General features: G+C 36.4%; 12 non-coding genes across 12 annotated transcripts; 4 read left to right on the forward strand and 8 right to left on the reverse strand.

Annotated features, from left to right (window-relative positions):
* Nucleotides 1-11,083: 11,083 nt before the first annotated feature.
* On the reverse strand, nt 11,084-11,171 carry TRNAS-GCU (transfer RNA serine (anticodon GCU)). The gene has a single exon. It is a non-coding gene; the product is annotated as a tRNA-Ser (tRNA).
* Nucleotides 11,172-14,798: 3,627 nt separating this feature from the next.
* Nucleotides 14,799-14,886, reverse strand: TRNAS-UGA (transfer RNA serine (anticodon UGA)). The gene has a single exon. It is a non-coding gene; the product is annotated as a tRNA-Ser (tRNA).
* Nucleotides 14,887-15,710: 824 nt separating this feature from the next.
* TRNAG-GCC (transfer RNA glycine (anticodon GCC)) lies at nt 15,711-15,781 on the forward strand. The gene has a single exon. It is a non-coding gene; the product is annotated as a tRNA-Gly (tRNA).
* Nucleotides 15,782-16,233: 452 nt separating this feature from the next.
* Nucleotides 16,234-16,307, reverse strand: TRNAM-CAU (transfer RNA methionine (anticodon CAU)). The gene has a single exon. It is a non-coding gene; the product is annotated as a tRNA-Met (tRNA).
* Nucleotides 16,308-18,265: 1,958 nt separating this feature from the next.
* Nucleotides 18,266-18,337, forward strand: TRNAT-GGU (transfer RNA threonine (anticodon GGU)). Its single transcript has one exon. It is a non-coding gene; the product is annotated as a tRNA-Thr (tRNA).
* Nucleotides 18,338-18,844: 507 nt separating this feature from the next.
* Nucleotides 18,845-18,926, forward strand: TRNAY-GUA (transfer RNA tyrosine (anticodon GUA)). Its single transcript has one exon. It is a non-coding gene; the product is annotated as a tRNA-Tyr (tRNA).
* Nucleotides 18,927-21,957: 3,031 nt separating this feature from the next.
* TRNAC-GCA (transfer RNA cysteine (anticodon GCA)) lies at nt 21,958-22,028 on the reverse strand. Its single transcript has one exon. It is a non-coding gene; the product is annotated as a tRNA-Cys (tRNA).
* A 17,527-nt stretch (nt 22,029-39,555) lies between these two features.
* Nucleotides 39,556-39,627, reverse strand: TRNAR-UCU (transfer RNA arginine (anticodon UCU)). The gene has a single exon. It is a non-coding gene; the product is annotated as a tRNA-Arg (tRNA).
* An 8,619-nt stretch (nt 39,628-48,246) lies between these two features.
* On the forward strand, nt 48,247-48,333 carry TRNAS-GGA (transfer RNA serine (anticodon GGA)). The gene has a single exon. It is a non-coding gene; the product is annotated as a tRNA-Ser (tRNA).
* A 1,219-nt stretch (nt 48,334-49,552) lies between these two features.
* On the reverse strand, nt 49,553-49,625 carry TRNAT-UGU (transfer RNA threonine (anticodon UGU)). The gene has a single exon. It is a non-coding gene; the product is annotated as a tRNA-Thr (tRNA).
* An 18,318-nt stretch (nt 49,626-67,943) lies between these two features.
* Nucleotides 67,944-68,017, reverse strand: TRNAW-CCA (transfer RNA tryptophan (anticodon CCA)). The gene has a single exon. It is a non-coding gene; the product is annotated as a tRNA-Trp (tRNA).
* Nucleotides 68,018-68,156: 139 nt separating this feature from the next.
* TRNAP-UGG (transfer RNA proline (anticodon UGG)) lies at nt 68,157-68,230 on the reverse strand. Its single transcript has one exon. It is a non-coding gene; the product is annotated as a tRNA-Pro (tRNA).
* Between the last annotated feature and the right edge of the window lie 1,293 nt (nt 68,231-69,523).

Consider the following 69,523-nt stretch of genomic DNA (forward strand, 5'->3'; position numbering starts at 1 on the left):
TATAGATAGATTCTATGGGGTTATTACTTAGTAAGTCTATTTTGTACAAGAGCCCCTCCTATCTGATAGAAAAGGGTCCCATGATCCCGAGCCGATCTTACCTTGGCTCGCAAACCCCAAGTTTGTCTATGAAGAGCTAATCTAATTGTATTTTTTTCTAGAATGGATTTCTTATGTGGAATACTAATGGATAGGGCTTCGTTGCTAAGTGCTACAAGATCTAGTGCACTGGAACTCGTGGTTATGGACCCGAATCCTTTAGTATGGAACATTGTCTTTTCCAAGTAAAAACCCCTAGTATATGAAAGAATGAAAAGGTGCTTTCGTTCTTGTGGAATAAGAAGCCCTCGTACCTTAATGAAAGGAAAATCGTAATTTTTCGTTAGGTATTTGACCAAATAGGATCGTCCAGTTCCTACAGAACCTATCACTAAAATACCCGATAGGGCTAAGCGGAACGAAAAGGGTTTTCCATGAGATGGTAAATGAAAACGATTAGTCCCACACGAGGTTTGGGAATAAGTGATTGTCTGATAATGAGCAAGGAATATACGTCTTTCTGCTAAAGAGGATCTATTAAACTCATAATTCATTAGATCCTTGTTATCAATGCCAACTAGGTATCATAAGTAAATGGATCCCGGTTGTTCAATCCTTTGATAACCAAGGTCATTCTTTGCTAAAGAGAAATGATCACTATGAGTCAGACTCAATAGAATTGGATCCATTCCAAATAGCGAGAATTAGGATTCTTGATCCCTCTCAATCTCTCTTTCAATTCGAGGATCCAGAGAGGTGTTTTCATAGTCATCTCCGAATATTTGCCATCTCGGAATATTTTCGATTTCATTTTTCTATGATATGTCTTTCTATATGAAAATTGGTTATTTACGATGTACGATGATCCCTGTTAAGCATCCATGGCTGAATGGTTAAAGCGCCCAACTCATAATTGGTAAATTTGCGGGTTCAATTCCTGCTGGATGCACACGAACGGGAACATTCCATAAGTCTATTGGAACTGGCTCTCTATCCATGGAATCTCATCCATCATCCATACATAACGAATTGGTATGGTATATTCATACCATAACATAAGAACAATAAGAACTCGAATTCTTATCGATACTGGAACTCAGAGCATAGGAGGGAAAGTCGATTTATGGATGGAATCAAATACGCAGTATTTACAGAAAAAAGTCTTCGTTTATTGGGAAAGAATCAATATACTTTTAATGTCGAATCGGGATTCACTAAGACAGAAATAAAGCATTGGGTCGAACTCTTCTTTGGTGTTAAGGTGGTAGCTGTGAATAGCCATCGACTACCTGGAAAAGGTAGAAGAATAGGACCTATTCTGGGCCATACAATGCATTACAGACGTATGATCATTACCCTTCAACCGGGTTATTCTATTCCACTTCTAGATAGAGAAAAAAACTAAAGGAGAATACTTAATAATACGGCGAAACATTTATACAAAACACCTATCCCGAGCACACGCAAGGGAACCGTAGACAGGCAAGTGAAATCCAATCCACGAAATAATTTGATCCATGGACGGCACCGTTGTGGTAAAGGTCGTAATTCCAGAGGAATCATTACCGCAAGGCATAGAGGGGGAGGTCATAAGCGCCTATACCGTAAAATAGATTTTCGACGGAATCAAAAAGACATATCTGGTAGAATCGTAACCATAGAATACGACCCTAATCGAAATGCATACATTTGTCTCATACACTATGGGGATGGTGAGAAGAGATATATTTTACATCCCAGAGGGGCTATAATTGGAGATACTATTGTTTCTGGTACAAAAGTTCCTATATCAATGGGAAATGCCCTACCTTTGAGTGCGGTTTGAACTATTGATTTACGTAATTGGAAGTAACCAATTAGGTTTACGACGAAACCTAGAAATCGATCACTGATCCAATTTGACTACCTCTACGGGATAGACCTCAACAGAAAACTGTTGAGTAACGGCAGCAAGTGATTGAGTTCAGTAGTTCCTCATAGAAAATTATTGGCTCTAGAGATATGGTAATATGGAGAAGACAAAATTGTTTGAAGCACGCACAGAACCGGAAGCGCCCCTTGTTTCAAAGAGAGGAGGACGGGTTATTCACATTTAATTTGATGGTCAGAGGCAAATTGAAAGCTAAGCAGTGGTAATTAAGACCCCCGGGGGAAAATAGGGATGTCTCCTACGTTACCCATAATATGTGGAAGTATCGACGTAATTTCATAGAGTCATTCGATCTGAATGCTACATGAAGAACATAAGCCAGATGACGGAACGCAGAGACCTAGGATGTAGAAGATCATAACATGAGCGATTCGGCAGATTTGGATTCCTTTCCTATATATCCACTCATGTGGTACTTCATCATATGATTCATATAAGATCCATCTGTCTAGAGATCGTCATATACATCTAGAAAGCCGTATGCTTTGGAAGAAGCTTGTACAGTTTGGGAAGGGGTTTTTTGAGAGAAAAGAAGAATCTACTTCAACCGATATGCCCTTAGGCACGGCCATGCATAACATAGAAATCACACGTGGAAGGGGTGGGCAATTAGCTAGAGCAGCAGGTGCTGTAGCGAAACTCATTGCAAAAGAGGGTAAATCGGCCACTTTAAGATTACCATCTGGGGAGGTCCGTTTAGTATCCCAAAACTGCTTAGCAACAGTCGGACAAGTGGGTAATGTTGGGGTGAACCAAAAAAGTTTGGGTAGAGCCGGATCTAAGTGTTGGCTAGGTAAACGCCCCGTAGTAAGAGGGGTAGTTATGAACCCTGTGGACCACCCCCATGGGGGCGGTGAAGGGAAAGCTCCCATTGGTAGAAAAAAACCCACAACCCCTTGGGGTTATCCTGCGCTTGGAAGAAGAACTAGGAAAAGGAAAAAATATAGCGATAGTTTTATTCTTCGTCGCCGTAAGTAAATACGTAACTAGGAATATGGAAAATTGCATTTTTGGAATTTGCAATAATGCGATGGGCGAACGACGGGAATTGAACCCGCGCATGGTGGATTCACAATCCACTGCCTTGATCCACTTGGCTACATCCGCCCCTTATCCAGCTAAAGGATTTTTTTCTTTTTTCCATTGATCATTATTCTATTTATTCTGACCTCCGTACTTCGATCGAGATATTGGACATAGAATGCCACTCTTTAAAAAGGAAAAAAGGAGTAATCAGCTGTGACACGAAAAAAAACGAATCCTTTTGTAGCTCATCATTTATTGGCAAAGATAGAAAAGGTCAATATGAAGGAGGAGAAAGAAACAATAGTAACGTGGTCCCGGGCATCTAGCATTCTACCCACAATGGTTGGCCATACAATCGCGATTCATAATGGAAAGGAACATATACCTATTTACATAACAAATCCTATGGTAGGTCGCAAATTGGGGGAATTCGTGCCTACTCGGCATTTCACGAGTTATGAAAATGCAAGAAAGGATACTAAATCTCGTCGTTAACTGAATTCTGAATAGAAAGATTAAGAAGAAAAAAAGATTCAAAATAAAGACAGAAATACCCAATATCTTGCTAGAACAAGATATTGGGTATTTCTGTCTTCAAAAATTCTTATATGTTAGCAGAAAAACCTTATCCATTAATAGATGGAACTTCAACAGCAGCTAAGTCTAGAGGGAAGTTGTGAGCATTACGTTCGTGCATTACTTCCATACCAAGGTTAGCACGGTTGATGATATCAGCCCAAGTATTAATAACGCGACCTTGACTATCAACTACAGATTGGTTGAAATTGAAACCATTTAGGTTGAAAGCCATAGTACTAATACCTAAAGCAGTGAACCAGATTCCTACTACAGGCCAAGCAGCCAAGAAGAAGTGTAAAGAACGAGAGTTGTTGAAACTAGCATATTGGAAGATTAATCGGCCAAAATAACCATGAGCAGCCACAATATTATAAGTTTCTTCCTCTTGACCAAATTTGTAACCCTCATTAGCGGATTCATTTTCAGTAGTTTCCCTGATCAAACTAGAGGTTACCAAGGAACCATGCATAGCACTGAATAGGGAACCGCCGAATACACCAGCTACACCTAACATGTGGAATGGATGCATAAGGATGTTGTGCTCTGCCTGGAATACAATCATAAAGTTGAAAGTACCAGAGATTCCTAAAGGCATACCATCAGAAAAGCTTCCTTGACCAATAGGGTAAATCAAGAAAACAGCAGTAGCAGCTGCAACAGGAGCTGAATATGCAACAGCAATCCAAGGACGCATACCCAGACGGAAACTAAGTTCCCACTCACGACCCATATAACAAGCTACACCAAGTAAGAAGTGTAGAACAATTAGCTCATAAGGACCACCATTGTATAACCACTCATCAACAGATGCAGCTTCCCAAATTGGGTAAAAGTGCAATCCGATCGCCGCAGAAGTAGGGATAATAGCACCAGAGATAATATTGTTTCCATAAAGTAAAGAACCAGAAACAGGCTCACGAATACCATCAATATCTACTGGAGGGGCAGCGATGAAGGCGATAATAAATACAGAAGTTGCGGTCAATAAGGTAGGGATCATCAAAACACCGAACCATCCGATGTAAAGACGATTTTCAGTGCTAGTTATCCAGTTGCAGAAGCGACCCCACAGGCTTGTACTTTCGCGTCTCTCTAAAATTGCAGTCATGGTAAGATCTTGGTTTATTCAAATTGCAAGGACTCCCAAGCACACGTATTAACTAGAATATAGATAATAGAAGGCTTGTTATTTAACAGTATAACATAGACTATATACCAATGTCAACCAAGTCAGCCCAAAGATTAGCTATCCATATAACTAAATTAACCAAACCAATAATTTTGTATTTGTAAATGAAGTGAGTCAAAGTGAAAAACTTTGATGGGTCTTTTCTATATGGGTTGCCCGGGACTCGAACCCGGAACTAGTCGGATGGAGTAGATAATTCTTCCTTGTTACAATAGAGAAAAATCCCTCCCCAAATCGTGCTTGCATTTTTCATTGCACACGACTTTCCCTATGTAGAAATAGCCAATTTCTATTCCAAAGAGGAAGTTCTACTAATTTTTTTAATTAGTAAGTTGATTCACCTACTCTTTATTATAATAAAAAGAACATTTCAGAATGAAAAATAGAAAAGTTTTTTCTTGATCATTTATCAACCCTTTCCTGTTTCTTAATTTCGTCTAATGATTAATTAAGAGGGTTGACCAGGTCATTGATACGTATAATATCCAAATACCAAATACGCTCAGTGTGTGATCCACAGAAAGAAAAAAGAGTTGTTTTGGTGAACATCAAAGAAAAAACTTGCTCTTCTTCCATAAAAAATTCTTCTAAAAATGCCGAACCCAATCGTTGCATAAAAGTTCGTACCGTGCTTTTATGTTTACGAGCTAAAGTTCTAGCACATGAAAGTCGAAGTATATACTTTAGTCGATACAAAGTCCGTTTTTTCGAAGATCCACTATGATAATGAAAAAGATTTCTACATATCCGACCAAATCGATCAAGAATATCCCAATCTGATAAATCTGTCCAAATGGGTTTACTAATAGGATGCCCCGATCCAGTACAAAATTGAGCTTTTGATAAGTATCCTATGAGGAGAGTAGCGGGGACTATGGTATCGAATTTTTTCATTCGAGTATCTATTAGAAATGAATTCTCCAGCATTTGATTCCTTACTAACAAAGAACTTTTTTGTACACTTGAAAGGTACCCCATAAAATCGAAGCAAGAGTTTGCTAATTGGTTTATATGGATTCTTCGCGGCTGAGTCCAAAAACAGAAATAATATTGCCAGAAATTGATAAGGTAGCATTTCCATTTCTTCTTCAAAAAAAAAGTGCCTTTTGATGCAAGAATTGCCTTTCCTTGATATCGAACATAATGCATAAGAGGATCCATAAAGAACCATAGGGTTTTCCGAGAAAAACCAGGGTACATTATCCCAAAATGTTCCATCTTCCTAGAAAAGTGGATTCGTTCCAGAAAAGTTCCAGAAGATGCTAATGGTAAGCAAGAAGATTGTTTACGAAGAAACAACAAAAAAAATTCATATTCTGATACATAAGAGTTATATAGGAATTGAAATAGTCTTTTATTTTCTTTTTGAAAAAAAAAAATGGATTTCATTGAAGTAATAAAACTATTCCAATTCGAATAATAGTTGAGAAAGAATCGCAATAAATGCAAAGATGGAACATCTTGGATACGGTATTGAAGGAGTTGAACCAGGATTTCCAAATGGATAGGATAGGGTATTTCTATATGTGATAGATAATCCAAATGCAAAAATTTGTCTTCTAAAAAGGGAAATATTGAATGAATAGAGCGTAAATTCTGAAACTTTGGTATTTCTTTTTCTTTCAGACAAAAAAATTCCCGTAGCGAGAATGGGATTTCCACAACGATCGCAAACCCTTCAGATAGAATCTGAGAATAAAACTCAGAATAAAAATAATTTTTGTAATCCAATAATCGATCTTGGTTAGGATGATTAACCGAGTTATCCAAAAAATTCTGCTGATACATTCGAATAATTAAACGTTTCACAAGTAGTGAACTAAATTTCTTGTTATTACAACTAACAACTATTTCCACAGGTTCAGAACCATTTAATCCATAATGGTGGGCAAATGCATAAATATATTCCTGAAAGAGAAGTGGGTAGACAAAGTATTGTTGACGAGATTTATGTTTTTCTGAATACCCTTCGAATTTTTCCATTTGTATTTCTACTTGAATCAGAGAGAAGAAGCATTTCTCGGTTTATCGAATGATGATACATAGTGCAATATGGTCAGAACAGGGTGTTGCATTTTTAATACAAACCCTGGAAAGAAAGGGAGTCTAATCCACAGATCTTTTTCTGCTCCTTTTCTACCCAATTAGTTTATGTTTGTTCTAATTAAAAAAAAAGAACAGAACAAGTTTTTTATTTTTGCAGGCCAATCGCTCTTTTGACTTTGGAATACAGCCTCTTTATCAATATACTGCTTCTTTTACACATTCAATCCATAACATCCCTTATTCAATCCATAATCAAGAATAATTAGGATTTCTAAAAAAAAAAAGAAAAAATAAAGGGTCCACTCATAGGAAAACCCAACCTTTCCCCGCATCCGGCACTAATCTATTTTTAACGTCTAATTAGAGCGGGGAATCATTCCAATTAGGAAGTTCAGCTCGTTGCTTTTTATTTTACCAGAATTGGAGCCAGGCTCTATCCATTTATTCATTAGACCCAGAAAATCGTAATTTTGGATTCCATTCAAAAAAGATTGATTTTATTACGACATGCTATTTTTTCCATTCATTACCTTTGAGGATCAGTCGTGGTCTTCTAGACTCTACCAAGAGTCTGGACGAATTTGTTGTTTCATCCAAATGTGTAAAAGATCATAGTCGCACTTAAAAGCCGAGTACTCTACCATTGAGTTAGCAACCCAGATAAAAAAAGGATCTTAGATACGATCGAAATCCAAAAATCAATGGAATTACACCGCGCGCTTCTGTCAAAACATTGAACTAGCAAGACATCAAAAGATTTTTTTTATCGACCATGAAAAACACTCAAATGCCAAAACGAACAGGTCCGGTGAAATTCCACTAAAGTAAAGTTAAAAAAAGAGCGACCCTAATCACGATGGCCAAATTCTCCTTATTTTTAGCGATTTTTATTAACAAAAAATATATATTATAAAAAATATATATTATATTGTATGAGAATACATGCAAGAGGAACACCCTTATCATTTGAGCGAAGTGTAGGCGGAAAAATTGAATATGGAGTGAGGATAAAGAGACCCATCTATCTACAAATTCTATTTGTTCAATAGACCTTTGTCAATGGAAATACAATGGTAAGAAAACAAATTAGATAGAAAAAGTAAATAAAATAGGGGCTTATGTTGGATTGGCACGATATAATATAAATCCAAATAGGATTAAAAAAGAGGTAAATTGTGTCTAAATAATTAGACAACTAGGAATACTAATAATCTTCTCCTATCCTATTTTTTGATTCATTTAGTTCTTCAATTAACTCAAAGTTCTTTCTTTTTCTTTAAAGAATTCTGCCTTCCTTAAAATATCATAAACAGTTCTTGTTGGTTGAGCACCCTTTTCAAGGAAATAGAGAATAGCTGGAACATTTAAACAAGTTTGATTCTTTATCGGATCATAAAAACCTACTTTTTGAAGATCTCTTCCTTCTCTTCGAGATCGAACATCAATTGCAACGATTCGATAGACAGCTTATTGGGATAGATGTAGATAAACAACGCCCCCCCCTAGAAACGTATATGAGGTTTTCTCCTCATACGGCTCGAGAAAATGATTCGAATTTCTGTCGATAATAATAGAAATTAGACTATGACGTGCATTAATTTCCTTACAGAAAAAACAAATTTCATTTATACTCATGACTCAAGTGGGCTAATTTTGCCTGACAAACTTCGAAGGCAAAATCCTTCCAAAATTTTTGAGTCGTCTTTAAACTCTTTTCTTTGTCTCATTTCGAACGAATTGACTTTTATTCCTTATTCTAATCCAACTCTGTTGTTGAGACAATTGAAAATTGTGTTTACTTGTTCTGGAATCCTTTATCTTTGATTTGTGAAATCCTTGGGTTTAGACATTACTTCGGGAATTCCTATTTTTTTCTTTCAAAAGAGTAGCAACATACCCTTTTTTCTTATTTCCTTCGATAAAGCATTTATCTCTTCTATAGAAATCTAATAAGAGGGATTGATTCTGATATACTTTTATTGGACTTTCTTCTTATTTTAACCTTTCGATTTATTTCTATATTAAGGATAGACTGACAAAGTTGGCCTAATTTATTAGTTTTCACTAACCCTAGATTCTTTCCCTTGATAAAAAAAATTCTGTCCTCTCGAGCTCCATCGTGTACTATGTTACTTAAACCCAGCGCAAATTTGGTTCGGAACGAATAGAACAGGCTATGTCGAGCCAAGAGCATTTTCATTACTATGGAAAATGATGGATAGCAAAATCCACAATCGATCATGTCCTTCAAGTCGCACGTTGCTTTCTACCACATCGTTTTAAACGAAGTTTTACCATAACAAACATTCCTCTTTTCATTGCAAAGTGGTATAGAGAATTGATCCAATATGGATGGAATCATGAATAGTCATTGGTTTAGTTTTTTTATACTAATTAAAACTTGCTATCTATGGAGCAATATGGATAAAAGAAAGTAAGTATTTATCCGGGAAGCCTCCGCCAAGATCCAATTTATTTAAACCCATATTAAAATTCTATCATATGAATGAAACATAGTTTGAAAAAGACGACTAAACAAGTTTGCTTAAAACTTATTTATTCTTAAATTTCCACCCTCAACGGATGGCTCGAGATGATCAATCTTGAAGTGAGAAAAGAAGGATTGACTCTTCCTCAATAAATAAACTATCAACCTCCAAAAAAGTTTAATTAATTTAATTACTAGAATTAGAATTCTAGTAGTAATATATTTTTTCAGTACCAAAAACAATTAACTATAATAACTAAATAAACTATTCCAATGAAAAGATTGAAAGTTTTTGGTAGTTATAGAATTCTCGTACTTCTTCAACTCGAATACCAAAAGGAAGAAAAAAATATGACTAAGTGATTTTATAGTAGAGGCATATCCTGAATGTGCTTGATAGATCCCATTTTTTCATGAAAATAAAGATAGTCAATTTGACTGGACTTAAGACTTTATTATGTTTTCTGAGAAAGAATAAGATATCATTATTCTCTTTAATAAACTTTTGTCTCGTACGGAATACTATATGATTTCACCGTTTGTTTCATCAGAAACAATCTGGGACGGAAGGATTCGAACCTCCGAGTAACGGGACCAAAACCCGCTGCCTTACCACTTGGCCACGCCCCATTTCGGGTTTTATGCGACACTAATAAACACTAGTATGTTTATTTGTTATTCGTCAATACCATTTCAATTACATAAAAAAGGAGGGATATTCTCTTGCTAGTATTCTACACATGCGGATAATATAGAATCAAAAAAATGCATTGATCATTACATGGAATTCTATTAAGATATTATATGAAAGTCGAATTTATTCCACTCTCATTTGAGAGTGCGAATACAAGGAGGTATTTTGTGTTTGGGAAAGTCCGAAGAAAAAAGATTTTGAATCTGCCTTTTCCTTCTTTCCCTTAAAAAAATAACTCAAGAAAAATCCAATTATTTACTCTACAAGAATGAAATGCTTGTTATGCCTAATATACTTAGTTTAACCTGTATCTGTTTTAATTCTGTTCTTTATCCTACTAGTTTTTTCTTTGCCAAATTACCCGAAGCTTATGCTATTTTCAATCCAATCGTGGATATTATGCCTGTTATACCTCTATTCTTTTTTCTATTAGCCTTTGTTTGGCAAGCTGCTGTAAGTTTTCGATGAAATCTTTAGTACTCTGTATGCCAAATTGAATGATGTGTTCATTCCAAAAAAATTTTAAAATGGGTAAAAGCCGAGAAGTTTTATATTTTTATATTATGAACCTTCGATTCTAAAATTTAAATTCTTCTACATTGAATGGGTAGCTACAGCAATAAATTTGGATCAGCCTTTCTACTCCCCTGCACCTAGGTTGAGCAGGTACCTAAAGGTACCTACACAATACCTAACCACCTAACCCTATTTTTGCTATTGATAAGAGTGCTTATTATAAAAGAATTCTTGCAATTTTTTTCAAGAATTCTTTTTTGCATTTTTAGGTATAAAAAAAAACCATCCTAGTGGATCCGTGTGGTAAGGAAAAACTGGTAATCTATTCCTTAAAAAAAAATCTTGGAGATTATGTAATGCTTACTCTCAAACTTTTTGTTTATACAGTAGTGATATTCTTTGTTTCACTCTTTATCTTTGGATTCTTATCTAATGACCCAGGACGGAATCCTGGACGCGAGGAGTAAAAATTCAGTTTTTTTTTTTCTTATTGGATTTGTTTCGTACATTTATCTATGAGAAAATCCGGGGGTCAGAATTCTTTCCAATTCGAAAGTCCCAAATGATCCAAGGGAGCGGAAAGAGAGGGATTCGAACCCTCGGTACAAAAAAATTGTACAACGGATTAGCAATCCGCCGCTTTAGTCCACTCAGCCATCTCTCCACGTTCCAAAGCGAAAGGTTTCCGTGATATGATATAGGCAAGAAATAAGAAATAACGGTTGCAAAAAACCCCTTTTTTTTCTTTCAAAAGTCTATAAAAATTATATTGCCAATTCCATTTTAATTATATTCTTTTTTCTTAATGTTAATAAAAAAAGAAGAAAATTCTTGTTTTTTCTTTCTAAAAATCGATATTGGCCGAGAGACAATCAAATAGATTTTCTCTTTAGCGGGCATTTCCATATAGGACTTGTTATAATTATAATAAAACAAGCAGGTTATATAAAAAAAACGCTTTTTTTGTCGATTATTTATCAAGAAAGCAAAAAGGGTTCTTATCAAATCCACCATAAAATTGGAAAGAAGCATAAAGTAAGTAGACCTGACTCCTTTAATGATGCCTCTATCCGCTATTCTGATATATAAATTCGATGTAGATGAAATTGTATAAGCGAATTTTTTTTATTTCCTTAGACTTAGACCGCGCAAGACAAGAATTTTTCGCTATTTACGATTTCATATTCTTGTTACTAGATGTTCTATAGGAATAAGAAGAAATCGCAACTCCTTTGCGCTACACATAAAATTGGATTTCGAAGGTCCATTTTTTTTTTTCAGAATCCTCTATTATTTTAGTTCTTCCACCCATGCAATAGAGAGGGAATGGGAACAAGAAGGGTTACTTTTATTTGCATTTTTCCCTTAAAAGATAGACTTTGAAATAGGAGTCTTGGAATAATGCTGAATTCAAAGGTTTATTTCTTTCTATAGTATAAGAAAAACAATTTATTTCTATTTCTATAGTATAAGAAAAACAAATAAATAGTATAAGAAAAAAAATCGAATCAAATTCATGGATTTACCACGACCTCGGTTGTGACTGTGACTCCATAGATAAAAATGGGAAATTTCTCTCTTCGAGACCATTGAAAAAGGGCATTGAACGAGAAAGAAATCGTCCACAGATAATAAAACTATCATATGCCTTGGAAAGTGATATGAGGTGCTCGGAAATGGTTGAAGTAATTGAATAGGAGGATCACTATGACTATAGCCCTTGGTAGAATTCCTAAAGAAGAAAATGATCTATTTGATACTATGGATGACTGGTTACGAAGGGACCGTTTCGTTTTTGTAGGATGGTCTGGCCTATTGCTCTTTCCTTGTGCTTATTTCGCTTTAGGGGGTTGGTTTACAGGGACAACTTTTGTAACTTCTTGGTATACCCATGGATTGGCTAGTTCCTATTTGGAAGGTTGTAATTTCTTAACCGCAGCAGTTTCTACCCCTGCCAATAGTTTAGCACACTCTTTGTTGCTACTATGGGGGCCCGAAGCACAAGGAGATTTTACTCGTTGGTGTCAATTAGGCGGTCTATGGACTTTTGTAGCTCTCCACGGGGCTTTTGCACTAATAGGTTTCATGTTACGCCAATTTGAACTTGCTCGGTCTGTTCAATTGCGGCCTTATAATGCAATCTCATTCTCTGGTCCAATTGCTGTTTTTGTTTCTGTATTCCTTATTTATCCACTGGGGCAATCTGGTTGGTTCTTTGCGCCGAGTTTTGGCGTAGCAGCGATATTTCGATTCATCCTTTTCTTCCAAGGATTTCATAATTGGACGTTGAACCCATTTCATATGATGGGAGTTGCCGGAGTATTAGGTGCGGCTCTGCTATGCGCTATTCATGGAGCGACCGTAGAAAACACTCTATTTGAGGACGGTGATGGTGCAAATACCTTCCGTGCTTTTAACCCAACTCAAGCTGAAGAAACTTATTCAATGGTCACTGCTAACCGCTTTTGGTCCCAAATCTTTGGTGTTGCTTTTTCCAATAAACGTTGGTTACATTTCTTTATGCTATTTGTACCCGTCACCGGTTTATGGATGAGTGCTATTGGCGTAGTTGGCTTGGCTCTGAACTTACGTGCCTATGACTTTGTTTCCCAGGAAATCCGTGCAGCGGAAGATCCTGAATTTGAGACTTTCTACACCAAAAATATTCTTTTAAACGAGGGTATTCGTGCGTGGATGGCAGCTCAGGATCAGCCTCATGAAAATCTTATATTCCCTGAGGAGGTTCTACCACGTGGAAACGCTCTTTAATGGAACTTTCGTTTTAGCTGGTCGTGACCAAGAAACCACCGGCTTTGCTTGGTGGGCTGGGAATGCCAGACTTATCAATTTGTCCGGTAAACTGCTTGGAGCTCATGTAGCTCATGCCGGATTAATCGTATTCTGGGCCGGAGCAATGAACCTATTTGAAGTGGCCCATTTCGTACCAGAAAAGCCCATGTATGAACAAGGGTTGATTTTACTTCCACACTTAGCTACTCTAGGTTGGGGAGTAGGGCCAGGGGGGGAAGTTCTAGATACTTTTCCGTACTTTGTATCTGGCGTACTTCACCTAATTTCCTCCGCAGTCTTAGGCTTCGGTGGCATTTATCACGCGCTTCTGGGACCCGAGACTCTTGAGGAATCTTTTCCATTCTTTGGTTATGTCTGGAAAGATAGAAATAAAATGACTACAATTTTGGGTATTCACTTAATTTTGTTAGGTCTAGGTGCTTTTCTTCTAGTACTCAAGGCTCTTTATTTTGGCGGTGTATATGATACCTGGGCCCCTGGGGGGGGAGATGTAAGAAAAATTACCAATTTGACCCTTAGTCCCAGTGTTATATTTGGTTATTTACTAAAATCTCCTTTTGGTGGAGAAGGGTGGATTGTTAGTGTAGATGATTTAGAAGATATAATTGGTGGGCATGTATGGTTGGGTTTTATTTGTGTATTTGGCGGAATTTGGCATATTTTAACCAAACCCTTCGCATGGGCTCGCCGTGCATTTGTATGGTCTGGAGAAGCTTACTTGTCTTATAGTTTAGCTGCTTTATCTGTCTTTGGTTTTATCGCTTGTTGTTTTGTATGGTTCAATAATACAGCTTATCCGAGTGAGTTTTATGGACCCACCGGGCCAGAAGCTTCTCAAGCTCAAGCATTTACTTTTCTAGTTAGAGACCAGCGTCTTGGAGCTAATGTGGGATCCGCTCAAGGACCCACAGGTTTAGGTAAATATCTAATGCGTTCCCCAACTGGGGAGGTTATCTTTGGAGGGGAAACTATGCGTTTTTGGGACCTTCGTGCTCCATGGTTAGAACCTCTAAGGGGCCCCAACGGTTTGGACTTGAGTAGGTTGAAAAAAGACATACAACCTTGGCAAGAACGACGCTCAGCAGAATATATGACCCACGCTCCTTTAGGCTCTTTAAATTCCGTGGGTGGCGTAGCTACCGAGATCAATGCAGTTAATTATGTCTCTCCTAGAAGTTGGTTATCAACTTCTCATTTTGTTCTAGGATTCTTCTTTTTTGTGGGCCATTTATGGCATGCAGGAAGAGCCCGAGCTGCTGCAGCAGGTTTTGAAAAGGGAATCGATCGTGATTTGGAACCTGTTCTTTACATGAACCCTCTTAACTAAGATTTTCTTATTTATACCTGTTCTACTTTTTTTCTGTTCTGGCTCGGTTATTCCATCTAGCCGAGCCATTCATTCCTTTTTATGAAAGAAAGATAAGGGACAGAAAAAAAAAATAAATAAAAATGAAAGAAACAAACGTATTCAATAAGCAAAAGGAGAGAGAGGGATTCGAACCCTCGATAGTTCCTAGAACTATACCGGTTTTCAAGACCGGAGCTATCAACCACTCAGCCATCTCTCCACAGCCTAATCCTTATTTTACTCCTACAAATAGAACATAGCCATATAAAAAATAAAAAGATTTATTAGCCTCTAGAAAGATATCAGATACAAGTTCCTTTTCGATATATCTCTGTATACTGTATACACGGATACAGGATCCGCTATACCCGCTTGTGAAATAAAGAGTAAATAATCTCTTCTCACCCCCATATCCAAATAAAAAAGCGGTTTAAGTAATAAATTTGAATTAAAGAGAAGAATCAATGGATTCATGATTAAACCCCTCCTACTTCTTGTATTTTTTTACAATTTTGGTTTAAGTGAGGGATCAAATATGTAGTCAACTTTATTTGATGGTAGCTTGGAGGATTAGAAATATGACTATTGCTTTCCAATTAGCTGTTTTTGCATTAATTGCGACTTCCTCAGTCTTAGTAATTAGTGTACCCCTTGTATTTGCTTCTCCTGATGGTTGGTCAAATAATAAAAATGTTGTATTTTCCGGTACATCATTATGGATTGGACTAGTCTTTCTCGTAGCTATTCTGAATTCTCTCATTTCTTAAATGAAATTTGGTTAATATTTATTAACCCCATAAAAAAGAAATAATAAAGGCCATTTCTTCTAAAAAATTAGAATAGTGAGACGTATTAAAACGCAATTTGCGTTCCGAATTGCTAGCTCTTCTCTTTCAGTATTATGAAATTCCATTCCCATTAGAATATTCATTGACAGATAATAAAAAAAGGAAAACTCTAATATAATAGAAAATGAAATGAAACGGTCGACCCAGACATAGAAGGTCGACCCAGGCGGATATACGCTATAAAATATATACCGTAGCGAGCGTAGTTCAATGGTAAAATATCTCCTTGCCAAGGAGAAGATACGGGTTCGATTCCCGCCGCTCGCCCGCTTAATTTATCAAAGTACTATGATAAAAAGTTTAGTCTAGTTAACTGTTTAACTACTTATATTAAATTAAGTATTAATTAGGTGTTAGTCTAGTGCCGTATCCCTTACTATCTTACCCTTCCTTTGCATCCCACTCAAAAAAAGAGGGCGCTCCAGAGGCAGAAATAGAACTCGCCAACAGAGCTCCAAAAATTGGGTATTAACTGAGACAAACAACGGGCAAACTTTTTTTAAAGGGAAGGGAGAGGTAGACTGTCCCTTTCGTTTCATTTTTATTTTCTGCAGGGTAGGGAGAGGCCTTGCGCCTTCTTTTTTTGAAGGCAAGTGACTTCGCAAACTGCTCAATTTTGCCCTCTAGGGCCGGGAACTAATGAATAAAAAAGGGTTGGATACGCCCCTCTACCATACATATCTAGAGAAATAGAATAGTCCTTTTATACAGACTGCTAAGTGCGGAGACGGGAATCGAACCCGTGACCTCAAGGTTATGAGCCTCGTGAGCTACCAAACTGCTCTACTCCGCTCTGGAGTACCAGAAACTGGTGGACAAAAAAGGCTTGAATACAAGCCTCTAACATGTCTAGACAAATAGAATACTCCTTTTATACAGAATGGAGCGGGTAGCGGGAATCGAACCCGCATCGTTAGCTTGGAAGGCTAGGGGTTATAGTCGACGTTGGTTGATTATTTTTAACGTCTCTAATTCAAAACCGAACATGAAATTTTGATTTCATTCGGCTCCTTTATGGATATTCTCACCACTTAACATCTATGTCAGCTTTTCTATTTGAATGGAACCAAAGCTCTCCGCTTTCTAGATGATCCTTATAGAGTAGGAGATAGAAATTCTATCTAAATTCATCTAATCTACTTACTTCGTTCCCTAATTTCATTCAAGAGATCCTGAGGAAAAGAATTGGGTTTCCACCGAGCTGAAACAATATGCGGATGGTTCTAGTAAACCAAAACTATCGTTTTTTAGCTATTTGGCTTCCTTATTCCTTATTTTAAGAAGATTTAGTTACGATTGGAAATCAACTTTTTTGTATCTTCATCCATAGATCCTTTACTCATATTTTCAAAATTGGAATACTTAATCCAATGCAAAATTATGCTTCGCGACTCTGTACTCATAATCCTATTTTTATTTTGGATGCAATTTAAATTAGTCTTTGGATACAAATCGCCAGAATGTATATTCTTCCTCAATATGCTATTGAGAGGAAAAGGATTTAATCCTTTATAAGAACTAAAGTTTTCATCGGAATATAAAAATAAAAAACTTAAGGATGCCTTAAGTATATCATTTCAAATTCAGTTATTAATAGAACGAATCACACTTTTACCACTAAACTATACCCGCTACATTGTAGATTATGGTATAAATGGTACCCTTTGTCAAGGATAGCCATTTGACAAGAAGGCTAATTCCCCCTTATTGAATCAGATGGAGAAGGTTCATGACACTGAGCCGTTGGTACTTCTACTTCGATCGCTCGCCTTTACTTTAGGATTTAGATAGCCCCTCTGGTCTGTAAAAAAAATCTTTTCTTACCATGCTAATAGCGCCTGAACCAAATGTATTTATTTTGATTAGGATCCTATTCTACGGTTACGACTACAATAATAATTATTTACTTTGCAAGGACGTAAGTGTGTCAGACTGCTAAATTGTTTTATTATTCCTACAATATAAACTAGGGGATATAGGGGGTAACACTGTCCCTATAAATTCCTTTTTTCCTTTTCTTTTTTGTCCAGAATTGAACAAAAAAGAAATTATGGAAGATGTTTTCTTCCCCCATTAAGTCCGAGCCATAGAGTAAGAGTGAGATGAGTTTTCCAAATTCATCATAGACTTTCCCTATGGCTTGATAGAAGTAAGCAGCAAAGAGTCGTAACTTAAAGAAAAAAACGGACAGGGCCGACAGATTTACCTGATGTAAAGAAGATCCTAAAAGTCTCTGATTAGTCGACTCTCTCCATTTAACACTTTCCTCTCTCTCCTTTTTTCCACTGACTCAATTCTAGTTTATTAGATTCTTGTTTAAAAGAATGCAAAAAGTTCAATAGAACTAAGAACACATAAAAAATAGCATAGAGGATCAAGGCCATTACCAAAAGTTCCTCCCAAGGATCCTATATCCTATTGGGTATCTGTTCCCCGCCTTTTCCCGCTAGGATCGGAAATCTTATATTTTCCATATCCATATACCGTTGAATCCTTGGGGTTCCAGAATCCGCCTATTTTACTAGTCTTCGGAAACGGAAAACCCTGAACCAAGAAGAGTTGGATATGTTATGTAGGGTATGTTTTTTTTTATTAATTTTATTTTGAGCTCTCAAGATATCGATATATACATATACAATCTCTACATAATGTCTCTCTCTCTATCTCTATATATTATATATATAATATGTACATTATGCAGTAGACCCATAATGGGAAATCCAAGTGGCTAATTTTTGAATTAAATAAAAAGCCCTTTTAACTCAGTGGTAGAGTAATGCCATGGTAAGGCATAAGTCATCGGTTCAAATCCGATAAAGGGCTTTTTAAATTAGTGGTAGAGTAATCTCGTGCTAAGACGTAAGTCGTTGGTTCGAATCTGATAGAGTACTTTTCTACTAAATTGATTCACTTTTTTTCTTTGTTTTTGAAACTTTCTCTATATTTTTAGAGAATTTTATGACTTAGTGCGGGATGGATGCATTTTTGGTATGAACACTAAATGAAGCACGGAGAATTAATCTATAACGATCAACTAAAAAAAATCCTAGATGAAAACATAACAGAAAAGTTGGAAAAACTCTTTGCTTTGGATCTATTTATACTTTTCGAGTATATTGACAATTCCAAAAAACTGCTCATACTATGATTATAGTATAATCACGAGCGGTTGTATATGGCCCTATCGTCTAGTGATGCCCCTATCGTCTAGTGGTTCAGGACATCTCTCTTTCAAGGAGGCAGCGGGGATTCGACTTCCCCTGGGGGTAGGGAGTATTATGAAAGGAGGTTAATCATAGATTAGCAAAAACCCTAGAATAAATTCTTCCTGGGTCGATGCCCGAGTGGTTAATGGGGACGGACTGTAAATTCGTTGACAATGTCTACGCTGGTTCAAATCCAGCTCGGCCCAAACCAAAAATCTAGGGCTTCGTGAGTATGAACTAAATCCTTTTGTTTTTCTTCCATAAAATAAAATGTCTGATCTATAGAAATAAAAGATAAAGAAAAAAGGGAAATTTTTTTTTCTAATCCATATCTCTCTCATTCCTTTCTTACAAACAAAAGAGTTTTTCTTATTGAAGGCTGGATTATTATCCATTTTTAGTGATAAAAAATCACGACATACTAGTTATGTCACTCTCACTATACCCACGTATAATATAATATGTGGGTATGTAGTATATGATTCGTCTATTTCTTAGAGTACGAAAGACGAATCGAATCTTCTTATGGTTCTATTTAAGAATGGGTATGCCATACACCCCGCGGGGATTGTAGTTCAATTGGTCAGAGCACCGCCCTGTCAAGGCGGAAGCTGCGGGTTCGAGCCCCGTCAGTCCCGAACTAGGGTTCAATGAATGGAGAAATTGATATTTCCTTTTTCCATGAAAAAAAGGGGCAGGGAGCAAGATCAAATACCCACAGGGCACCCTTACTTCACTTTTTTATTTTGCATCTCTCATTAAAGAGGGAGGGAGGGCATATAGGAATTTTTTTTTCACTACTCCCAATCGATAAAGAAAGACACACATACGATATGTGGATTAGTAGAATTTAGGATATTATATTACTCTATCTTTCTTTATGATGATACCATCCTCATCTTAATTTCCTATTCCACTCTTATGGAATAGAGTACCGGTATTTTACCGGAATCCATACATAAATCGTATTCCCTTTTTATTTCAGACCTCTTTTCCCCATCTCACTTCTACTGCTTATTTGGATGTCTATGTGACCCATAGAAAGTGAAAGTTGGTCATATAATACATACATAATTGTATGTATAACTATAAGAAAAAGGAAGGGAAATTGTATAAGATTAAGAAAGTATAAGATTAAGAAAGCTCGTGGGTTAGAGATATAGAAAAGAAAAAGTAGAAAAGGATTAAAAAAGAGGGAATTCCTAATCCAATCAAAAAACCCATTTTGGTCTTAGTGTGGATAGAGGATCTTCCTATGTTATACTATATAACTCTCATCCGTGAAATATAACTCTCATCCATGAATTGATTTGATAGATCCGATATTCATAATATTGAATTGATTCAGTATTATCAGAATGCAAGCCCTACCCTTGAATTTACAAGATACCCCTTTTTCCTCTCCATGGGATTACATCCCGAGTTATTGTGAAAATAAAAAATAAAGAGGTTATGGAAGTCAATATTCTCGCATTTATTGCTACTGCACTGTTCATTCTAGTTCCTACTTCTTTTTTACTTATTATTTATGTAAAAACAGTCAGCCAAAATAATTAATTGGAATTCCAATTAATCATTGAAGAAATTAAAAAGGGATTAAATAAAAAAAATCCAAGTCTTAAATGAAAGGATCTGGTTGGAATCTTAAAGTGTGGTAGAAAGAACTACATATAGTTTTTTCTACGACACTTTAGATTCTTTCTATTATATTATCTTTGAATCTACATAGAATAGATTAGTAGATTGAAATAGTTAAGTAGTCTAATTCAATTTCTTTTTTCATTGCATCCACTTAATTTCAATCAGGTCAAAATAAAAAAATCTAAGACAATTCTTGACCAAAGAATCCATGGAAGGAAAGAAAAATAATATGAAGAATAGACTATAGTAAAAAGTAAAAGGAAATGGAAAATGTGTGATATGCCGTGAATAGTTCCGTGGAAGAAAGTCTAATTTTCTTATGTATAGAACTTTTTTTAACCATTCGTCATTTCTAGTAGAAATTCTGAATTGGTATAATGGCTCTTTCTTACATTACAACTTACAATACAAGAGTTTCTTACAGGAGTGAAACAAAACTAAAGAAAAAGATTAAAGAATAACGTTTGACAAAATGATTAATGCAAAATGATCCATTAAAGAAAAGAATTGATACAACAATTTGATTACTTAATCAATTAGTAGTATCCCTAGAGTCCACTCCTTCCCCATACTACTAGTGAAAGAGAAAATGTAAAGACTACCATTAAAGCAGCCCAAGCGAGACTTACTATATCCATCTAAATTATGTCTCCTATTTCTATGAAGGGATTATTCTACTATTGATCAATAATCATAGTGGAATCAAGGGTACAGAGTCAAAAAGGGATTCCGCCCTAAGGCCATGGATCAATCAGTTCAAGGAATTTACTCCTAACAAATTCTTATAGGAATTCTGGTAGAATTAGAGAGCATTAAAAATACGAGATACTATAGCCCTTTTTTCCTTAAAAAAGAAAGAGTACGGGAATGATGTCCTGAATAGAAGAAGCGGGAATAGGAAGATTTTTTATTCCTTTTGTTACTCTTTTTTTTTTTTTTAAGCAAAGGACGCCCGAATATACCATAAAATTATCGATAGATAAATATTTATTGGATACCTACCTTACCTAATGTTTATTTTTGACCTAAACCCTGCAGCCTTGCTTTGTATCATTCTATGAAAGAATGAAGAGATTTTATCCATAATACAACTCCTAAATTGATTTTTGATCGACCTATTTAATCTGATTCTCGTTAGAATTAAGTAGTCCTTACTTTAGTGTATGTAGGTAACATAAGATGTACGATAAAAAAATGTATAATAATTAGTAAGTCTTGATATTCTTTCGTGGAGTCCCTTCTTGAATCTTAGATTGAAAAAAAAAAAGAATGCCCCTTAGGGACCTTTCTTTGGATACCAAGATTTCTGACATCTTATCCTCGTATTTTAAAATTATCAAATCGAATCTCAATTAAGAACCAATTCAAATTCATATAATAAAAGAATAAGGAAACACTACCTCACCCCTATTGATAACCATTTTGGCCACTACCGTCAAAACAAACCCTAACCCTAGTTTGAGGATAGAACTATGGTATGGTTTCTCTAAACCCAGTATCGGCAGGCCCAGTTACTCTCTTGCCCGAACTTATGCGAAGTAAAAATTTATCGAATTCGATCAGCACTATAAAAAAAACCTAAGTATTTTATTGATCAGGCGGCACCCAGATTTGAACTGGGGATAAAGGATTTGCAGTCCCCTGCCTTACCGCTTGGCCATGCCGCCAAAAAATCCGATCAAAAATCTAGAAAACAGCAAGTATTCATCCACGTTTTCTTACGAAAAGCCCCTTTTATTTTGAATATAATTCTACTTACTTTTTTCCAATCTTTTTCAAAAAATCTATTCCTGCTTTTTTTGATCCAGTTTCTATTATTCTCCTCGATAGATTCTATCTTAAAACATACATTGTTAACACAATAAAACTTCCCATTTCTTTCTATTGAGATGAAAAAGAAGAAAAAGTGGATTTCTATTCACAGGCTGCAAAATTCAGAATAAATTGGAACCGTTAACTAGAATTCTCTTTTTTTTATTGCAGTAGTGAACTACTCTTAAATCGGTATTATCTCCCCCCCCTTCAATGGCATAATAAAATATTATGGCTTTATGCTTAATCCGTGTATAGGTAAACTTTAGGTCCGAACAGCATTATTATCCAAAGATCCCCTTTATGTACATATCTCTATGGGGAATCATGCTTTAATTTTTCAAAGTATTAAATTAAATATCTTGAATAAAAAAAGGAAATTTGCTCTGATATAGAGTATAACCTGACTATCTTGGCGTACCCAAGTGAAATTACGATAAAAGAAAAGCATGGATATGGGGAGAGGTGGATAACTAGATTGGCATGTACTTAAAAAAGGGACTTACTTTATTTTAGAATTCCACAATGAAATACTGAATTTTCTAGCAATTATACTACTCCGATCCGAAATAAAAAAGAACCCTCAAATTATTTTGAGAAATTAAAGTAAGCACGCTATTCTAAATCGAAGTAAAGTCAAACTTTCTAGTATATTATATTACGGCTTTATTACATTCATAGAAAGGAGATAAAATGAGAAATCTTTGCCATCCAATCTGATTAGAATATCATAACATAAAGTATAAGTGGCAGAATTTTTTTTGTAGGAATGTTTTATCAATTCATTTTCATTTCATTTGTACCCCTGGCAAACTCGAACTTTCGTCCAAATGGTCTCTATTCATATGTATGAAATACATATATGAAATACGTATGTGGAGTTCCCTAGAATTTCATGTGATTCAGTAAACAGAATATAGATTCCATGATTGCTAGATCGATCCATAGGGATTGATGAAGAGTGAGCTGATAATGGAATTTTTCTTTGATAAACAGGAAACTTAAGATTAAGATGCTCCGGAATGGAAACGAGGGAATGTCCACAATACCCGGATTTAGTCAGATCCAATTCGAGGGATTTTGTAGGTTCATTAATCAAGCCTTGGCAGAAGAACTTGACAAGTTTCCAACAATTAAAGATCCAGATCACGAAATTGCATTTCAATTATTTGCGAAAGGATATCAACTGCTAGAACCCTCGATAAAAGAAAGAGATGCTGTGTATGAATCACTCACCTATTCTTCCGAATTATATGTATCTGCGAGATTAATTTTTGGTTTCGATGTGCAAAAGCAAACCATTTCTATCGGAAACATTCCTATAATGAATTCCTTAGGAACCTTTATTATAAATGGAATATACCGAATTGTGATCAATCAAATATTGCTAAGTCCTGGTATTTACTACCGCTCGGAATTAGATCATAAGGGAATTTCTATCTACACTGGCACTATAATATCAGATTGGGGGGGGAGATCGGAATTAGCAATTGATAAAAAAGAAAGGATATGGGCTCGCGTGAGTAGAAAACAAAAGATATCTATTCTAGTTCTATCATCAGCTATGGGTTCGAATCTAAGAGAAATTCTGGATAATGTTTCCTACCCTGAAATTTTCTTGTCTTTCCCGAATGCTAAAGAGAAGAAGAGGATTGAGTCAAAAGAAAAAGCTATTTTGGAGTTTTATCAACAATTTGCTTGTGTAGGTGGGGACCTGGTATTTTCGGAGTCCTTATGCGAGGAATTACAAAAGAAATTTTTTCAACAAAAATGTGAATTAGGAAGGATTGGTCGACGAAATATGAATCGGAGACTTAATCTTGATATTCCTCAGAACAATACATTCTTGTTACCACGAGATGTATTGGCCGCTACGGATCATTTGATTGGAATGAAATTTGGAACGGGTATACTTGACGATGACGATATGAATCACTTGAAAAATAAACGTATTCGTTCGGTTGCGGATCTGTTACAAGATCAATTCGGATTGGCTCTTGGTCGTTTACAACATGCAGTTCAAAAAACTATTCGTAGAGTATTCATACGTCAATCGAAACCGACTCCCCAAACTTTGGTAACTCCAACTTCAACTTCAATTTTATTAATAACTACTTATGAGACCTTTTTTGGCACATACCCGTTATCTCAAGTTTTTGATCAAACGAATCCATTGACACAAACTGTTCATGGGCGAAAAGTGAGTTGTTTAGGTCCTGGAGGGTTGACGGGGAGAACCGCAAGTTTTCGGAGCCGAGATATTCATCCGAGTCACTATGGGCGTATTTGTCCAATTGACACGTCTGAAGGAATCAATGTTGGACTTACTGGATCCTTAACAATTCATGCGAGAATTGATCACTTGTGGGGATCCATAGAGAGTCCGTTTTATGAAATATCTGCTGAGAAAGCAAAAGAAAAAAAAGAGAGACAGGTGGTTTATCTATCACCAAATAGAGATGAATATTATATGATAGCAGCAGGAAATTCTTTGTCCTTGAATCAAGGTATTCAGGAAGAACAGGTTGTTCCGGCTAGATACCGTCAAGAATTCTTGACTATTGCATGGGAACAGATTCATGTTAGAAGTATTTTTCCTTTCCAATATTTTTCTATTGGGGGTTCTCTCATTCCTTTTATTGAGCACAATGATGCGAATCGGGCTTTAATGAGTTCTAATATGCAGCGCCAAGCAGTTCCGCTTTCTCGGTCCGAGAAATGCATTGTTGGAACTGGATTGGAACGCCAAACAGCTCTAGATTCGAGGGTTTCCATTATAGCCGAACGCGAGGGAAAGATCATTTCTACTGATAGTCATAAGATACTTTTATCAAGTAGTGGGAAGACTATAAGTATTCCTTTAGTTAACCACCGTCGCTCTAACAAAAATACTTGTATGCACCAAAAACCCCGGGTTCCACGGGGTAAATCCATTAAAAAAGGACAAATTTTAGCAGAAGGAGCTGCTACAATTGGGGGCGAACTTGCTTTAGGAAAAAACGTATTAGTAGCTTATATGCCATGGGAAGGTTACAATTTTGAAGACGCAGTACTAATTAGCGAACGTTTGGTATATGAAGATATTTATACCTCTTTTCACATCCGGAAATATGAAATTCAGACGGATACGACAAGCCAGGGCTCCGCTGAAAAAATCACTAAAGAAATACCACATCTAGAAGAACATTTACTCCGCAATTTGGACAGAAATGGAGTTGTTAGGTTGGGATCCTGGGTAGAAACTGGTGATATTTTAGTAGGTAAATTAACGCCTCAGATAGCGAGCGAATCATCTTATATCGCGGAAGCTGGATTATTACGGGCCATATTTGGCCTTGAGGTTTCCACTTCAAAAGAAACTTCTCTGAAATTACCTATAGGTGGAAGAGGGCGCGTTATCGATGTGAAATGGATCCAAAGGGACCCGCTCGACATAATGGTTCGTGTATATATTTTACAGAAACGTGAAATCAAAGTTGGGGATAAAGTAGCCGGAAGACATGGGAATAAAGGGATCATTTCCAAAATTTTGCCTAGGCAAGATATGCCCTATTTGCAAGATGGAACACCCGTTGATATGGTCTTCAATCCCTTAGGAGTACCCTCCCGAATGAATGTGGGACAAATATTTGAAAGCTCGCTCGGATTAGCGGGGGATCTGCTAAAGAAACATTATAGAATAGCACCCTTTGATGAGAGATATGAGCAAGAGGCTTCAAGAAAACTTGTGTTTTCAGAATTATATGAAGCCAGTAAAGAAACAAAAAATCCATGGGTATTTGAACCCGAGTACCCGGGAAAAAGCAGAATATTTGATGGAAGAACAGGCGACCCCTTTGAGCAACCTGTTCTAATAGGGAAGTCCTATATCTTAAAATTAATTCATCAAGTTGATGAGAAAATTCATGGGCGTTCTACTGGGCCCTACTCACTTGTTACACAACAACCGGTTAGAGGAAGAGCCAAGCAAGGGGGACAACGAGTAGGAGAAATGGAAGTTTGGGCTTTAGAAGGATTTGGTGTTGCTCATATTTTACAAGAGATACTTACTTATAAATCTGACCATCTTATAGCTCGCCAAGAAATACTTAATGCTACGATCTGGGGAAAAAGAATACCTAATCATGAGGATCCTCCAGAATCTTTTCGAGTGCTCGTTCGAGAACTACGATCTTTGGCTCTAGAACTGAATCATTTCCTTGTATCTGAAAAGAACTTCCAGGTTAATAGGGAGGAAGTTTGATCGGAATAAATATAAATTCTTTTCTTATTTCTATTTTATGATTGACCAATATAAACATCAACAACTTCAAATTGGACTCGTTTCCCCTCAACAAATAAAGGCTTGGGCTAACAAAAACCTACCTAATGGAGAAGTCGTTGGCGAAGTCACAAGGCCCTCTACTTTTCATTATAAAACCGATAAACCAGAAAAAGATGGATTGTTTTGCGAAAGAATCTTTGGACCCATAAAAAGCGGGATTTGCGCTTGTGGCAATTCTCGAGCGAGCGGAGCTGAAAACGAAGACGAAAGATTTTGCCAAAAATGCGGGGTCGAATTTGTGGATTCTCGGATACGAAGATATCAAATGGGATACATCAAACTCGCATGTCCCGTGACTCATGTGTGGTATTTGAAAGGTCTTCCTAGTTATATCGCGAATCTTTTAGATAAACCTCTTAAGAAGTTGGAGGGCCTAGTATACGGCGATTTCTCTTTTGCTAGGCCCAGCACTAAAAAACCCACTTTTTTACGATTACGAGGTTTATTCGAAGAGGAAATTGCATCCTGTAACCACAGCATTTCTCCCTTTTTTTCTACCCCAGGCTTTGCAACATTTCGAAATCGGGAAATTGCGACAGGAGCAGGTGCTATTAGAGAACAATTAGCAGATTTGGATTTGCGAATTATTATAGAGAATTCTTTGGTCGAATGGAAGGAATTAGAAGACGAGGGGTATAGTGGAGATGAGTGGGAAGATAGAAAAAGACGAATAAGAAAAGTTTTTTTGATTAGACGCATGCAATTGGCGAAACATTTTATTCAAACAAATGTAGAACCAGAATGGATGGTTTTGTGCTTATTACCGGTTCTTCCTCCCGAATTGAGACCTATTGTTTATAGGTCTGGAGATAAAGTAGTGACTTCAGACATTAATGAACTTTATAAGAGAGTTATCCGTCGGAACAACAATCTTGCCTATCTATTAAAAAGAAGTGAATTAGCGCCAGCAGATTTAGTAATGTGCCAGGAAAAATTGGTACAAGAAGCCGTGGATACACTTCTTGATAGTGGGTCCCGCGGGCAACCGACGAGGGATGGTCACAATAAAGTATACAAATCACTTTCAGATGTAATTGAAGGTAAAGAGGGAAGGTTTCGCGAGACTCTGCTTGGGAAACGGGTCGATTACTCGGGGCGTTCTGTCATTGTTGTGGGTCCTTCGCTTTCATTACATCAATGTGGATTACCTCTAGAGATAGCAATAAAGCTTTTTCAGCTATTTGTAATTCGCGATTTAATCACGAAACGCGCCACTTCTAATGTAAGGATTGCTAAAAGGAAAATTTGGGAAAAAGAACCCATTGTATGGGAAATACTTCAAGAAGTTATGCGGGGACATCCTGTACTGTTAAATAGAGCACCTACCCTGCATAGATTAGGCATACAGGCCTTTCAACCCACTTTAGTAGAGGGGCGTACTATTTCTTTACACCCATTAGTGTGTAAGGGTTTCAATGCGGACTTTGATGGAGATCAAATGGCTGTTCATCTACCTTTATCCTTGGAAGCTCAGGCAGAAGCCCGTTTACTTATGTTTTCTCATATGAATCTCTTATCTCCCGCTATTGGGGATCCTATTTGCGTACCAACCCAAGACATGCTTATCGGGCTTTATGTATTAACGATTGGAAAGCGTCGAGGTATTTGTGCAAATAGATATAATAGTTGCAGAAACTACCCAAATCTAAAAGTAAATTACAATAATAATAATAATTTTAAATATAGGAAAGATAAAGAACCCCATTTTTCTAGTTCTTATGATGCACTGGGAGCTTATAGACAAAAACTAATCAGTTTAGATAGTCCCTTGTGGCTACGATGGAACCTGGATCAACGCGTCATTGGGTCAAGAGAAGTTCCGATTGAAGTTCAATATGAATCTTTGGGGACTTATCATGAGATTTATGCCCACTATCTAATAATGGGAAATAGAAAAAAAGAAATTCGTTCGATATACATTCGAACCACTCTTGGTCATATTTCTTTTTATAGAGAAATAGAGGAAGCCATACAAGGATTTAGTCAGGCCTATTCATACACTACCTAAACAAGAAAGTTAGATTCGGCGATGCCCCTCCCCTTTCGGGGGGCATTCCGATTTCCCTAGTATCATCATTATTTGCCACGCGAATCCAGATTGAGATTGAGGCAATTAAGTTAATTAAATTTTCGAATCACTGACTCAGGCCCATTGTCGAATCCTACTCAGCAATTGTCGAATCCTACTCAGCCGAAAAGGGGGTACTTATGTATGGCGGAACGGGCCAATCTGGTCTTTCATAATAAAGAGATAGACGGAACTGGTATGAAACGACTTATTAGCAGATTAATAGATCATTTTGGAATGGGATATACATCCCATATACTGGATCAACTAAAGACTCTGGGCTTCCATCAAGCCACTACTACATCGATTTCGTTAGGAATCGAGGATCTTTTAACAATACCCTCTAAGGGATGGTTAGTCCAAGACGCGGAACAACAGAGTTTTCTTTTGGAGAAACACTATTATTATGGGGCTGTACACGCGGTAGAAAAATTACGCCAATCTGTTGAGATATGGTATGCGACAAGTGAATATTTGAAACAAGAAATGAATTCAAATTTTCGGATAACGGATCCTTCTAATCCAGTCTATCTAATGTCTTTTTCAGGAGCCAGAGGAAATGCATCTCAAGTACACCAATTAGTAGGTATGAGAGGATTAATGTCGGACCCTCAAGGACAAATGATTGATTTACCTATTCAAAGCAATTTACGCGAGGGACTTTCTTTGACAGAATATATAATTTCCTGCTATGGAGCCCGCAAAGGGGTTGTAGATACTGCTGTGCGAACAGCAGATGCTGGATATCTTACACGTAGACTTGTTGAAGTAGTTCAACATATTATTGTGCGTAGAAGAGATTGTGGTACTATCCGAGGTATTTCTGTAAGTCCTCAAAATGGGATGACGGAAAAACTTTTTGTCCAAACACTAATTGGTCGTGTATTAGCAGACGATATATATATCGGTTCACGATGCATTGCCGCGCGAAATCAAGATATTGGAATTGGATTAGTCAATCGATTCATAACTGCCTTTCGAGCACAACCATTTCGAGCACAACCAATATATATTAGAACCCCCTTTACTTGCCGAAGCACTTCTTGGATCTGTCAATTATGCTATGGCCGGAGTCCTACTCATAGTGATCTGGTCGAATTGGGAGAAGCCGTAGGTATTATTGCAGGTCAATCAATTGGGGAGCCAGGGACTCAACTAACATTAAGAACTTTTCATACTGGCGGAGTATTCACAGGGGGTACTGCCGACCTTGTACGATCCCCTTCGAATGGAAAAATAAAATTCAATGAGAATTTGGTTCACCCCACACGTACCCGTCATGGGCAGCCTGCTTTTCTATGTTATATAGACTTGCATGTAACTATTCAGAGTCAAGATATTCTATATAGTGTGAATATTCCCTCAAAAAGCTTGATTCTAGTGCAAAATGATCAATATGTAAAATCCGAACAAGTAATTGCGGAGATTCGTGCCGGAACGTCCACTTTACATTTTAAAGAAAGGGTACAAAAGCATATTTATTCTGAATCAGACGGCGAAATGCACTGGAGTACTGATGTTTACCATGCGCCCGAATATCAATATGGTAATCTTCGCCGATTACCAAAAACAAGCCATTTATGGATATTGTCAGTAAGTATGTGCAGATCCAGTATAGCGTCTTTTTCACTCCACAAGGATCAAGATCAAATGAATACTTATGGTAAAAAAGATAGGGAAATTCTTGATTATTCAACGTCGGATCGAATCATGTCCAATGGCCATTGGAATTTTATCTATCCTTCTATTTTTCAAGATAATTCAGATTTGTTGGCGAAAAAGCGAAGAAATAGGTTCGTCATTCCATTACAATATCATCAAGAACAGAGAGAAAGAACTAATATCCTGTTTTGGGATTTCGATTGAAATCCCCCTTATGGGTGTTTTACGTAGAAATACTATTTTTGCTTATTTTGACGATCCCCGATACAGAAAAGATAAAAAGGGTTCAGGAATTGTTAAATTTAGATATAGGACCCTAGAAGAAGAATATAGGACTCGAGCGGAAGACTCAGAAGAGGAATATGAGACCCTAGAAGACGAATACAGGACCCGAGAGGACGAATATGAATATGAAACCCTAGAAGAATCTAAATATGGAATCCTAGAAGACGAATACGAATATGAAACCCTAGAAGACGAATATGGGAGCCCAGAAAACGAATATGGGAACCCAGAGAACGAATATAGGACTTTAGAGAAAGACTCAGAAGAGGAATATGGGAGCCCAGAGAGCAAATATAGGACCCAAGAGGACGAATATGGAACTCTAGAGGAAGACTCAGAAGACGAATATGGCAGCCCCGGGGAAAGCGCAGAGGAAAAATATGGTACTTTAGAGGAAGACTCAGAAGAAGATTCAGAGGACGAATACGAGAGCCCAGAGGAAGATTCCATCTTAAAAAAAGAGGGTTTGATTGAGCATCGAGGAACAAAAGAATTTAGTCTAAAATACCAAAAAGAAGTAGATCGGTTTTTTTTCATTCTTCAAGAACTTCATATCTTGCCGAGATCTTCATCCCTAAAGATACTTGACAATAGTATTATTGGAGTGAATACACAACTCACAAAAAATACAAGAAGTCGACTAGGCGGACTGGTCCGAGTGAAGAGAAAAAAAAGCCATACGGAACTCAAAATATTTTCCGGAGATATTCATTTTCCTGAAGAGGCGGATAAGATATTAGGTGGCTGTTTGATACCGCCAGAAAGACAAAAAAAAGATTCTAAGGAATCAAAAAAAAGGAAAAATTGGGTCTATGTTCAACGGAAAAAAATTCTCAAGAGCAAGGAAAAGTATTTTGTTTCCGTTCGCCCTACAGTGGCATATGAAATGGACGAAGGAAGAAATTTAGCAACACTTTTCCCGCAGGATCTCTTGCAAGAAGAAAATAATCTCCAAATTCGACTTGTCAATTTTATTTCTCATGAAAATAGCAAGTTAACTCAAAGAATTTATCACACAAATAGTCAATTTGTTAGAACTTGCTTAGTAGTGAATTGGGAACAAGAAGAAAAAGAAAAGGCTGGTGCTTCCCTTGTTGAGGTAAGAGCAAATGATCTTATTCGCGATTTCCTAAGAATTGAGTTAGTCAAGTCCACTATTTCGTATACACGAAAAAGGTATGGTAGGACAAGTGCAGGACCGATTCCCCATAATAGGTTAGATCGCGCCAATATCAATTCTTTTTATTCCAAGGCGAAGATTGAATCACTTAGCCAACATCCAGAAGCTATTGGCACTTTGTTGAATCGAAATAAAGAATACCACTCTTTGATGATTTTGTCGGCATCCAACTGTTCTCGAATTGGTTTATTCAAGAATTCAAAACATCCCAATGCGATAAAAGAATGGAATCCTAGAATTCCTATTCGAGAAATTTTTGGGCCCTTAGGCGCTATTGTAGCTAGTATATCGCATTTTTCTTCATCTTACTATTTACTAACGCATAATAAAATCCTGTTAAAAAAATATTTGTTCGTTGACAATTTAAAACAAACCTTCCAAGTACTTCAAGAACTTAAATACTCTTTAATAGATGAAAATAAAAGGATTTCTAATTTCGATAGTAACATAATGTTGGATCCATTCCTTTTGAATTGTCACTTTGTCCATCATGATTCTTGGGAAGAGACATTGGCAATAATTCACCTTGGACAATTTATTTGTGAAAATGTATGTCTATTTAAATCGCACATAAAAAAATCCGGTCAAATTTTCATTGTAAATATGAATTCCTTTGTTATAAGAGCAGCTAAACCTTATTTGGCCACTACAGGAGCAACTGTTAATGGTCATTATGGAGAAATCCTTTACAAGGGAGATAGGTTAGTTACGTTTATATATGAAAAATCGAGATCTAGTGACATAACGCAAGGTCTTCCAAAAGTGGAACAAATCTTTGAAGCGCGTTCAATTGATTCATTATCCCCGAATCTCGAAAGGAGAATTGAGGATTGGAATGAGCGTATACCAAGAATTCTTGGGGTCCCTTGGGGATTCTTGATTGGAGCTGAGCTAACCATAGCCCAAAGTCGTATCTCTTTGGTTAATAAAATCCAAAAGGTTTATCGATCCCAAGGGGTACAGATCCATAATAGACATATAGAGATTATTATACGCCAAGTAACATCAAAAGTGCGGGTTTCCGAAGATGGAATGTCTAATGTTTTTTCGCCTGGGGAATTAATCGGACTATTGCGAGCGGAACGAGCAGGACGAGCTTTGGATGAATCGATCTATTATCGGGCAATCTTATTGGGAATAACAAGGGCTTCCCTGAATACCCAAAGTTTCATATCTGAAGCAAGTTTTCAAGAAACTGCTCGAGTTTTAGCAAAAGCTGCCCTACGAGGTCGCATTGATTGGTTGAAAGGCTTGAAAGAAAACGTAGTTCTGGGGGGGATTATACCTGTTGGTACCGGATTCCAAAAATTTGTGCATCGTTCCCCACAAGACAAGAACCTTTATTTCGAAATAAAAAAAAAAAATCTATTCGCGTCGGAAATGAGAGATTTTTTGTTTCTCCATACAGAATTAGTTTCTTCAGATTCTGACGTAACAAACAATTTTTATGAGACATAAGAACCCCCATAAAAATATTTTTTACTTTACTAGACTTTTGAACTTAGAACACTAACAGGTCAAATTTTAGATTTTTAAGATTTTTATTTTAATAAGTAAAACAAGTCAGTTAATTCATTAAGGTGGTTATGTTTATACCATGTATCAATGGCCAACTCTTATCTTAGTACAAGGTTCTCTCGGAACAATTATTATTTATTTCAAGCTATTTCGGATCTTTCTTAATCTTCAAAAAGAACTAAATTCCGTAATGGAATGGTAGGATTAAAAAAAAGGAAGTGTGGAAAAAATGACAAGAAGATATTGGAACATTAATTTGAAAGAGATGATAGAAGCAGGAGTTCATTTTGGTCATGGTATTAAGAAATGGAATCCTAAAATGGCCCCTTACATTTCGGCAAAGCGTAAAGGTACTCATATTATAAATCTCGCTAGAACGGCTCGTTTTTTATCAGAAGCTTGTGATTTAGTTTTTGATGCAGCAAGTCAGGGAAAAAGTTTCTTAATTGTTGGTACCAAAAAAAGAGCAACAGATTTAGTAGCATCAGCTGCAATAAGGGCTCGTTGTCATTATGTTAATAAAAAGTGGTTCAGTGGTATGTTAACGAATTGGTCGATTACGAAAACTAGACTTTCTCAATTTAGAGACTTAAGAGCAGAAGAAAAAATGGGAAAATTCCACCATCTCCCAAAAAGAGATGTGGCAATCTTGAAGAGAAAATTATCTACTTTGCAAAGGTATCTCGGCGGGATCAAATATATGACGAGATTGCCAGACATTGTGATCGTCCTTGATCAGCAAAAAGAGTATATAGCTCTTCGGGAATGTGCCATTTTGGGGATTCCTACTATTTCTTTAGTCGATACAAATTGTGACCCGGATCTCGCGAATATATCGATTCCAGCCAACGATGACACTATGACTTCAATTCGATTGATTCTTAACAAATTAGTATTTTCAATTTGTGAGGGCCGTTCTCTCTATATAAGAAATCGTTGATTAAGAATATATAGTGAATTCTTGGGCAACTGCGTAAATTTATGGAATCACTTACTTTACTATATCTTTTTTTTTGCATAGAATTTTTTTTGCATAGAAAAAAGAAGGGGAATATTGATATATATTAGAGGGTATTGATATATATTATGATCTGATGTGCTTTCTTGGTATCCTAAATATAAGATTAATACTTCAAGTTGCTGAGTTGAGAAAGAGATGGTTGAATCAAAAGAATTCCTTTTTTGAAGTTCAATTTTTATCAGAGGACAATATGAATATTATACCTTGTTCCATTAAAACACTCAAGGGGTTATACGATATATCGGGTGTAGAAGTAGGCCAACACTTCTATTGGCAAATAGGAGGTTTCCAAATTCATGCCCAAGTACTCATCACTTCTTGGGTCGTAATTACTATCTTGCTAGGTTCAGTTGTCATAGCTGTTCGGAATCCACAAACCATCCCGACCGACGGTCAGAATTTTTTTGAATATGTCCTTGAGTTTATTCGAGACTTGAGCAAAACTCAGATTGGAGAAGAATATGGTCCCTGGGTTCCCTTTATTGGAACTATGTTCCTTTTTATTTTTGTTTCGAATTGGTCGGGTGCTCTTTTACCTTGGAAAATTATAGAGTTACCCCATGGGGAATTAGCAGCGCCCACGAATGATATAAATACTACTGTTGCTTTAGCTTTACTCACGTCAGCGGCATATTTTTATGCTGGTCTTAGCAAAAAAGGATTGAGCTATTTCGAGAAATATATTAAACCAACTCCAATCCTTTTACCAATTAACATCCTAGAAGATTTCACAAAACCATTATCGCTTAGCTTTCGACTTTTCGGGAATATATTGGCGGATGAATTAGTCGTTGTTGTTCTTGTTTCTTTAGTCCCCTTAGTAATCCCTATACCGGTCATGTTTCTTGGATTATTTACAAGCGGTATTCAAGCTCTTATTTTTGCAACATTAGCCGCAGCCTATATAGGTGAATCCATGGAGGGTCATCATTGAATTGACTCTTTTTGGAAATAGTATTTTTTTTTTTTGCAGCTTAGCTCAATTCATGCATGGTTCCAGATAATCTGCTTGGTTGCAAAAAAATAGTTAGAAATGCGTATGAATATATAGCCTAGAGTTGTAGGAGAGAGAATAGAATAGACTATATTATGGAATTTTCAAAGTATATATGCATTAAGGAGGGTGGAGTCAGGCTAGATCTATACTATAATATCCTTAATGTCTATAAGTGGAGTCCTCTTTTATGCAGGTTTCCACTTTAAGCAATGATTTTAGAATCCGATTCAATAGAAAATGAGAAAATATGCAAACAAAATAGAAGAAACAAATGTATATATATAGGATATTATATTATATATTCCTAGGTTAGATTCATTATCTAATCCGATATATGGATATGGAATTCCCTTCTATGTAGTTCGGACAATTCACATTATCATTTCAATTTGATTTCAATTTGTACTTTTTAGTTACTTTACTTCTCCCCAATAGAGCTTAGAAGTAAGAATTTATTGGTTGATTGTATCCTTAACCATTTCTTTTTTTTGACACGAGGAACTACTCACCATGAATCCACTAATTGCTGCTGCTTCTGTTATTGCTGCTGGATTGGCCGTAGGGCTTGCTTCTATTGGACCTGGAGTTGGTCAAGGTACTGCTGCAGGACAAGCTGTAGAAGGTATTGCGAGACAGCCAGAAGCAGAAGGTAAAATACGAGGTACTTTATTGCTTAGTCTAGCTTTTATGGAAGCTTTAACAATTTATGGACTAGTTGTGGCACTAGCGCTTTTATTTGCGAACCCTTTTGTTTAATCTTAAAAAAAAAATTCTTTCGATTTCGATTAGATACTTTTTTCTTTTTTTAGTAAATTGGTATTTGCTTCCACAATTCCAATTATATCAATACTTTATTTAATTTACTCCTATTTATTACTCCTGGAATTATCTATTTATCGGGACAGATAATACCCCATTCTAGGAAGGGCTGAGTTGAGTATTATTAATTTAGAAGATATGCTCACCTTCTTATTTCCCGTCCTTAGTTTAGGAAAGTGGAAAGTTTTTTCCTTTTATTTTAGGAATTTTGGGAACAGAACATTTCAACAAAGGAAGTCTTTCACCGGTCAAACAAGACGTAAGACTTAATCTAAAAGAAATTACTAGATTGAATCTATTTGCATTAAAAAAACCGATCAAAAAAGGGCGAGCGAAGTAAGTGATCGAAAAACTTTGTTCTTTGTTCGTCCTATCTATAAGAGGAGAGCATATGAAAAATGTAACCCATTCTTTCGTTTTTTTAGCTCACTGGCCATCCGCTGGCAGTTTCGGGCTTAATACCGATATTTTAGCAACAAATCTAATAAATCTAACTGTAGTGGTTGGTGTTTTGATTTTTTTTGGAAAGGGAGTGTGTGCGAGTTGTCTATTTCAAGAATAGATTGGATCTATCCGGCTGCACTTTATAATATTTTTTAGTATTTTTCGGATAAATAAGAAAAGGGTGCACGATCTCGACGAATTACTTCTGAATAAATTCAGAAATCATATGGAAGAACCATAGCATTTCGCGACTCATTGGTAAATCAACTTTGATTCTCTATAAACCAAGAATGTGAGACCATTAACACGGTTAAAGCTAAACTGCTTGAAGTCCAGGCAAAAAGAGGTACTCTTTCTACAACTATATTAGTATTAGTACCAATTTAAACGGGAAATAGCTAATGTAAAATTTATCTGATATAGAACACTCATATCGATAAAATGGTTTGAACTATTTACTAGAAAAAAAAGGGGGCACCCTGCCCTTTTTTAACCAATGCCGAATCGACGACCTATGTATAAAAAAGAGAAATTTTTTGGATTTGAAGAAAAAAAAAATAAAAAAGAATTCTATTAATTTTCATTTTCCATTTATTTAGTTAGTTTTTCTTAATGAAATTGAAATTATTAACTAGAGGGCAAATAAAAATAAAGAAACAACTTTGCTGACCATGATATATTTTTATCTAGGCGGAAGAGTCCTCTTAATATTTATCTAGTCTTATATAGGTTTCGGTATATTGAAATATAAACATAAAAAAGAAGATAGAGGATAGGCTCATTACTTAAAAAAAAGATATGGAAATAGCTATAGAAAAAAAAAAAGGAGCGTGAGAGCCAAATGAATCGAAAGATTCATGTTTGGTTCGGGAAGAGATCATAAAAGTTGTAAACTTACAAAATAATCTACTTTCATTAAAAGATTTATTAGATAATCGAAAACAGAGGATCTTGAGTACTATTCGAAATTCAGAAGAATTGCGTAGAGGGACCATTGAGCAACTCGAAAAAGCTCGGATTCGATTACAGAAAGTCGAACTAGAAGCGGATGAGTATCGAATGAATGGATACTCTGAGATAGAACGAGAAAAAGCAAATTTGATTAATGCTACTTCTATTAGTTTGGAACAATTGGAAAAGTCTAAAAACGAAACCCTTTATTTTGAAAAACAAAGGGCAATGAATCAGGTCCGACAGCGGGTTTTCCAACAGGCCGTACAAGGAGCTCTAGGAACTCTGAATAGTTGTTTGAATACCGAGTTACATTTCCGTACGATTCGTGCTAATATTGGCATTCTCGGGTCCCTGGAATGGAAGAAATAATTAAATTAATTAGGCCTTGAACTTCTACTTTCGTTTAGAATTTAGGCATTATTTTTCCCCTTGCTTCCGAAAAAAGAGTCAAGAAACACTAATGGCAACCCTTCGAGTCGACGAAATTCATAAAATTCTCCGCGAACGTATTGAACAATATAATAGGAAAGTAGGGATTGAGAATATAGGTCGCGTAGTTCAAGTGGGGGATGGGATTGCTCGTATTATAGGTCTTGGTGAAATAATGTCAGGTGAATTAGTCGAATTTGCAGAAGGTACTAGGGGTATTGCTCTGAATTTGGAATCCAAAAATGTTGGGATTGTATTAATGGGCGATGGGTTGATGATACAAGAGGGAAGTTTTGTAAAAGCAACAGGAAGAATTGCTCAGATACCCGTGAGTGAGGCTTACTTGGGTCGTGTTGTAAATGCTCTGGCTAAACCTATTGATGGGAAAGGCGAAATTATAGCTTCCGAATCTCGCTTAATTGAATCTCCTGCTCCAAGTATAATTTCCAGGCGTTCCGTATACGAACCTCTTCAAACAGGGCTTATTGCTATCGATTCGATGATCCCTATAGGGCGCGGTCAGCGAGAGTTAATTATTGGGGACAGACAGACTGGCAAAACAGCAGTAGCCACAGATACAATTCTCAATCAAAAAGGGCAAGGTGTAATATGTGTTTATGTAGCTATCGGTCAAAGAGCATCCTCCGTAGCTCAAGTAGTAACTACTTTCCATGAGGAGGGGGCCATGGAATACACTATTGTAGTAGCTGAAATGGCGGATTCACCTGCTACATTACAATACCTCGCTCCTTATACGGGAGCAGCCCTGGCTGAGTATTTTATGTACCGCGAACGGCATACTTTAATAATTTATGATGATCTCTCCAAACAGGCACAAGCTTATCGCCAAATGTCCCTTCTATTAAGAAGACCTCCCGGACGTGAGGCTTATCCAGGGGATGTTTTTTATTTGCATTCACGCCTTTTAGAAAGAGCCGCTAAATTAAATTCTCTTTTAGGCGAAGGAAGTATGACCGCTTTACCAATAGTTGAGACTCAATCTGGAGACGTTTCCGCCTATATTCCTACTAATGTAATCTCCATTACAGATGGACAAATATTCTTATCTGCGGATCTATTCAATGCCGGAATTCGACCCGCTATTAATGTGGGTATTTCTGTTTCCAGAGTAGGATCCGCGGCTCAAATTAAAGCCATGAAACAAGTAGCTGGCAAATCAAAATTGGAACTAGCGCAATTCGCAGAGTTACAAGCCTTTGCACAATTCGCCTCTGCTCTCGATAAAACAAGTCAGAATCAATTGGCAAGGGGTCGACGATTAAGGGAATTGCTTAAACAATCCCAGGCAAATCCTCTCCCAGTGGAAGAGCAGATAGCTACTATTTATACCGGAACAAGAGGATATCTTGATTCGTTAGAAATTGAACAGGTAAATAAATTTCTGGATGAGTTACGTAAACATCTAAAAGATACTAAACCTCAATTCCAAGAAATTATATCTTCTAGCAAGACATTCACCGAGCAAGCGGAAATCCTTTTGAAGGAAGCTATTCAGGAACAGCTGGAACGGTTTTCTCTTCAGTAACAAATAAATTTTGCATGTCTACTCTTGTTAGTAGAATAGGAATCGTTGAGAAAGCTTTTTCATTTGAATCATGCAAAAAAGTTTTCTTTGTTTTTAGTTTAGTATAGTTATTTAAAGAATAGATAGAAATAAGATTGCGTCCAATAGGATTTGAACCTATACCAAAGGTTTAGAAGACCTCTGTCCTATCCATTAGACAATGGACGCTTTTCTTTCATATTTTATTCTTTCTTTTATTTTTTTGCTTCTTCCGAGAAAAAACTGTTAGACCAAAACTCTTTTAGGAAATCAAAAAATCCAGATACAAATGCATGATGTATATATTATATCATGCATATATCATAAAGAAGGAGTATGGAGGCGGTAGTGGGAATCGAACCCGCAACCCCAAGGTTATGAGCCTTATGAGCTACCAAACTGCTCTATACTCTTAAACTAAAGAGGGGTAACTAGTGGATAAAAGAGGGTTGGATACGCCCCTCTACCAATATCTATACAAATAGAATAGTCCATTTATACAGAATGGTAAAGAGGGCTCCTCTATGATTATCAATTCCAGAAATCCATACAAATACGAAAGGGTATTTTATCCTTACCAACTGGATCTTGTTGCACCCGGTAACAAACATTCATAAACCATTTCTCGAAGTACGTGTCCGGATAGCCCAAAATGTCGATAGTTAGCTCTAGGTCTTCCGGTCAAAAAACAACGTCGATGAAGGCGTGTAGGTGCACTATTACGCGGTAGGGATTGCAATTTTTCTCGCATTTTCGTTTTTTCACTCAAACTCAAGGGAGAAACTTTGCTTCTTATCTTTTTTTTTAAAGATTGACGAATCAAATGATATTTCTGTTCTAATTTCTGCCGCTTCTTCTCCCTCTGAATCAAACTTTTTTTTGCCATAATGTGTCGTTGCTATTATTACCAAGTATACGGTTCTAATCCTAGATGGAAAAATAAATAGAAAAAGAAATCTAAAAAGGCAGATCCTCCCTCTCTATCAAGAGTAATGAACTAGGTGCTGATACAGTACAAAAAAACAAACTAAATTAACCAAACTTGCCTGATGTTGAGGCAATCAAGAAAGCTGCATAAGTGAATATATAACCCACGGAAAAGTGAGCTAATCCAACCAATCTTGCTTGCACAATGGAAAGAGCCACGGGCTTATCTCTCCAGCGAATTAAATTAGCTAAAGGTGTGCGTTCATGAGCCCATGCTAAAGTCTCAATTAATTCCTGCCAATACCCCCGCCAGGAAATTAAGAACATAAATCCAGTAGCCCAAACAAGATGTCCAAATAAGAACATCCACGCCCATACCGATAAACTATTCATCCCAAAAGGATTATATCCATTGATAAGTTGTGAAGAGTTTAACCATAGGTAATCTCTTAACCATCCCATCAAATAAGTGGAGGATTCATTAAATTGTGAAACGTTGCCCTGCCATAATGTGATATGTTTCCAATGCCAATAAAAAGTAACCCACCCAATGGTATTTAACATCCAGAAAACTGCCAAATAAAATGCGTCCCAAGCAGAAATATCACAAGTACCGCCGCGCCCTGGGCCGTCACAAGGAAAACTATATCCAAAATCCTTTTTATCTGGCATTAATTTGGAACCGCGTGCATCTAAAGCGCCCTTTACTAAAATCAATGTAGTTGTATGCAAACCTAGAGCAATAGCATGATGAACCAAGAAATCCCCAGGTCCTATTGTTAAGAAAAGCGAATTACTATTCTCATTAACAGCATTCAACCATCCGGGCAACCATAGGCTTCGACCCGCATTGAAAGCGGGGCCATTCGTTGAAGATAAGAGTATATCGAACCCATATGTCGTCTTGCCATGAGCAGATTGTATCCATTGGGCAAATATAGGTTCGATCAAGATTTGCTTTTCTGGAGTACCAAAAGCAAGCATGACGTCGTTATGAACATAAAGGCCCAAGGTATGGAATCCTAGAAAGAGGCTAGCCCAACTTAAATGAGATATGATAGCTTCTTTATGGTCTAACATTCTTGCCAATACATTATCCTCATTCTGTTCCGGATTGTAATCCCTAATGAAAAAAATAGCTCCATGAGCAAAAGCCCCTGTCATGATGAACCCTGCAATATATTGGTGATGAGTATATAAAGCAGCTTGAGTAGTAAAGTCTTGTGCTATGAATGCATAAGGAGGTAAAGAGTACATATGTTGAGCTACTAAGGAAGTAATAACCCCTAAAGAAGCTAGAGCAAGACCTAACTGAAAATGAATCGAATTGTTGATTGTGTCATAAAGGCCCTTATGCCCACGCCCTAATCGACCCCCCGGAGGAGTATGCGCTTCTAAAAGATCTTTAATACTGTGCCCAATTCCGAAGTTAGTTCGATACATGTGACCGGCAATGAGAAAAATAAATGCAATAGCTAAATGATGGTGAGCCATATCGGTCAGCCACAAACTTTGTGTTTGTGGATGGAATCCCCCAAGAAGAGTTAGAATGGCAGTTCCCGCTCCTTGAGCGGTACCAAATAAATGATTACTCGAATCAGGGTTTTGGGCATAAAGATTCCATTGACCCGTCAAAAGGGGTCCCAACCCCTGGGGATAGGGTAATACATCTAAGAAATTATTCCATCGAACGTACTCCCCCCTGGATGCGGGAATAGCAACATGAACTAAATGTCCTGTCCAAGCCAAAGAACTTACCCCGAAAAGTCCTGACAAATGATGATTGAGACGAGATTCCGCGTTTTTGAACCACGAAAGGCTTGGTTTCCATTTGGGTTGTAGATGTAACCAACCCGCTATTAAGGACAGCGTAGAAAGAAATAATAGAAAAAGAGCTCCAGTATAAAGATCCTCATTGGTGCGTAATCCTATTGTATACCACCACTGATAAACTCCAGAATAAGCAATATTCACTGGACCAGCAGCACCTCCTCGAGTAAAGGCTTCCACAGCGGGTTGACCAAAATGAGGATCCCAAATCGCATGAGCAATAGGTCTTACGTGTAAAGGATCCTGTATCCATGATTCAAAATTTCCTTGCCAAGCTACATGAAACAGATTTCCGGACGTCCATAGAAAGATTATTGCTAATTGCCCAAAGTGAGAAGCAAAAATGTTCTGATAAAGACGTTCTTCAGTAATATCATCATGACTTTCGAAATCATGTGCGGTAGCAATACCAAACCAAATACGACGAGTAGTGGGGTCCTGAGCTAAGCCTTGGCTAAACCTGGGAAATCTTAATTCCATAATGCCTTTCAAATCCTCCTAGCCACTATCCTACTGCAATAATTCTCGCTAAGAAGAATGCCCATGTCGTGGCAATTCCACCCAGAAGGTAATGGGTTACTCCTACAGCGCGTCCTTGTATAATGCTCAAGGCTCTAGGCTGAGTAGCAGGAGCAACTTTTAATTTGTTATGAGCCCAAACGATAGATTCAATGAGTTCTTGCCAATAACCACGGCCGCTGAATAAAAACATTAAACTGAAGGCCCAGACAAAATGAGCACCTAAGAAAAAAAGACCATATGCAGATAATGAAGAACCATAAGACTGAATGACTTGCGATGCCTGTGCCCACAAGAAATCTCGAAGCCACCCATTAATCGTAATGGAACTCTGTGCAAAGTTTCCCCCTGTAATATGAGTTACCACCCCTTGATCACTTATAGTACCCCAAACATCCGACTGCATTTTCCAACTGAAATGGAAAATGACTACCGAAATTGCATTGTACATCCAGAATAAACCTAAGAAAACATGATCCCAGGCGGATACTTGACATGTTCCCCCTCGGCCAGGCCCATCGCAAGGAAAGCGAAAACCTAGATTTGCTTTATCGGGTATCAAACGGGAACTCCGAGCAAATAAAACACCTTTCAAAAGTATTAATACAGTCACATGTATGGTAAATGCATGAATGTGATGGACTAAAAAATCTGCGGTTCCTAATGGAATAGGTAACAAAGCCACTTTGCCACCTACTGCTACTAACTCGCCGCCTCCCCACGTTAAGCTAGTACTTGTTGTTGCACCAGGAGCTGTTACGCCAGGCGCAGTAGCATGGATATTTTGTACCCATTGAGCAAAGATAGGTTGTAATTGTATGGCAGTATCCGAAAACATATCTTGTGGACGGCCTAAAGCACTCATGGTATCATTATGAATGTACAAGCCAAAACTGTGAAAACCTAGAAATATACATACCCAGTTAAGGTGGGATATGATTGCATCGCGGTGTCTAAGGACGCGATCTAATAGATCGTTGTATCGAGTAGTTGGATCATAGTCTCTTACCATAAAAATTGCTGCATGTGCAGCAGCACCGACTATTAGAAATCCGCCAATCCACATGTGGTGTGTGAACAAGGAAAGTTGTGTACCATAGTCAGTAGCTAGGTATGGATAGGGAGGCATAGAATACATATGATGAGCTACAACAATGGTTGTAGAGCCTAGCATAGCTAGGTTAAGAGATAATTGAGCATGCCATGACGTTGTTAAGATTTCATAAAGACCCTTATGGCCTTGTCCTGTAAATGGGCCCTTGTGAGCCTCCAAAATATCTTTAAGTCCATGGCCAATACCCCAATTGGTCCTATACATATGACCTGCGATTAGGAAAAGAATAGCAATAGCTAAATGATGGTGCGCAATATCGGTCAGCCAGAGACCACCGGTTACTGGATCTAGTCCTCCGCGAAAAGTCAGAAATTCTGCGTATTTGGACCAATTTAAAGTGAAAAAAGGGGTTGCTCCTTCGGCAAAACTAGGATAAAGTTGAGCCAAAAGGTCCCGATTCAAGATAAATTCATGAGGAAGTGGTATCTCTTTAGGATCCACCCCAGCGTCAAGAAATTGGTTAATTGGTAAAGATACATGAATTTGGTGCCCCGCCCAAGAAAGAGACCCAAGTCCTAATAATCCCGCTAAGTGGTGATTCAACATGGATTCTACATCTTGGAACCAGGCCAATTTGGGAGCGGCTTTGTGATAATGGAACCAACCAGCAAAAAGCATTAACGCTGCAAAAATCAATGCACCAATTGCAGTACAATAGAGTTGTAATTCACTAGTTATTCCAGATGCTCGCCAAAGCTGAAAAAAACCAGAGGTTATTTGGATTCCTCGGAAACCCCCGCCTACATCACCATTCAATATTTCTTGCCCTACTATAGGCCAAACTACCTGAGCACTGGGTCCAATGTGAGTAGGATCACTTAGCCATGCTTCATAATTGGAAAAACGGGCGCCATGAAAGTACATGCCACTCAACCAAAGAAAGATAATGGAAAGTTGCCCGAAATGAGCACTAAAGACTTTTCGAGAAATCTCCTCCAAATCACCAGTATGACTATCGAAATCGTGAGCATCAGCATGTAGGTTCCAGATCCAAGTGGTAGTATCAGGGCCCTTAGCTAGTGTTCTTGAGAAATGGCCGGGTCTGGCCCATTCCTCAAAAGATGTTTTTACAGGATCCCTATCCACAACAATTTTTACTTCTGGTTCCGGCGAACGAATAATCATTAAGTCCTCCTCTTTCCGGACAAGACATACAAAGAGACCCGCCAACTGTCTTTTTAGTGAATCTTTGAAAGATATATATTTTGAAAGATAGATTTTGAAAGATAGATTTTGAAAGATAGATATTGTGATTAGTTCTTTTCTTTACTATCTACCATCCTTCTATTTTTTTTTTAGTTATTCACTGGAGCAATTATATATTGAAGTCAATCCGAGGCAAGTGTTCGGGTCTATTATGACATAAAGATTAGGTGCCTAACGGACATTGTTTATCTTGAAAAACAAATATTTCTCGACGTAAGAAAAAAATCTTTTTTATTTTTAATTTAAGAAACTAGTGTATTTTTTTTGAGGGCATAAGCTCCTATCTATATCTACTTTCCTTGAGCATAATATAGGGTTTTTTATTTGATTCTAAATTCCAAGATAACTCATTAGAATTATTAATAAGATGGTCCTAATATATTAGCAATATTTAGATTGCCCCCTCTTTTTATTCACTTTATTACTTCTATTCTAGACCCTATCCCTATGGTTTATTCTTATGAAATATCATATAAAATAGAAGGTATAAGAAATGGATATAATGAAATTCTTGATTCGATCTTACGACCTAATTTATTTGATTAATGGATCAACAACCAAACCACCCATTTTATGAAAAAGAAGGAGCATGGTCTTATTCAAATTCAAAGCGCTTCGTAATCTTCAACCAGTTCTGTGCTTCAATATAATTTCCCGGAGTAAGCGCTATAGCTTGTTTCCAATATTCAGCAGCTTGATCAAACCAAGCTTCCGCAATTTCCGAATCACCCTGTAGAATGGCCTGTTCTCCTCGGTCGGAATAGGAAGTTCCTTCCCTTAGAACCGTACTTGAGAGTTTCCTACCTCATACGGCTCAGAAATTGCTATCTGAATTTCCCCTATCTTAACTGAATTCGATTTATCAAAAATCGATCCAATTTGTTCTTGGGTTAAGCAGAAGAAATTAATTACCTAAGTTTCAAACCCTAATTTTTATCAATAATCAGTTTGATCTTTTTTCCCACCTTCAGAAGAATGAAGCATAGATAGATATAGAGCCTTCGTTCAAATTTTCTGAGAGGTAACTATCCCGGTTTCATATATGAAATCTCTATAGAATCCTTGAAAAAGACTTTTTTCCATAAGAAAGAAAAAAGAACTTACTATCTTTGGGATCTGATACTACACCGCTGCTTAATCCCTTAGTGGATCGGCTCTATTACATAAGCGGATTCCTAAATTTTGCCCCATATCATGGGATAAGTAAGCAGTTTTTTTTAGTTGTATCGACCCAGTCGCTCACTAATTGATCTTTACGGTGCTTTCTCTATCAATTTGAGAAACTTTATCCATAGAGTAGTAGTATAGGCCATACTTTCTTCGTTTTTTGATTCTCGTGAAGTGTCCTTCCTTCCTACAGCTGATAGGGAAAAATCGTTGTTTTTACGATCCCTATGTAGAAAGCCCTTTTTTTCTAGTATTTACTAGAAAATTTGATCCTCTCTTTTTTTTTTTTCTTTCTATAGTGGAGATAGTCGCACGTAATGACAGATCACGGCCATATTATTAAAAGCTTGCGGTAAGAAGGGGTTTCGTTCTAGTGCCCGGAAATAATATTCCAAAGCCTTTGTATGCTCTCCATTGCTTGTGTGTATAAGGCCTATGTTATAGAGTATATAACTTCGATCATAGGGATCGATTTCTAGTCGCGTAGCTTCATAATAATTTTGCAAAGCTTCCGCATAATTTCCTTCGGATTGAGCCAACATCCGTTACGGTCGTTCATTCTATTCAAAAAATCTCCGTTCCAAAACCGTACATGAGGTTTTCATCTCATACGGCTCCTCCCTTCTGTACATAATAGTACTAAGCGAAATAATCTATAGAATCAAAATAGAATTAGTCCCGTCTCATTATGAACCGAAAGGGGCTGGTATTTTTCCAAGAAATCTCTAGCCAACCTTCCCACAAGAGGTTTTTCTTAACACCAATGAATTCTATTAATGCTAGAGGAAAACGATAGCTCCAATAATTTCTTTGTTCTCAACGCCTCCTATTTAGAGGAATTAGCTACTTCAACGATCTTTGATGGTTATAGGGGTATCCAAAGTACAAACCTGATGGTTGTTTGTTATCCCAACCATTCTTCCCAGCCCTGATACCGATCAGGAAAGGGGTAATTTCTAACAAAGTTTTTCTCTTGTTGATTCCTATTTCTAGGTGTAGTGCTTTTCTCCCCTATGCTGCCTACGGATACTAATAGAGTAGGATTGGCCTGTAATCCATACCATACCATATCCTGTAGGTGTAACCTTTCGCTCAATACTCAAATCTACAATTGAAGTATCTGAAGCCGCATCAATCGAGGATACACGACGGAAGGAATTGTTAGTTCGCCTCACCTTCCCGAAGCGTGGGTTTGTTTGCTTTACAAATTTGGTTCTCTCTATGCCAACCCCCCTCTCTTTTTCGTAAGACTGAGGTATAGGTAGGGCTAAAAAAAAGCAAAAAAAAGAGTCAAATCGCACCATCTCTATAATAAGTAAATGCCTTTTTTTCTCCTGAGGTTGTCGGAATTATTCGCAATAAAATATTGGCTACAATTGAGGAGGTCTTATCAATGAAATTTCCATTTCCACGGGATCTAGGCATAATTCCCAACCCATTCTATATAGAATTGTTTTCATTCCTTCACAAAATAACATAAAAACAAACACATTCGATTCTTATAATTATAAATAGATTGATCCATATGCTCTACTCTAAATCCATATGCTTTAAATGGATAAGAGAGATATGGATTTTCCGCTCAGCTCAAATTGTATCCTTTTCCTTCTGCTTGGACACGAAGAGATATGAAATATTTGACTAAGACTGGATTTCATTCCACTTTCCTATTTCTGAACAACAACTTATGTTATCAACTATTTCGTGTTTTCAAAGTTATTAATTGTCTCATACCCTATTTTTGATTTCGATAGTATGGTGTAGCGTATCTTATGCAAACGGAATTCTAAGGTTTCTTTATTTTATTATGCAATAAGAAGAATTCTTCCATTTTCTTTTTCTTTAGTTGCGGGAAAACCCAAATTAAAACTTTTATTTTATAGCGAGCGCAATTTCTAGTAAAAAATCCTGTATCCTTCCACTTAGATCAAAAGGAATTTTTCCAATAGAACTATGGAACCCCCGAGTGGTTGCGGTTGTACCTGTACTGCAGGAATAAGAAAACTCGCTATTCACTCAGTTTATTTTCCATAATAAGTTATGTAGGAGAGATGGCCGAGCGGTTCAAGGCGTAGCATTGGAACTGCTATGTAGACTTTTGTTTACCGAGGGTTCGAATCCCTCTCTTTCCGTTTTTCTTAATTCATCAACGTTAAGGATCACAATGTATCAAATCAAATAACAATTTTTTCCAGCAATAATATAATATCTTATATTATCTTATTTTGATTTAATAGAAATTAGAAATTCTCTATAGCAAATTACTGTGGTATGTAAAATACACATAGAGGAAAAAAGAAAAAAGGATCCTAATCCTAGGGTTAATCAATTTTAGCTAGTTGATGGGAAAATACAAATTAATGGTAATGGTCTTAGGGCGATTTAGTTCGGGGAAAGGGGAAGGGGAAGAAAATTCTATGAACCTTTCCTTTTTTCGTTAAGTTCAAGTCTGACGAGAGTAATATTCTACAACTAACAACTCATTTATTTTGAGACCGACCCACTTCCTATCTAGGATTTTATTTACTAGTCCTTTATATTCCAACGTGTCAATCGCCAAATGCTTTGGCAATTTCCCCGGGTCCGATGAAGCAATATAATTTTGAACCAGACCTTTTGATCTTTGGTTATCTTTCGTAGTAATAATATCTCGGGGTTTGCAACGAAAACTTGGTATATTGACTATACGACCATTAACTAAAATATGTCTATGGTTGACTAATTGGCGGGCCCCAGGAATGGTTGAAGCCATACCCAATCGAAAAAGGATATTATCCAAACGCATTTCAAGTAATTGTAGTAAAACCTGGCCTGTTGACCTTTTTGCTTTTCCAGCGATATGTACATATCTAAGTAATTGTCGTTCTGTCAGACCATAATGAAAACGCAATTTCTGTTTTTCTTGAAGACGAATACGATATTGCTCCTTTTTCCCAGAATTGAATTTTTTTTTAAGATTACTTCCGGATTTAGGTGTTTTTCTAGTGAGTCCTGGTAAAGCTCCCAGACGGCGTATTTTTTTTAAACGAGGTCCTCGATAACGGGACATGAAGACTCCTTTTTTTATTTTATTGAAATTTCATTTTACACAATTAATTTCATTGTATTTACATTACAGAATACATCGAAATTAAAACTGAATTAAACTACAGGATAAACAGAGTAAAATCAACTAAAGTACCCCAAAAAATGGAATTTCATCAAAATCTTTTTTTTTTGTATATATATTATTTATTTTATTGTTTTGTATCTAGCAAAATTGTAAGGTAAAAAACATAAAAGATCCTGGATTCTCCATTTAATTCGGAAAAAAAGAGATTCTTGTTCGTAGAACATCGATAGAGAAAAAAAAGCCGACTATCGGATTTGAACCGATGACCCTCGCATTACAAATGCGATGCTCTAACCTCTGAGCTAAGTGGGCTTACATAACGGAAATAGTGTAACAAATAGAAATAGGTAGTTATACTTATAAAAATAAAAAAAATACTAAAACTTCTTAAAGATAAAGTTAGCTTGATATGCTTAACTATAGGATATTAAAAATAAAATTATAGAATTTATTGGTATTTTCATTCGATCATTATAGACTTTATTATTTGTTAATAATTTGAGGATTAATATTTCACTAAGGGGAACATAGAGTCAGAGTAAATAAAAATTGCTAATTCTGATTAAGAAAAAAAGAATAAATATCAAGCGTTATAGTATAATTTTGAATACTATAAAAAAGTAAGACGGAGGTGGGGGAGATAAAAACTTTTGGATATATTGATTCGGATTGAATTGCCAAATACATCAAGGATAGAATCAATCAATTCTGAATTGCAATAAGCAAGCGAGGTCTCTCAAATAGAGTCGAACTGAACTGCTAGACTACGTTGAGTGATGAACTCAATGATTCAAAAAAAAAACTAAGAGATGGATGAAATTACACAAGGAATCCTGGTCTCAAAGAAGAGGGAAATGGGGATATGGCGAAATCGGTAGACGCTACGGACTTGATTTGTATTGAGCCTTGGTATGGAAACCTGCTAAGTGGTAACTTCCAAATTCAGAGAAACCCTGGAATTAAAAAAGGGCAATCCTGAGCCAAATCCGTGTTTTGAGAAAACAAGGGGTTCTCGAACTAGAATACAAAGGAAAAGGATAGGTGCAGAGACTCAATGGAAGCTGTTCTAACGAATCGAGTTAATTACGTTGTGTTGTTAGTGGAATTCCTTCTAGTTCTAAATTAGAGAAAGAGGGGTTTTATACCTTATACATTTAATAAACACGTATAGATACTGACATAGCAAACGATTAATCACAGAACTCATATTATATTCTAATTATAATATAGGTTCTTTATCTTTTTTAAAAATGAAATTAGAAATGATAATGATTATGAAATAAAAAACTCATATCATATTTTTTTTTTTTCATTATTGTGAATCCACTCCAATCGAATATTGAATAATCAAATTCTTCAATTAAAATTCAAAGTTTTCGAGATCTTTAAAAAAGTGGATTAATCGGACGAGGACAAAGAGAGAGTCCCATTCTACATGTCAATACTGACAACAATGAAATTTCTAGTAAAAGGAAAATCCGTCGACTTTATAAGTTGTGAGGGTTCAAGTCCCTCTATCCCCAAATCCTCTTTTATTCCCTAACTATACTATATTATTATTATTTATCCTCTTTTTTTTTTTTCTTTTTATCAATGCACTTTTTTTCTTTTTATCATTGCAATGGGTTTAAGATTCATTAGCTTTCTCATTCTACTCTTTCACAAAGGAATGCGAAGAGAACTCAATGGATCTTATCCTATTCATTGAATAGATTTCTTTTTTATTAGAGTATCGGCAAGAAATCTTGGTTATTCACTCTATTTTTAAGTTTTATTTAAGTAAACCATGCACAATGCATAGGACTACCCCCCCCATTTTCAAATTTAAAATTTGAAATACTTTAATTAATTTTTAGTCCTTTTAATTGACATAGATACAAATACTCTACTAGGAAGATGCACAAGAAAAGGTCAGGATAGCTCAGTTGGTAGAGCAGAGGACTGAAATCCTCGTGTCACCAGTTCAAAATCTGGTTCCTGGCAGAGAAAAAAAAAAAAAAGGATCCACCGAATAGGTATTGATCCAAATACTCGAGATGGATTGTGATACATATTCATTAATAATATTTATTCATCTAAGTGGATAAATCTATAATATAAATATAGAGGCACTTCTTTTTCTTTTTAAAGAAGTTTTAAAATATATCTTTTCTTTATGATAAAGAAGGGGGTGAGATTCCCCTTTATTTTTTTTGCGTTTCTTAATTTTGTATTCCGCTATTCCGACGAATATTTTTTTAGTCTTGCTTATCTTTATCTTATCTTATTTTCCTAGTTGTGCTAAGTAATGTGCGCGGTACAAAGTTCCTGGTAGAGAACTTCTTTGAGTCATCCTATTTTCTGTTCATATGAAGGAAATTAATATGCGATTTTCAAAATAGGGGAATCCAAATGAACCCTTTTTTTGCTCAGTCTATCTGGAATGCTTTTGTATAATTAGGAATTAATTATAAATAGGTTATTCGTTTCATACGAAAAAGAACCTATAAATATTCCTTGACTTGAATAAAATCTGGAGTTGTGTTGTATAAGTGAGCATGAATTTCTTATCATTCAATGAGCATCTTGTATTTCATAAAAATTGGGGGTTATATAATCCTTACGTAATGGCCAGCCTATCCAACTTTCAGGCATTAGGATACGTTTAAGGCGCGGATGATTATCATAAGAGATTCCACCATATCATAAGATTCGCGTTCTTGAAAATCGGCACTTCTCCAAATCCAGAAGACAGACGAATTCTAGGATTATCCTTTTGGGCATAAGACTTTTATGCAGACTTCTTCTGGATTATCTATACCATATTGTATTCTCGTAAGATGATACACGCTAGCTAAAGATCCACCGGGTGCTACATCATAAGCACATTGGGGAGCGTAAATAATTGTAACCATATACATATAAAATGACAGCAATGGAATCCCAATCCCCTGCTTTTATTTGTAAAGTCTCTATTCCTCGGTGATCAAAGCCCAAAGATCTATGAACCACCTCATGTTTGACTAGCCAATTAGATAACCAACCCTGCTGCATTGTCTTCATCTCTCCCTCTTTGTATAAATATTTCACATTTCGATGCAAGTTTGAAAGATTGCACTGCTTTTTATTTTTCTACACAAAAGAGCCCTCTCCTAATTCACTAATTTGTAGGAAGGTACTGAACTTTTGGTATTTGAAAAAAGTTTCAGAAGATATATCTAATGTAGATGGTGATTGATAGAGCAATTCTTGCTCATATAGTTCCTGTATGAGTACATGCGCCTACAATAAAGCTTGTGACTTGGTAGTAATACATCTATTTTTATTTTGAGATAGAGTTTGATCCTCAACAATTTCTCGCGATATCTTCTTACGAAGTTTTGTTAGGGCATCTATAACTGCCTCCCGGTTTAGGTGGGCACGCCGCAAGTAGACATCCACAGGAATTAACTTATCAACTCCCCGAACAGTACTATAGGAATCCGTACTGAACATTCCCCCTGTAATAGTACAGGCTCCCATAGCAATGACGTATTTTGGTTCAGGCATTTGCTCGTATAATCTCACTAAAGAGGGAGCCATTTTCATTTGTTACCGTACCGGCTGTTAAAATTAGGTCTGCTTGCTAGGACTTGATCTTGTACCAATCCATAACGATCAAAGTCGAATCGTGAGCCTATTAATGAAGCAAATTCAAGAAAACAACAACTGGTACCGTATAGAAGGGGCCATAAACTGGAGAGTCTTGACCAATTCGAAAGATCATTTGGTGTATTGAAATAACAGAATTGGAACTTGTTTGGTCAAGTAAGGGAAACTCAATCAAATTCTAAACTGTCTCATAATAGAATCTTTTCCTTCTTTTTTTTTGTCTATATTCAGTTAAGACCATTCCAAGGCTCCTTTTCGCCATGCATAAACTAAACCAACAACTAAGATAAGCACGAAAATCAAAGCTTCGATAAAAACGGATACACCCAATACGTCGAAACTCATTGCCCAAGGGTATAGAAAGACGGTTTCCACATCAAAAACAACAAAAACGAGCGCAAACATATAATAGCGTATTCGGAATTGTACCCAAGCCCCTCCCATGGGTTCTATACCCGATTCATAACTAGAAAGCTTCTCTGGTCCTTCACTAACCGGGGCTAAAAGTCCTGAAATCGAAAATGCCAAAATAGGAATAAGGCTTGCTATTATTAGAAATGTCCAAAAAATATCATATTCGTGAAGCAGAAACATAATGTACTCCCATTAATGTGGAATAGGCGGAACTTAAATTAGTCAATTCAATTCAGCATTGTCAATTTATCCAGAACTTCTCTCTTTTCCTCGGTGAAACAAGAATCTTTTTTGTTCAAACAAAAGCGCTTAGTTTAAGTTTAGCCTTTGTTTCCTCTGTGCTGCATCTTCTTTAAAGATTCATCCAATGGAATCCCAACTCCCTTTCTTTTGGATTTCCATTCTATTTAGATATGGTGTATGTAGATCTAATTCTTATATAAAGAAAACTTTCTCGTTTCACTTTGTCTCGCTTTCTCTAGAATCTCTAGAAAAAAGAATAGCTCTATCCTTTATTTAATATTTAATAATAAAATAATAAGAGACTATTAAATAAAAATGAGAATACTACTAAATTAGAACCTAATTAAGATAGTAGGACTAATCTATGCAGTATAATTAATGAGAAGTAATACTATAAAATAAAAATAAAGAACTCTATTTCAGAACTATGAGACAGAATATTCTGTTTTCTTATTTACTCTTTACTTTATTTTTTCTATTTAAAGTTGATCAATTTACATAATGTATCTATAAACAAAGTAATAAATATACTTAAAACAAAGTAGGAATTCGCAAAATGGATAAAATCATTGCAGTTATTATAGGGAAGTCTAGAGATATCCTATTTGAAGGAGGACGGGATTCAAATCAGGGAAAGGATCCTTTCTTCTATTGATTTGATAGAAATTCGTTTTTCTTTTCCTGTCTGTATGATTTTGATTTTCGATGAATGAGCCTTTGGTAATGCTTTTATCTCTATTCTATGTCGCAGGCGCCTATCCAGTCTATAAACAAATACTAATGAGAAAATGAAAACTATACTAAACTAAAGAAAACATAGGATAGAGATCCTAAAATCTAAAAAAGGGCATATTAGGGCTATACGGATTCGAACCGTAGACCTTCTCGGTAAAACAGATCAAACGGATTATTATCGAAATGATTTGAACTGTTTCAAAGACCCAACATGCATTTTTTTGCATTGGGCTCTTTCATAAACTGATTTAAAGATCAGTTAGTCCACCATAGTTTTTCTTTACGGAAAGATAATGAGATGGCTCCCTGTGCTCTGATTGATTTTTTGTATTATGATCTATCTAGGAGCAATACCAAAGTGTTTCAAAGGAGGATTACCTTGACTTAGGTCTGCCTCCGGTCTAAATTAAATCAACCTAAGTGAAATGGAGTCTCTATCGTTCCACTGCAAGAGTTAACTATGAGACTTCATACACCTTAAAGTTCATAGAACGAAAAGAAGTTTTTTGGAGGCCCTTATCCTCATTACGCCTAGCATTTAGTGGGCTGGATATTTACCTTATCAACTAGCAAATCCATAAGGGTTCTATTTGATTAGGCACCTGAATTGGCACCTGAATCGGACTGAACCGACTGTTTGTCAGGCTACTGTTCTCCTATTCTCTCGAATCTATGAAGTAAGACATTGATTTTGCAATAAGATCGATTATGTTCATTGCATAATAAGCTCCTTTGAAAAGCATTGGCGCACGTGTAAACGAGTTGCTCTACCGAACTGAGCTATAGCCCTTATCAGAGATATCTTAACATATAGATAATTTCTTGTCAAGATGAATATTTTCTAATGCCAGAGGATACCCCTTTGATCTGTATCTGTTTAGTATTTAGTTTAGTATTTAGTATATAACAGACCAATAACAGAGCGGTATTGCTTAGAAAAGGGATTCAATATATAATCGATCGAAGTAATGGGTCTTCCTTTGTGGTGATAAATTGCCTACTTAACTCAGTGGTTAGAGTATTGCTTTCATACGGCGGGAGTCATTGGTTCAAATCCAATAGTAGGTAAGTAGGTAGAAAAATTACTAGATAGCATTGGACTTACTTCGCTTCGCTATCTAATAACTTTTTCTACCCCTCTTCCCTTTTTCTTTGTATCAACTATAAACCACTGGATTGTCTTCAATTGGATGGGGGAATCCAATTGACAGCCTCGATTCGTATCCTAGCTCGTCTGAGAGCGAGCTTCGCTTCAACCAAATCTTTCGTACCCTCAGCTTTACTCAAGTTAGCTTCGGCTATTTCAAGTGCCTTTTGAGCTTCTTCCGGATCAATATCACTACCCAGTTCCGCATCATTTCCTAAAATGATGATCTCATTATTAACTATTCTCGCAAAACCGCTCCACAGAATCGCTGTTAACCATTGGTCGTTGAGGAGGCGTATTCTCAAAGGACCCATATCTACTGCTGTGTTAATGGGGGCGTGGTTTGGTAATACGCCAATTTGGCCACTATTAGTGGATAAAATGATTTCTTTCACTTCACAATCCCAAATAATTCGCTTAGGAGTCAGTACATAAAGATTTAATTTCATTTCTTCGATTTGTTCTCCTCTTCTAAGGTTATAGCTTTCGTGCTAGCTTCATCGATGTTACCCACCAAATAAAAAGCCTGTTCAGGTAGGCCGTCTAATTCTCCGGAAAGGATTAGTTGAAATCCCCTAATAGTTTCCGCAAGAGCAACATACTTTCCTGGAGAACCAGTAAAAACTTCTGCCACAAAGAACGGTTGTGATAAGAAACGCTCAATTTTTCTTGCTCTTGCTACAGTTAAACGATCCTCTTCCGATAATTCATCCAAGCCAAGAATTGCGATAATGTCCTGAAGTTCTTTGTAACGTTGTAAAGTTTCCTTAACTCTTTGCGCAGTTTCATAATGTTCGTTGCCAACGATCCGAGGCTGTAACATAGTCGAGGTTGAATCTAAAGGATCTACTGCTGGATAAATACCCTTGGAAGCTAATCCTCTGGAAAGTACGGTAGTAGCATCCAAATGTGCAAATGTTGTGGCAGGGGCAGGGTCGGTCAAATCGTCTGCAGGTACATAAACTGCTTGAATCGAAGTTATAGATCCCTTTTTAGTAGAAGCAATTCTTTCTTGCAAAGAACCCATTTCTGTACTAAGAGTAGGTTGATAACCCACTGCGGAGGGCATTCTCCCTAATAAAGCGGATACCTCTGATCCTGCTTGAACAAAACGAAAGATATTATCGATAAATAAAAGCACGTCTTGCTTATTAACATCTCGGAAATATTCCGCCATAGTTAGGGCAGTTAAACCAACTCTCATACGAGCTCCCGGTGGTTCATTCATTTGGCCATAGACTAGAGCTACCTTTGATTCCTCAATATTTTTTTCATTAATTACTCCGGATTCCTTCATTTCCATATAAAGATCATTTCCTTCACGAGTCCGTTCCCCTACTCCACCGAATACGGATACGCCCCCATGAGCTTTAGCAATGTTATTGATTAATTCCATGATCAGTACTGTTTTACCTACTCCAGCCCCCCCAAATAGTCCTATTTTTCCTCCACGTCGATAAGGAGCTAAAAGATCGACGACCTTAATACCTGTTTCAAAGATGGATAATTTCGTATCTAACTCGATAAAGGCAGGCGCAGATCTATGAATAGGGAACGTTGCACTACTATCTACAGGACCCAAATTGTCAACAGGCTCCCCAAGAACGTTGAAAATTCGTCCGAGAGTAGCTCCACCGACCGGAACACTGAGAGGAGCTCCCGTGTCAATCACTTCCATTCCTCTCATCAACCCGTCCGTAGCACTCATAGCTACAGCTCTAACTCGATTATTTCCTAATAATTGTTGTACCTCACAAGTCACATTAATTTGCTTATCGGCAGTGTCTCTACTCTGGACTACCAAAGCGTTATAAATATAAGGTAACTTGCCTGGGGGAAAAGTGACATCCAGCACGGGTCCAATAATTTGATCGATACGACCTGTACTTTTTTCTTCAATTGTGGAAACCCCGGGAGGAGAAGTAGTAGGATTGGTTCTCATAATTATCACATAATTAAAAAAAAGGAATTTGTCGAAATTTTTCTTTTTTTATTGTTGAATAATGCCAAATCAAATCAAAAAAAATCCAAAAGTAAAAAGGAAATGAATTAGTTAATTCAATAAGAGAGAAAAGGGGACCAGGACTTGATTTCGTTGCCCAAGCGAATCCCATTCAATCGTTTACTCATGGAATGAGTCCATTGGAAAGTTCAATCAATCTTTTTTTTCATATACATTTTGCCTTTTGTGGAGGATCTGTGCCTACTCTACTTTCCTATCTAGGACTTCGATATACAAAATATATACTACTGTGAAGCATAGATTGCTGTCAACAAAGAATTTTATTAGTATTTAGTTAGGTATTTGCATTCAAAATAAGAAAAGAGAACTATTAAGAACTTGTAAAATAAGGATTAGGAATTAATTTGGGTTGCGCTATATCTATCAAAGAGTATACAATAATTATGGATTTGGTAAATCAAATCCATGGTTTAATAACGAACCGTGTTAACTTACCATAACAACAACTCAATTCCTATCGAATTCCTATATTGGAATTCCTATAGGATAGAACATACACAGGGTGTACGCATTATATATGAATGAAACATATTCATTAACCTAAGCATGCCCTCAATTTTCTTTAATGAGTTGATATTATATTAATTGAATATCCTTTTTGTTTTACGAGATTTTTGCTAAAGTTTCATTTACGCCTAATTAACATCGAGTAGACCCTGTTATTGTGAGAATTCTTAATTCAAGAGTTATAGGGAGGGACTTATGTCACCACAAACAGAAACTAAAGCAGGTGTTGGATTTCAAGCTGGTGTTAAAGATTATAAATTGACTTACTACACCCCAGAGTATGAAACTAAGGATACTGATATCTTGGCAGCATTCCGAGTAAGTCCTCAGCCTGGGGTTCCGCCCGAAGAAGCAGGGGCTGCAGTAGCTGCCGAATCTTCTACTGGTACATGGACAACTGTTTGGACTGATGGACTTACCAGTCTTGATCGTTACAAAGGACGATGCTATCACATCGAGCCTGTTGCTGGGGAAGACAACCAATGGATCTGTTATGTAGCTTATCCATTAGACCTATTTGAAGAGGGTTCCGTTACTAACATGTTTACTTCCATTGTAGGTAACGTATTTGGTTTCAAAGCCCTACGTGCTCTACGTTTGGAGGATCTACGAATTCCCCCTACTTATTCAAAAACTTTCCAAGGCCCGCCTCATGGTATCCAAGTTGAAAGAGATAAGTTGAACAAGTACGGTCGTCCTTTATTGGGATGTACTATTAAACCAAAATTGGGATTATCCGCAAAAAATTATGGTAGAGCGTGTTATGAGTGTCTACGTGGTGGACTTGATTTTACCAAAGATGATGAAAACGTAAACTCACAACCATTTATGCGCTGGAGAGACCGTTTTGTCTTTTGTGCCGAAGCTATTTATAAATCACAGGCCGAAACCGGTGAAATCAAGGGGCATTACTTGAATGCGACTGCGGGTACATGTGAAGAAATGATTAAGAGAGCTGTATTTGCAAGAGAATTAGGGGTTCCTATTGTAATGCATGACTACTTAACTGGGGGATTCACCGCAAATACTACTTTGGCTCATTATTGCCGCGACAATGGCCTACTTCTTCACATTCACCGTGCAATGCATGCAGTTATTGATAGACAGAAAAATCATGGTATGCATTTCCGTGTATTAGCTAAAGCATTGCGTATGTCTGGGGGAGATCATATCCACTCCGGTACAGTAGTAGGTAAGTTAGAAGGGGAACGCGAAATGACTTTAGGTTTTGTTGATTTATTGCGCGATGATTTTATTGAAAAAGATCGTGCTCGCGGTATCTTTTTCACTCAGGACTGGGTATCCATGCCAGGTGTTATACCGGTAGCTTCAGGTGGTATTCATGTTTGGCATATGCCAGCTCTGACCGAAATCTTTGGGGACGATTCTGTATTACAATTTGGTGGAGGAACTTTAGGACATCCTTGGGGAAATGCACCTGGTGCAGCAGCTAATCGAGTGGCTTTAGAAGCCTGTGTACAAGCTCGTAACGAAGGGCGCGATCTTGCTCGCGAAGGTAATGAAATTATCCGAGCAGCTTGCAAATGGAGTCCTGAACTAGCCGCAGCTTGTGAAGTATGGAAGGCGATCAAATTCGAGTTCGAGCCGGTAGATACTATTGATTAACTAGATAAAACTAAAGATAAAGAAGGTATAAATAAAAAAGAAACGAAATAAAAAGAGAAAAAAATCAGTTATGAAATGCAGTAATTCTTCTTTATTCTTCTAATTGATTGCAATTAAACTCGGCTCAATCTTTTTTAGAAAAAAAAGATTGAGCCGAATAAAAATAGATCATGATATGATCATGAGACTTGACAAATTGAGATTCGTCTATTCTATATATCTAGAATATATATATTAAGGTATAATACAATAAAGAAATACAAATAAAATAATAAAATAATAAAATATAGTATTATCATATGATAATGATAATGGAATCAAATACGCAGTATTTACAGAAAAAAGTCTTCGTTTATTGGGAAAGAATCAATATACTTTTAATGTCGAATCGGGATTCACTAAGACAGAAATAAAGCATTGGGTCGAACTCTTCTTTGGTGTTAAGGTGGTAGCTGTGAATAGCCATCGACTACCTGGAAAAGGTAGAAGAATAGGACCTATTCTGGGCCATACAATGCATTACAGACGTATGATCATTACCCTTCAACCGGGTTATTCTATTCCACTTCTAGATAGAGAAAAAAACTAAAGGAGAATGAATGAAAAAAGACATAGTTTGGAAGTTAGACCTTTTTATAGGACTCTCTTTCAATTTCAAAAAAGAGGACGTTTGAAACTTTTAACAGGCGTAATCGTGAGTCAACAAGTGACTCGAACTGTGTGTAAAAAAAGAAGCATTTTTTTTTTTTCAAAATGCTAGAACTAGATAAGGAAGTTTTCTATAACCTTGAGAAAAAGGATAAAAAGGTAGTTTTTTTTTAGTTTATGACTCCGATCAAGAGCGAGAAATCCTTGATTTGGGATTGGACATAGAACCTGGACCCATCGTAGAGACGTTTAGTTCAAAAGAAAGGATCGTATCCTGATGGTAAGAATTATACTTTCGTGGAAATACAGCGCTATAGACTTCAATGCGGTAGAGTAGACGTTTTGTTTCTAATTTTTCTGGACCAAACCTCCGCTCCGACCCAACGATACAATGAATTTTTTCTGTTCATATTCATAAATAAAAAAGATTCGGAATCGCAATGCTACTATATGCGTCCAGAGGAGTATTTGGAATAATATTCTTCTATAATCCATTATTGCGGGGGGTCTTACTAACAGGGCTTCGCTGCACGGGACAGGTCTTCGTCGAAAAGCTAACTCCACCCGGCATTTTCATACCCTTTCTTTGGGTGGTATATCGCCTTTTAAAGTCTAAGAGGGTAGTAGGGGATCTATAGTAGGTAAGATAATTTGCCCTTTGATTTTGATTGAATATACTATTTTTCCGCCTTTACCACGCATTATTGTATGCGCTTCTAGAGAAGTATGTATGCAGGAAGTAAATTCTAACCGCTTTCTTTTGAATCCAATTTCAAATTAGATTAGAAAGATAGAAAGGCCATGAGGATGGGAAAATCAAAATAAAATCTTTTTAATTAGTTCTCCTTTTTTGGAATTTTCTTATTATCCTTTCATTTTTTTTACAGAATATTTTTCAAACTAAAAATAAAAAATACAATACAATAGTCAATATTCCTTATAATAGATATACTTAATTATATCATAAGAATCTTAAGATATTTTTCGACTAGATAGAAATAGTAAATTTGAATTGAGACACCTATTCCATGACGGATTTAAACTTACCTTCTATTTTCGTGCCTTTAGTAGGCTTAGTATTTCCGGCAATTGCAATGACTTCTTTATTTCTTTATGTGCAAAAAAATAAGATTGTCTAGTATTTTTTAGTGTAAGTAATATAATATGGTAGGGTATGTGGCTTTTTCTACACACACTTTCTACACACAAATGAAAAACGGTTATGGATGCGGATATAGGCTACGAGCATAAATGCATGAATATGCAGAGCCAGGTATAGCGAGTTTTATTTTATTTATTTTAATTGAATCAACGAATATTTTTTGAATAGAAAGTCAATGTATCTAACCTATTATTTCACAGGAGTACTAGTTGCTGAAGGCGATTTCAGAATCAAAAAAAGTAAAGTCAAAATTATTTAGCTTATTCTCTCAATTTCAATCGACCGCTGCTGGATTTAGTATATCTAATATGAATTGGCGATCAGAACACATATGGGTAGAACTTCTAAAAGGTTCTCGAAAAAGGGGTAATTTTTTCTGGGCCTGTATTCTTTTTCTAGGTTCACTAGGATTCTTATCGGTTGGGATTTCCAGTTATCTTGGTAAGAATATTATATCTATACTTCCATCTCAAGAAATTCTTTTTTTTCCGCAGGGGGTCGTGATGTCTTTCTACGGAATCGCAGGCCTATTCATTAGCTCCTACTTGTGGTGTACTATTTTGTGGAATGTAGGTAGTGGTTATGACCGATTCGATAGAAAAGAGGGAATAGTGTGCATTTTTCGTTGGGGATTCCCTGGAATAAAACGTCGCGTCTTCCTTCGATTCCTTATGCGGGATATCCAATCAATTAGAATTCAGGTTAAAGAGGGTCTTTATCCTCGTCGTATTCTTTATATGGAAATCCGGGGCCAGGGGATCATTCCCTTGACTCGTACTGATGATAAATTTTTTACTCCACGAGAAATTGAACAAAAAGCTGCCGAATTGGCCTATTTCTTGCGCGTACCAATTGAAGTATTTTGAGGTATCTTTTTTGAACTGAGTTGAATGAAGAAAAGAAGAATTGGAAGAAGAAAAGTTTTCTCAACACAGGGAGGAAGTCCCTTCTAAATTGGATTTGTTATTGTAAGGGGATTTTTAAGTATTTATCTAAAGGAAGGAACAAACGAGGATAAGAGAAATTTGCTTTTAATTTTTTTTTATCCAAGTTAGATATATCGCATACTATTCTTCCTTTTTCATCCGAAAGGGCTTTTTTTTTATTCTATTTCACTATTTCATTCCATCTAGATCTAAGAAAGAACCCAATGCACTGAAATTCCACTAATAACTAATATACAAAAAAGAAGAATAGATACAGGGTATCAAACCTATAGAGTTTTTGCTTCAAAGAAATAGAAATATCATGAAATAGAAATATCATCATATAGAGTCAGGGAATGGAATAGAGTCAGCGAATGAAGCATATTCATTAACAACTCCATTTACAGATCAAAAATGAAAAAAAAGAAAGCATTGCCTTCTTTACTATATCTTGTATTTATCGTACTTTTGCCTTGGGGGGTCTCTTCCTCATTTAACAAATGTCTGGAACTTTGGATTAAGAATTGGTGGAATACCAGGCAATCCGAAACTCTCTTAACTGATATTCAAGAGAAAAGGATTCTAGAAAGATTCATAGAATTAGAAGAACTTTCTCTCTTGGACGAGATGATAAAAGGGAAACTAAAGACACATGTACAAAAACCTCCTACAGGAATACACAAGGAAATAATACAATGGGTCAAAATAAATAATGAGGATCATCTCCATACCATTTTGCATTTCTCGACAAATATAATCTGTTTGGCTATTCTAAGTGGTTCTTTTTTTCTGGGTAAAGAGGAACTTGTCATTTTGAATTCTTGGGTTCAGGAATTCTTCTATAATTTAAATGACTCAATAAAAGCTTTTTTTATTCTTTTAGTTACTGATTTTTTTGTTGGATTTCACTCCACCCGTGGTTGGGAACTAGTAATTCGTTGGGTCTACAACGATTTTGGATGGGCTCCTAACGAGCTTATTTTCACTATTTTTGTTTGTAGTTTTCCAGTAATTCTAGATACATGTTTGAAATTTTGGGTCTTTTTTTGTTTAAATCGTCTATCTCCTTCGCTTGTAGTCATTTATCATTCAATTAGTGAAGCATAAATTCATTTGATCTCCCGATATTAATATTAATCAAATTAGCAAGCATCTTTTTTTAGAAAGAAAGCCCTTTTCCATTTTAGCAAAATTCTTTCTATTTATACCTACTTTAAGGTATTCATCATTGCAGTACAACTGTTGCAGTAGAATGACAACAGATTCGTGTATAGGGAACTAGATTAGCTTAGCTACCTATCTAATTTATTGTAGAAATTCTGGGATCTGCGATTGGACATGGAAAATAGAAATACTTTTTCTTGGGTAAAGGAACAGATAACTCGATCGATTTCTGTATCGATCATGATATACGTAATAACTCGGACATCTATTTCAAATGCATATCCCATTTTTGCGCAGCAGGGTTATGAAAACCCACGAGAAGCAACTGGACGAATTGTATGTGCCAATTGCCATTTAGCTAGCAAGCCCGTCGATATTGAAGTTCCCCAAGCTGTGCTTCCCGATACTGTATTTGAAGCAGTTCTTCGAATTCCTTATGATATGCAATTGAAACAAGTTCTTGCTAATGGAAAAAAGGGAGGGTTGAATGTAGGTGCTGTTCTTATTTTGCCCGAGGGATTCGAATTAGCGCCGCCCGATCGTATTTCCCCTGAGTTAAAAGAAAAGATAGGAAATCTTGCTTTTCAGAGTTATCGTCCCGATAAAAAAAACATTCTTGTGATAGGCCCTGTTCCCGGTAAGAAATATAGTGAAATTGTCTTTCCCATTCTTTCCCCTGATCCTGCTACGAAGAAAGATGCTCATTTCTTAAAATATCCCATATATGTAGGGGGAAACCGAGGAAGAGGACAGATCTATCCTGATGGTAGCAAGAGTAACAATACAGTCTATAATGCTACGTCAACAGGTATAGTAAGAAAAATACTACGTAAAGAAAAGGGGGGGTATGAAATATCCATAGTTGATGCATCAGATGGACGCCAAGTGATTGATATTATACCTCCCGGACCAGAACTTCTTGTTTCAGAGGGGGAATCCATCAAGCTTGATCAACCATTAACAAGCAATCCTAATGTGGGAGGTTTTGGTCAGGGGGACGCAGAAATCGTGCTTCAGGATCCATTACGTGTCCAAGGCCTTTTGTTCTTCTTCGCATCCGTTATTTTGGCACAAGTTTTTTTGGTTCTCAAAAAGAAACAGTTTGAAAAGGTTCAATTGTACGAAATGAATTTCTAGGTCCCGGGATTTCTTACCATCAAGTTGGTAAAAAGCCTCGATTTATTGGCAATTGCTAGAATTATCTATGATCTATTTTGGAAATCCTTTTTTTGTTTAGACTGCTTTTTGTTTATGAGATGTCTGGAATTCCTTATTTATATCCCATGCAAAAGAAGAGAATCCAAGGCAAAGGCGAGAACAATCAAATTAAAATTTCTTCTTTTTCGGAGGGATTGCAGGTCTTCTTAATCGTCTATTCGGCACAAGAAAAAGCCTTTTTCTTGTGCCGATTCTTCTTGTATCAAAATAAGAATCCTTTTTCTTCCTAATTCGTCAAAGATTACTATTTCTTCTTTATTCGGGTCTGTCTCTTGGACCTCTTTTTCTTTTGCTTAGGTTTAGCCGAGGTAGTGGACAAACAGAGGGGAAGAAAATATGGCGGGGGAAAAATTTCTTGTGATTGTGAGCAAATTGCTTGGCTTGTTTAATTAAGTTCAACTTCAAATTTACAGAAATTTTGCAAAAAAAAAGTAAACTCTTCCATTGAAGGTTTTTTTATTTTTAGGCTAGTTGAATAGTTTTGATTAAGGTTTTATTAGTTTATTACTCGAAACTAAATCAAGGATTTTCAGGATACTTCCTTCGTGGAATAAGATATTGGATCCTCGAGTGATCTCTTTTTCTTGTTGCTTCATAAGAGTGAATCGAATAGATTCAATTCGCGTTATAAGAGTAAAATAAAAATTCCGCGGGTCCTTTCCGCTCTAATCAGATAAAGGGGGGTAAGGACCCGCTAAGCTCCTACTTTTTCATGTTTACAATCTGGTCCCTCCGATTACTATAGAGATGAACCCAATCCAGAATATGAACCATAAAAGAAAACACCTACTAAACCAATCACAGCAATACCAGCTACAGTACCTATCAGCCAAAGAGGAATTCTTCCAGTAGTATCGGCCATTTCCCCTACTTTCCTCCACATTTTATCAATTGGTCATGCTAGAGACAAAAACAGTCATGGGTAGTTATAAGGATGGTATCCTTCCAAATGGGATAAGAGAATTCTTATTAGTCTCTTTCTTTCTCTCAATTGAAGAAGTAATTGGAAAATAAAACAGCAAGTACAAAAATGAGTAATAAACCCCAGTATAGACTGGTACGATTCAATTCAACATTTTGTTCATTCGGGTTTGATTGTGTCATAGTTCTATAGTTGGAATTTGTTTTATCGTTGGATGAACTGCATTGCTGATATTGATCCCAAGAAAAAAACAGTAGGTACAGCTAGTCCGTGAATAGCCAGCCATCGCACTGTAAAAATAGGATAGGTTCGATCTATGGTCATTGAGGGCCTCCTAAAAGGATCTACTAAATTCATCGAGTTGTTCTAAAGAATCAAAACGGTCGGTTATTAACGGAATTCCTTGTCGGCTTTCCGTGAAATACTCGTTTGGCCTAGGACTTCCAAACACGTCATAAGCTAAACCCGTACTGACAAATAACCAACCCGCAATGAATAGGGAAGGTATAGTAATGCTATGAATAACCCAGTATCGAATACTGGTAATAATATCAGCAAAAGAACGTTCTCCCGTGCTTCCAGACATGCTGAACTCCCAAAATTTTTGTAATTCAAAAAAGGAATTGATTCCGTAAAAGATGGGATCGACCAGTAAATAGAAAATTACTGATATTTCATCCTTGTGAGATTGTCAATTTTGTACCAAAGGTGTATTTTGAGTATACCGAATTAGTATAGCTATCCTTCCTATGGCACAGCAATCTGGTTTTGCCTGGTTCCGAAACATAATTACTTTTTTATTTTTTTTTTGTCTATAGGTAAGCTATATGTTATTCAAGGCATCAATAGAAAACCCCATTTTTGTAGGTTCTACTTACTTTTCATTGGCTTCGGAATAATAGAGTAATTCGGAATAGCAGCCAAAATCTTGGGAAAATCTAAGTTAATGATCAATAGGTTTGGATAAATAATTTAGGAAGGATATTCTCATACTGACACAATACAAGGACAAGTATATGTGAAATCTATCCTTTCATAATTCGTAATTCATCCTTGTATTGTTTGTTGGATTAGGTCTAACTTTCTTGACCAAACTGCGAGCGCGGAACTTTACGAGATGAAATAGGGAAAGACAGAAGATAGAATAGAACTTAAAAGGATAATTGAAGTGACTCGTCTTCGAATCTACTTTGGTTGGAGTTCGAAAAAGGAATAAAAATAAAGTAAATTCAAGGAAGAGCTTTCTTTTTTTTTTTTTTTTAACAGCCCCTTGGCAGGTCGTGGAATGCTTTTGTTCTCCTCTTATTCCATATGGAATACAATCAGTTAAAATAAGAAGGAATAGGGGAATATTCGATCGTTCACTCCAAAAAGAGGGTCCTATTGAAAAAGAAATTATCCAAAATAGAAAGAAGTTTTTTTTTTCAAATTCAATTGTTTATTTATCTCTTATTCAAAAATTTCCCTGAAAATTGAATTTCTTTTTTTCATTCAATGGGGTTAGATGATCTAGTTCTTAATATTATTACTTTACTCAATTGACAAATTCCACAACAAATCTCTTGATTCGGAATTAGGGACTCATGTATCATCTGATGAATCCACTTTCTTTTACACTTCTGTATCTTACTCTATCTTGTTTTTTAGTATTATCTAAAATAACTGATGAATTATGAATTTTCCATAACTTAGGTAAATGCTTTACCAACATATGTAGTGTAGTAAAAAAAAATAAATGGAATTTAACTCTTTCATGCTTACTTTAACTAGTTATTTTGGTTTTCTACTGGCTGCTTTAACTATAACCCCAGCTCTATTTATTGGCTTGAACAAGATACGCCTTATTTGAATTGACTGAATAATTATAATTCAGAAAAGAAAAATCTTTCTTTGGGATTCCTGGCATTCTACGACTCTTTTCCAGACTAATTAGGAATTCTTTTCTTGGTCATTGAGATTCGTGGATAATTTAGAGTACTATTTAGGGATAGATCGTACCTCTTTTTTTATCCCCTCGAACAAATCGAAATGATTGAAGTTTTTCTATTTGGAATCGTCTTAGGCCTAATTCCTATTACTTTAGCGGGATTATTCGTGACTGCGTATTTGCAATACAGGCGTGGGGATCAGTTGGATCTTTGATTGAGTCATTTTTTTTTTTTGATTGACCTCCTCCAGACCAGAGAGGAGGTCAAATTGAAATTGGAGTTACAATTCAATTTTGTTAAGTTATTTTACTCTGCTTCGACATAAAATAGATGGAATCACGCTCTGTAGGATTTGAACCTACGACATCGGGTTTTGGAGACCCGCGTTCTACCGAACTGAACTAAGAGCGCTTTCATTCATTCAAAAAGAAAATCTTTTTCTATTCCTAATGTATCTCACGTACGTATAGTCTCCACAAATTCAAGTTATACCCACTTTACTTTAATTGATCTCGTCGCTACTGCCTATAAAGAAGAAAGAAGTAATAGGTAGGGATGACAGGATTTGAACCTGTGACATTTTGTACCCAAAACAAACGCGCTACCAAGCTGCGCTACATCCCTTTTCCAAATTAAATTGTTGTACAATGCCATTGTACACAATTCCTGTCTTCTTTTCCACATCATAATTTTCTTCTTCTTTCTTTCTCTATCTATATATAGAACCCTCGTGTCATTTCTTCTTTTTGGTCTCATATAATTAAGGAATTATATACATATAAAATCCAATATAATTTCGCCTATAAAAGAAGGATTACTTTTCCTTGGTAATATATAGGAAGAAGGGGTCATCTTTTTCTTTTTTAGGGATAGGAAAATTTCGTCGATATGGTTCATTTTATATATAGCATAACAATCTTGGGCAAGAGTTTATGATCATATATGTATTCCAACAAGGAAGGAGGATTTTCAATGCGGGATATAAAAACATATCTCTCTGTAGCACCCGTGCTAAGTACTCTATGGTTTGGTGCTTTAGCAGGTTTATTGATAGAAATTAATCGTTTATTCCCAGATGCTTTGTCATTCCCTTTTTTTTAATTCTAGTTATTGCTATGGGAGGGATAGATTTCTTCGTGATATGACAAAATTTGATCCTTTTCAATCTTTTTTTAGTATCGGAAGGAAAAAGAAAGAAAAGATGGATTGGGTTGAACCTCAGAGTCATTAAAAATTTGGTAAACCCCATTTTTGAAAATAGAAATTCAATTTAAAGGGGTACCCAAGCTAAATAAGGCCTCAGAAATCAGAGCATAGAAAAGGCGGGGCTGGCTAATTAAATGAAAGGATTTCGAACCAAAATCTTTGCTAATTCGACAAGGATTGTATTCTTTAATTATTTCTCTATTTTTTATTACTTAATTAAAGAATAAAAAAAAATTATTCTAATGAATTTTATTCTTCTTCTTCGGATTCAAAATAGAAGAATAAAAGAATAAGTAGAAGAATTAAGTTAAGTCAATCCAAAAAGAAAAGGAGGTTCATGGCCAAGGGAAAAGATGTTAGAATCAGAGTTATTTTGGAATGCATCAGTTGTGTTCGAAAAGGTGCCAATGAGGAATCGACGGGGATTTCTAGATATAGTACTCAAAAGAATCGCCACAATACACCCGGACAATTAGAATTCAAAAAATTTTGTCGTTATTGTCGCAAGCATACGACTCATCACGAAATAAAGAAATAGGAACATCGTGTGTTTGATCTTTCCAAACAACAGAAAGAGTAAGAACTTCATATTTAATATATAAAGAAAACATAGTATAGAATACAAAATACAAATCAACTCATCTGATTTCCGGTAGATATTATTTCATATGTATAGAGGGTATTCATATACTATAATATGAATCAAATAAG

Source organism: Triticum urartu, unplaced genomic scaffold, assembly GCF_056163025.1.
Source record: "Triticum urartu cultivar PI428250 unplaced genomic scaffold, HENAU_Tu73 scaffold2, whole genome shotgun sequence".
Taxonomy (NCBI): domain Eukaryota; kingdom Viridiplantae; phylum Streptophyta; class Magnoliopsida; order Poales; family Poaceae; genus Triticum; species Triticum urartu.